This window comes from Anomaloglossus baeobatrachus, chromosome 3 (genome assembly GCF_048569485.1).
Source record: "Anomaloglossus baeobatrachus isolate aAnoBae1 chromosome 3, aAnoBae1.hap1, whole genome shotgun sequence".
In the NCBI taxonomy this organism is placed as follows: Eukaryota; Metazoa; Chordata; class Amphibia; order Anura; family Aromobatidae; genus Anomaloglossus; species Anomaloglossus baeobatrachus.
The window spans coordinates 17861524-17925107 of NC_134355.1; the positions used below are offsets into that span (position 1 = coordinate 17861524).

General features: G+C 46.9%; 2 protein-coding genes across 2 annotated transcripts; both read left to right on the top strand.

Annotated features, from left to right (window-relative positions):
• The first annotated feature begins 15250 nt into the window (after nucleotides 1-15250).
• On the top strand, nucleotides 15251-22947 carry LOC142297145 (uncharacterized). Its single transcript, XM_075341420.1, has 4 exons — nucleotides 15251-15398; nucleotides 15518-15624; nucleotides 21302-21383; nucleotides 21691-22947. Exons 1-4 carry the CDS (start codon nucleotides 15251-15253, stop codon nucleotides 22470-22472), a joined length of 1119 nt encoding a protein of 372 aa, XP_075197535.1. The 3' UTR covers nucleotides 22473-22947.
• A 10946-nt stretch (nucleotides 22948-33893) lies between these two features.
• On the top strand, nucleotides 33894-60213 carry LOC142295907 (uncharacterized). The gene is made up of 7 exons (XM_075339021.1): nucleotides 33894-33973; nucleotides 46018-46127; nucleotides 46240-46407; nucleotides 46494-46617; nucleotides 46737-46843; nucleotides 56087-56156; nucleotides 56444-60213. Exons 2-7 carry the CDS (start codon nucleotides 46050-46052, stop codon nucleotides 57649-57651), a joined length of 1755 nt encoding a protein of 584 aa, XP_075195136.1. The 5' UTR covers nucleotides 33894-33973; nucleotides 46018-46049; the 3' UTR covers nucleotides 57652-60213.
• The last annotated feature ends 3371 nt before the right edge of the window (nucleotides 60214-63584 follow it).

Sequence of the window (63584 nt, forward strand, 5' to 3'; positions counted from 1 at the left end):
GCGGTGCAGGCTTCAAAGAAATGGTGCCCTGAGTCGAAGCGTGCGCATATTGAGCTCTCAGCTCAATGATGGCCGAGATCTCATCTGCGCATGCGCCGCCTCTGGCCCATTGATCTCCCTGCAACAGACTTTAGGAAAATGGTGCCCGGAGGTGGCGTACGCACAGATAAGATATCAGCTCCTCATTAGGCCAAGAGCTCAATGTGCGCATGCAACGACTCCAGGCTCCATTTCTTTGAATCCTGCACTGCCAACATTTTCTGGATGGCACCTTCCTAAAAGTGCCCACAGCGAGCATGGCCGGGATACCACCTGCAGCATTACCCTACTCCACAAGCTTCCCTGCCTCCTGTAAGGCTACTTTCACACATCCGGTTTGAGCTCTGCGGCTCAATCCGGCTGTGAAAACTATGCAACGGATGCAGCGAAAACACCGCATCCTTTGCATAAGTTTTTACATGCGGCCCGTCCGTTTTTTTCCGGTTGCGGCATGCTACTGAGCATGCGCAGTGGAAAAAACCGCATGCGGCGAGCGGATGCGTTTTTTTCCGCATCGCGCCGCATCTGGCCTCCATAGGTATGCATTGAAAAATGCGCCGCAGCGGCCGGATGCGGCGCGATGCGGTGTTTTTTGCCGGAGCAAAAAACGTTGCAGGGAACGTTCAATCCGGCCGCGGCATCGGCTAAATCTGCCGCATGCGGCAAAAACCGGACCGAACGCAAGCCCCTGCGGCACAATACGGCACTAATGTAAGTCTATGCAAAAAAAAAACGCAACCGGCGTTACAAAAGCCGGTTGCGGTTTTTCTGCAGAACGCCGTATTGTGCCGCAGAGCAAAAATCCGGATGTGTGAAAGTAGCCTAACCCCTGCTCCACCACCGCTGGCGTCCCCCTGGTAAGATACAACCAGATTATAAGACCATTCTCAGCACCATTTATTTTTTTTTTGCCCTTTTTCTTTCTCTAAATTTGTAAAAAAATATGGTACTTCTGGCATTTTTAAGTTTTGTTTTTTTTCCGTTACTCTGTTTACCAATCAGAATAATTTTATATTTTGATAGATCAGACATTTCTGAACGCAGCAATACCAAATGTATGTGTTTTGTTTTGTATTTTTTTTAAATGGGACAAAAGGAGGATGATTCGAACTTTATTTTTCATATTTCTAAAAACTTTTTTTTTTACTTTTTATTGAATTTTCTAGTTCCCTTAGGGGGCTTAAAGCTTCAGATCGCTTCTGCTGTACACAGCAGTGCATCTATATCAGCATCAGCACCGCTCTGTACAGCAGAATGCGTTCCCATGAATCCCATCTCACAGCTGGCGTTCACGGGATAATAAAAACAAGGTATAAAATATTCACCATTATAACAATTCCTCCTCATTACATATGTCGTGTCACACTGAGCTTGCTCATCTGCTAGTTTGAAAAACAAGGGCTTATCTTGGCTCACGGTCCCTCCCTCTTCCCTATCCTGATATTCTCCTCCCTTTTCTAAATCCTACATATCCGTGGAACAATACATATTCAGAGATGTGGTCTTGCATTAATCCTGTACGGGCTGATTCAGTGTCTGTCATAAATGATACAGGTAAAATATATCTTTGTACCGTGTTAGCCAGTAGAGATAAAAAAAAGTTTGTTTAAGAGAGTCCTCAGTAGTTGATACCTTTTAATGGCTAACTGAAAAGATGGTAATAATAGCAGCTTTCGAGACTACTCAGGTCTCTTCATCAGGCTCAATATAACACAAAATCTGAAGAGTCACATATTTATACACAACCGGACATAGAAAAGTGCAGTAAAAAAAAAAGTTATGTGAAGCAGAACTATCACTATGGCAAGGGGGCAAACTGTTGTGGCCATAGTGATAGTTCTCCTTCACATAACTTTTTTTTTTTTACTGCACTATTCTATGTCCTGTTGTGTATAAATATGTGACTCTTCAGATTTTGTGTTATACCATGCCTGATGAAGAGACCTGAGTAGTCTCGAAAGCTTGCAATTATTACCATCTTTTCAGTTAGCCATTAAAAGGTATCAACCACTGAGGACTCAGTTCTTTTAAACAAACTTTTTTTTTATCATAAATGAAACAGTTCATCACTGCTCCAGGGAAACGGGAACAGTGAATTTGGGTCCCTGAGACAGAGGGAGAGTTTGTAGGACATTCGACAAAAAATGTCCTCCTCCTCTCCTTCCTTGGTGGGTACCTCCCCCCTCACCCTTCCTCTACCCTTTTTTGGGCTACATAGAAACCAAGTTAACGCTTTTCTTTCTAGTTCCCCAGGCTATTTCCTTCAGATCAAACCATTTCATATCGCACCACTTTGGGAGACTGATGCATACTACAGTCTGGACCATAGGTCTAGCACCATTCATAAAACACTGCAGCAATAGGCCATAAACCTTGTCATCATTTATTCATAGCAAAAATTAAGTTTGGGTCCGTGCTACAATCTGCAACAGGTTTTATTTCTTATACTATTCTGGCCAAGCCCAGTGTCTCATCTTCCATATAAACTTCTTTTCCAAAAAAATTACCAAATTTTGGCCAGATATGCCTCCTAGATGTCCAGGAGGTGCATTTTAAATGTTAGAGGTATTTTCCAGAGATTCAGTAGCTGGGTAGCAAAGGCAATGAGCTCGCTGGGGGACCATAACTGGTACGATTCAATTGGGTATACCTGGAGCAGATTTTGTACCTGCAGGTTATTTTCTATCCTAGGAGGTAAAAAAATGTACATGACTTGTGGTCCTCATGAGGAAAAGAGGCACCTTTGGTGATATACCTGGGCGTGGGGAAATACAGGACATGCAATAGTTAGCCCCAAGGGGATTCGTTAGCTAGAGTTGAGAGAACCCGTGAACGTTTAGTTTGGCAACTGCAGCCGAACCGTACCTCCATTGGAAGTCACTGATTGACAGTTCGAGTCTCTGCCCACATACAGCCAGCCATAGGCAGTATACTTCTGGGGGACTTTATGCAGGGTTTATCCATTTTTTGAGGGGTTGCACACTAGATACGATCCCACTGTTGTTACCACCCAGTGCGAGCCATTCAAACACTGCAAGCGGCTCGCACCGAGCGTACCCGAGTACAGCAATGCTCGCACTAGTGGTCAGCATACGTAAAGCTTCCGAACCCTAGTGCTGATTTTTTTTTTTGTTGTTTTTTTTTTTAAAGTCGGTGTTCAACCCGAAAACCAGGTTCGCTCATCTCTACTGTTAACCATAATGTCTGCAGGTCTATTCCATCAGTCCCACATAAGGCCGGGGTACGGGTTTTACATCAATTATCTGGAGTACAGGGGTCTCAGAGTTTGTCATCCTGTGATAGATCACATACACAGCGCCATGCCTGGCTTCTTCATATTTATGTTTTCTCATTGAGATATGCTTGGCTACTTCTAACCACTTGCTAGCCTGCTAAAGTTTGTCCTTATCTTTCACCCATCCTTCCCAATTGCAAATAAACTTCTCCCATACAATTGTTAGTATTTTTACTGAGCGATATGTATGGACAAGGGTACCTCTGAGGCTGCCTACTTTCTTAGGCTGCTTTCACACATCCGGGTTGAGCCGTGCGGCTCAATCCGGCTATGAAACCTATGCAACGGATGCGGTGAAAACACCGCATCCTTTGCATAAGTTTTTTACATGCGGCCCGTCCGGTTTTTGCCGCTTGCGGCATGCTACTGAGCATGCGCAGTGGCAAAAACCGCATGCGGCGGCCGGATGCGGTTTTTGCCGCATCCGGCATCCATAGGGATGCATTGAGAAAAGCGCCGCATCGGCCGGATGCGGCGCGATGCGGTTTTTTTTTTTGCCGCACAAAAAAACGTGCCAGGCAACGTTCCATCCGACCGCCGCACCGGCTAAATCTGCCGCATGCGGCAAAAACCAGACTGAACGCAAGGCCATGCGGCACTAATTAAAGTCTATGCAGGAAAAACGCAACCGGCAGCAAAAAAAAACGGTTGCGTTTTTCCTGCAAAGTGCCGGATTGTGCCGCATAGCAAAAACCGGAGGTGTGAAAGCAGCCTTACAGGTGCCAGCCCTCATGACTGGGACTTCAATACCCGCATTTATCCTAAGAACTGAAATGGGCTATGGAGTCTTAGGCTGCTTTCACACTTACGGTACATTTTTTTTCCTTCAGTTGCAAACCGTCGCCTTGAGGAATTATGGTATCCTGCAAAAAAATATTTTTTGCAGGAATCTGTTTTTCCCCATAGAGTTGTATTAACGACGGAGTGTGACTGACGGGCCCTGCGTTGCATCCACCGCGTGACGCATTAGTCGTTTATTGACTGACCGGGCGGAAGCAACGCAGAATGTAACGTTTTTTGTCAGCGGGAAAAAAAAACTGATTCAGACGGTTGCGTTGTCGTCCGTCGTGTGTTATAATGGAACCCTATGAGCGGCGGAATCCGGCGGCATCTGTCAAATGACAGAATCGGTCGACTGATCTAGTTTTTTATTCTGGACATGCCCAGATCGAGTGTAAATCTCTCTCCCGATGTGTTCATATAGGTTTACAATCACAAATCTTTCCCGGTTCAAGGTTGGAATATACTGGCTGGTTAAGAACTACAACTCCTACTATGACATTTCCTCTCTTACGTTCTCACAAAACGGAGCACCGACACTGCGAAAAACGAATATGATTCATCAACCAAATTTTACACCCTCAACAATCACTGGTATAATTCCTCCTGCTGTATTCAAGTGAAGGCTGCATTCAGCGCTTCGTTCAAGAGAGTGCCCTTATCAATTTACAGGGGAAATTGAGTACCCTCAGAGTACTACCTTACCATGAACGATTCCTCTGTCATTAGCCGGTCACACTTCCCTGATCCTGTTATAGTAGGACCAATTTTTGGAATCATAGAATGGTAGAGTTACCGTGTTTCCCCGAAAGTAGGACCCCCCGAAAGTAAGGCAGGGTGGGGGTTTCGGGGGGGTCCGCCAATGTAGGGCACCCCCCGATTGTAAGGCAGGGTAGCGGGGGGCCCGGGAATGTAAGGCCGCCGATGGGTGGTGGTCGCGGCGTAATGTAATGTAAGGCCGCATATCTCACCGGCCTGCGGCGCGTCCCGGGTCACCGCTCTTCCTGCTCGCAGCTGATTGGCTGATCAGCCTGTAAGTCACAGGCTCCCTGCTGGCCATCAGCTCGAGCTGTGATTGGCCAGTCAGCCGGCTCGCAGCTGATTGGCCGAATCAGCCGCGACGTCACCGCCTGCAGGCGCTCGCTCCGATTGGTCCAGCGTCCCCGGCAGCAGATACGTCAGCCCGGCACCGCAGAGGAGATCGAAGGAAAGTAACGGTAAGTTCCGAAACTCTGTGTGTGTGTGTGTGTGTGTGTGTGTGTGTGTGTGTGTGTGTGTGTACGGTATGTGTACGGTATGTGTATGGGTGCCGTATGGGGCTGTATGTGTCAGTGTGTGTGTGTGTGTGTGTGTGTGTGTACGGTACCGGTACGATATGTGTGTGGGTGCCGTGTGGGGCTGTACCGGTACCGTATGTGTCAGTGTGTGTGGTGGCAGAGTGGGGGTGTGAGGTAAATCCGGAGATATGACGATAAATCATGACATTCAAGTCATGTCAGGAAGCCCTCTCCTGGTGTCACTACCCCCTTCCCTTCACACAACTGGTTTAGCAACAAATCCATGGCCATGTCCTGTGATATGGAAATTAGGTGGCTTTAGGACAATGGATACAGGATGACTCCCTGCCGTCACCCTGTAGTAGGAGCTGCTAGCTAGTTAGCAAGGCTATGGAAATAGCCAGACAGAACGACTCCAGTAAAAAATGGTTCATATCTCGCAAGCCATATTTCCGATAAATATGGCAACCATAAAAATGGTGTCTCCGCATGTGGACGATGCCGGCACCCCCTTTTTATGGGAACAGGACATTGGGAAATGCCCCAGGCGTGATATCAGCCAATGGGGAACTGGCAGACAGGTCATGAGTCCCCTCGTTCTGTAGCTAAATTCATAACTGTCACAATGAGAGCATTGGCGTCTGCCTACGACGCTCCCAGGCAAAGTTATAGCCAAAATCCCCTTTGCTGGATAATTCTGATCCATGCAGGGGGAGTGGCAGTGCTTCCCGGTGAGGTCACTAAGGTAGGAGGGGACCTGGATCTGCCCAGGTTGATAACCCTACTTCGGCCATTTTCCAGCGTTCTTCTGCTCGGGGGCCTGGTTGGGACAGACCTGTGAGAGAGTTCCTGGAAACCTGGTCTACAGCGCCCCCCTGTGGCCAGACACACAAGGTACTGATGTAATTGCATACCTGTTGTAACCCATGCTTTATCTGTAACTGTACTCTGACATATGTATATTCTGTAGATTCCCTATTGTATATATTGTAGTTTCTAGTGTGCTTTAGGCGATTAAATTATATAATTAATCTTGGGCTGTTCTGTTATCTCGATCTTGAATCCCACGTCTGTGTGTTCGGCTAATAGTTACCGTGAAGCGGTTGGTGGCAGCGAGTTGTGCCAAGGATTATTGTGGGGAGGCCAGTGAGATTCGGGAAGATATTATATATTCCGCCCGCGGAGGTCGGGGGAATATATACCTTACTCTCACCGGGGACCCTTCAATAATCGGCATAAGTAGTATAGCGGCCTCCTTGCTTATTGTCGGGCAATTCCATAATTGGCCTGACTATAAGAGGGGCGCTAGAGAGCGCGTCACGTGCTCTGTCTGTCGGTCGGGAGGTATAAAGGAGGGGGACGCCCACTTGCTACCCCCCGATTGTGACGTACTGGTAGCCAGCGCGGGGGATTTCTGAGTGACCCCCCGGTGGTTTGTGACATATTGGTGGCAAGCGGTGGGATCGAGATAATAGTGTGTGTGAGGTGTGAGACCCATACTCCCAGACACTAAAGACTGCCTGCAGCAGCTGTGGCTGCTGGGGTCTTCAGACCAGCTCAACACTAGAGTGTCAGAGTGCAGATACTGTAAGGTGTGTGGAGGCATCAGGTGTCAGTTCTGTGTCAGTGACCAAAAGTCTGCAAGAATGGCTGATGGCACCAGGAGCAGAGCTATGCAACTGGCCAATGCTAAAGCAGGAGCCGAAGAGAGGGAGGACGGTGCTGTGGACAGCAATGAGGAGGTTGCCCACGAGTCCTCCAGGAGCTCGACGCCAGAAAACAGCTCTGCAGAGGACATTGCACAACCGGGCACTGCTGGACAAGATGAGGAGCAGCTCGCCCAAGGGTCCTCAACGAGCCAGATGCCAGCCCTCCGCTCTGCAATGGACAGTGAATCACCAGGCTCCGCAGCGGGCCGCAGATCACCATGTGCCATTCCACCGAGCCTGGGAGGCTCGGATAGCCTTCTTCAAATGGCTATGGCCCTACGCCAGGCTGGAGACCGGGAGGGCTACAAGGAACTCATGGCCGAGCGTGAGCGGCAAGCAGCGCGTGAAGAGCGCCAGGCAGAGCGTAACTACCAGCTGCAGCTAGCTCAGCTCCGGCCCTCATCAGCCACCCGTGACCTTCCAGACACCAAACTTCCAAAGGTCCGTGTTGAGGACTTCCCAGTGCTGGAGAAGGATGGAGACTTGGACTCTTTCTTGACTGCTTTTGAACGGACTTGCTTGCAGCATCATCTGAACAAGGACCAGTGGGCCAAATACCTGACCCCCCGTTTAAGGGGTAAGGCCCTGGATGTCCTTGGGGACTTGCCTGCTGAGGCAGATCAGGGCTACGACACCATCAAGCGGGCCCTGATCCAACAGTACAACCTCACTCCAGAGTCCTACCGCAAGAAGTTCCGGAGCCTACAGAAGGGACCAAAGGACTCCTGGGCTGACCACCGGCGGGCACTTGCCCGAGCTGCCGACCACTGGACCCAAGGCCTGCAGCTTTCCACCGGACCAGAGATCCTGGACTTGTTCATCACGGAGCAACTCTTGTGGAACTGCCCTGAGGATCTCCGCCAGTTCATCCGAGACCAGAAGCCAAAGGGGTCCACGGCTACAGCTGCCCTTGCCGATGACTACACCAACAACCGGGCCCCTGAGGCCAGGAGAGCGGCCACCAGCAGCACCTGGAGAGGGGGTAAGATGAATTCTGCGACTGCCCCACCTGCCCCTAGACTGCAGGGGGTGTCCCCCTCAACTCCCCTCTCCAGGCCCGTGGCGGAACCAAGACGGTGCCACCAGTGCAACCTACCTGGACACTTCAAGGCCATGTGCCCTCAGCGTCCCAAGGCCCCGGCTCCGTCCCCGTCCCAAGGGCCGCCCAAGGTGTATTGTGTGGGTGGGGGTGGTGGTAGGTCCCTGGACAGCTTCCAACCTGTCACCGTCGGCCAGTCTGTGACCATAGGACTGCGAGACAGCGCCTCGGAGGTGACTCTGGTGCGGCCTGAGATGGTGTCCCCCCAAGACTTGATCCCTGGAAAAACCCTCGCTGTCTCCGGGATTGGAGGCATTGACCCGGCGCTGCCTGTTGCTGACATTTATGTGGACTGGGGCGCAGGGCGAGGGGTGAGGGAGGTGGGGGTAACTGATCGGATCCCTGCAAACGTGCTACTTGGGACAGATTTGGGGCAAATAACCTCCCAGTTTGGCCCCGCCCCAAAGGCTGAACCTTCAGCCAGTGCTGACGTGCCTCCGGACAATGTTAATGTGTTATCTATGAATGATGTAAGGGAGGAGGGAGTGAACTCTGATATTTCTGCTTGCACAGACACCATAGACACACACGCAGCTGCAGCTGTGACAGGGGAGGGGGTCAGAGAAAGGTGTGACAATGCCTCTACAAGTAACCAGCCTGTGAGCTGGGATCTGTTGCCCTCTGCAGGGATAAGCAGAGAGCAGGGTGCTGCAGGGGGAGGACCAGTGTGTGGGGTGGGGGCTACCACAGCAAATGTGGGGTCCCCAGAGATTTCACAGCGGGGTTCTGTTGCTGCAGGGGGGGAACAGGCAGGTGAGATTGGGGCCGGTCCAGGAGCGGAAGTGCTCCCAGGTAAGATCTCGGTGCATGGTTCCCCCACAACCGGGGTGTCAGGAAGCCAGGTAGGTCTGCCTGAACCGGCGACTTGGTCAGGAACGGAGGAGGAGCAGGCACGACCCACGGTCGCAGCGGCTGTGGCCGCTGTCACCCGCAGTGGGAGTGCTGGAAGCCAAGGGGCCTCCCGGAGGTCCGATAGCTCTTCCCCTTCTGACCAAGTGGCAGCCGAGTCAGGTGGAGGCCAGGACACAGGTCCCGGGGTACTGACTGAAGATGTGACAGTCTCGTCGATTCTGGCCACATCTAGTCAGGGGTTTCAGGCAGCGTTAGAAGCTGACGACAGCCTGAAAGCTCTTAAGGAGCAGGCGGCACAGCCTCCCTCGGACTCGGACCCGGAGCGAGTGGTCTGGGACCAAGGACGGCTGTACCGGGCCACGGTCCAGCAGGGTTCACCGGAGGCGTGGCCCAGGGACCGACAGTTGGTGGTACCCTATCCGTTCCGGACGGAGTTGTTGCGGATCGCACATGAGATTCCGATGGCCGGACACCTAGGGATCGCTAAGACCAAGGCCAGGTTAAACCAGCATTTCTACTGGCCAAAAATGGGGGCCGATGTGGCTGCCTACTGCCGTTCGTGTGAAACCTGTCAGAGAGTGGGGAAGGCGGGGCCACGCCCCAAAGCCCCACTGGTATCTCTGCCAATCATCGATGAGCCTTTCAGGAGGGTGGCTGTGGATCTGGTCGGCCCGCTGGCCATCCCCAGCAGCTCCGGGAAACGCTTCATACTGACGGTAGTGGACTATGCCACCCGGTACCCAGAAGCAGTGGCCTTGTCGTCCATTCGGGCTGACAAGGTGGCCACCGCATTGCTGGAGATTTTCTCCCGAGTGGGTTTTCCCCAGGAAATGCTCACTGACCGGGGGACCCAATTCATGTCCCAGCTGATGGAGGCCCTCTGTAAGCAAGTCCAGGTGCGACATCTGGTGGCCAGCCCGTACCATCCACAGACTAATGGCCTGTGCGAGCGGTTCAATGACACCTTAAAGCAGATGCTTAAGATGTTGGTCGACTCCCATGGGCGTGACTGGGAGCGGTATCTCCCCCACCTGTTATTTGCTTACCGGGAGGTTCCACAGGCCTCAACAGGATTCTCACCGTTTGAGCTCCTGTACGGGCGACGTGTGCGGGGCCCCCTGGCTCTGGTGAAAGAGGCTTGGGAAGGGGATTTGGCCACCCCTGGAGTGTCGGTTATCGAGTATGTCATGCGCTTCCGGGACAAAATGCAGGCCTTGACGCAACTGGTACACGACAATATGGCTCAAGCCCAGGCTGATCAGAAGCGTTGGTACGACCAGAACGCTTGTGAGAGGACCTACCAAGTGGGTCAAGAGGTGTGGGTACTGGTCCCCGTACCACAGGACAAGCTTCAGGCAGCCTGGGAAGGCCCATACCTCGTGTACCAGCAGCTCAACCCTGTGACGTACCTGGTCACCCTGGACCCTGCCCGTGGAAGGCGGAAGCCCTTCCATGTGAACATGATGAAGGCACATCATGAGCGGGAGGCATGTGCACTCCCTGTGTGCAACCTGCCCGAGGAGGGAGAAGCGGAAACCCTCTTGGATATGCTAGCCCAGGTTAGGGCAGGCGGATCCATTGAGGATGTGGAGGTTGGCCACCAGCTCTTGGAGGACCAACGGTCCCAGCTGTGGGCCACCCTACACCCCTTCCGGGGGTTGTTTACCAACCAGCCCGGAAGGACTGACTTGGCTGTCCATCACGTGGACACTGGGGATCACCCCCCGATCCGGCGTTCAGCATATCGGGTCTCCCTGGAGGTGCAGCAACACATGCGCCAGGAGATTGACGAGATGCTGAAGCTGGGGGTGATCCAGGCATCCAACAGCGCTTGGGCCTCGCCTGTAGTCCTCGTCCCTAAGAAGGACAGAACCACTCGGTTCTGCGTGGACTACAGGGGGCTCAATGCGGTCACGGTCGCCGATGCGTACCCAATGCCACGCATCGATGACCTGCTCGATCAGTTGGCCGGGGCTCAGTACCTGACCATCATGGATCTGAGCCGGGGATATTGGCAGATCCCCCTGACTCGCAAGGCCAGGGAACGCTCTGCCTTTATTACCCCATTTGGACTGTACGAGTCCACGGTGATGCCATTCGGGATGAGGAATGCCCCTGCCACTTTCCAGCGGATGGTCAACACCCTGCTCAAGGGACTTGAAGGGTACGCGGCCGCGTACCTGGATGACATTGCCGTCTTCAGTCCCACCTGGGAGGACCACCTAGAGCATCTAGCACAGGTGCTCAGGCGGATCCACCGGGCAGGTTTGACCATCAAGCCGGGAAAGTGTCAGCTGGCCATGAGCGAGGTCCAGTACCTCGGTCACCGGGTAGGTGGGGGAACGCTGAAGCCCGAGCCTGAGAAAGTGGAGGCCATCGCATCCTGGCCCACCCCCAGGACCAAGAAGCAGGTGATGTCCTTCTTGGGGACCGCTGGGTACTATAGGAGGTTTGTTCCATGCTATAGTAGCCTGGCAAAGCCCTTGACGGACCTCACCAAGAAGAAGCTGCCCTCTGCAGTCGATTGGACAGTGGACTGCGAGACAGCCTTCCGGGCCCTAAAGGACGCCCTGTCCAGCCCGCCCGTGCTACAGGCAGCCGACTTCACGCGGCCGTTTGTAGTACAGACCGACGCCAGTGACTTCGGCCTCGGTGCGGTGCTCAGCCAGGTGGACTCTGCGAGCCAAGAGCACCCAGTCTTGTACCTGAGCAGGAAGCTGTTACCAAGGGAAGTGGCCTATTCTACAATGGAGAAGGAGTGCCTGGCCATAGTGTGGGCCCTGCAGCGTCTGCAACCCTATCTATACGGGCGCCACTTCATCGTGGAGACGGACCACAATCCCCTCAGCTGGTTGCACACCGTCTCTGGGACGAATGGGCGATTGTTGCGATGGAGCCTTGCGCTCCAGCAATACAACTTCACCATTCGCCACAAAAGGGGCCGTGACCACGGTAACGCAGACGGGCTGTCCCGACAAGGAGAGGTCGCGGACGGGCGCACGGGGGAACACCGGAGTGTGCTGCCCCCTAGCGCCCTCAAAAGGGGGGAGGTGTGAGGTAAATCCGGAGATATGACGATAAATCATGACATTCAAGTCATGTCAGGAAGCCCTCTCCTGGTGTCACTACCCCCTTCCCTTCACACAACTGGTTTAGCAACAAATCCATGGCCATGTCCTGTGATATGGAAATTAGGTGGCTTTAGGACAATGGATACAGGATGACTCCCTGCCGTCACCCTGTAGTAGGAGCTGCTAGCTAGTTAGCAAGGCTATGGAAATAGCCAGACAGAACGACTCCAGTAAAAAATGGTTCATATCTCGCAAGCCATATTTCCGATAAATATGGCAACCATAAAAATGGTGTCTCCGCATGTGGACGATGCCGGCACCCCCTTTTTATGGGAACAGGACATTGGGAAATGCCCCAGGCGTGATATCAGCCAATGGGGAACTGGCAGACAGGTCATGAGTCCCCTCGTTCTGTAGCTAAATTCATAACTGTCACAATGAGAGCATTGGCGTCTGCCTACGACGCTCCCAGGCAAAGTTATAGCCAAAATCCCCTTTGCTGGATAATTCTGATCCATGCAGGGGGAGTGGCAGTGCTTCCCGGTGAGGTCACTAAGGTAGGAGGGGACCTGGATCTGCCCAGGTTGATAACCCTACTTCGGCCATTTTCCAGCGTTCTTCTGCTCGGGGGCCTGGTTGGGACAGACCTGTGAGAGAGTTCCTGGAAACCTGGTCTACAGCGCCCCCCTGTGGCCAGACACACAAGGTACTGATGTAATTGCATACCTGTTGTAACCCATGCTTTATCTGTAACTGTACTCTGACATATGTATATTCTGTAGATTCCCTATTGTATATATTGTAGTTTCTAGTGTGCTTTAGGCGATTAAATTATATAATTAATCTTGGGCTGTTCTGTTATCTCGATCTTGAATCCCACGTCTGTGTGTTCGGCTAATAGTTACCGTGAAGCGGTTGGTGGCAGCGAGTTGTGCCAAGGATTATTGTGGGGAGGCCAGTGAGATTCGGGAAGATATTATATATTCCGCCCGCGGAGGTCGGGGGAATATATACCTTACTCTCACCGGGGACCCTTCAATAATCGGCATAAGTAGTATAGCGGCCTCCTTGCTTATTGTCGGGCAATTCCATAATTGGCCTGACTATAAGAGGGGCGCTAGAGAGCGCGTCACGTGCTCTGTCTGTCGGTCGGGAGGTATAAAGGAGGGGGACGCCCACTTGCTACCCCCCGATTGTGACGTACTGGTAGCCAGCGCGGGGGATTTCTGAGTGACCCCCCGGTGGTTTGTGACAGGGGGGCAGAACCACTGTATGGGGAGGCTGCAGGGGGGAGGATGGGGTGGATGCCGGATTATGAAACAATGGGGAGGCTGCAGGGGGGAGGATGGGGTGGTTGTCATTTTTTTCCAATGTAAGGCCTCCCCCGAAAGTAAGGCAGGGTGGGACTTTTGGGGGTAAAATTAATGTAAGACAGGGCCTTACTTTCGGGGAAACACGGTAGAAGGGACCTCAAGGGCCATCGGGTCCAACCCCCTGTGAGTGCAGGCTTTCCTAAATCATCCCAGCTATATGTTTATCCAGCTTCCGCTTGAAGATTTTCATTGATGGAGAGCTCACCATCTCCCGTAGTCGCCTGTTGCACTCCCTGACTGCCCTCACTGTCAGAAAGTTTTTCCTAATGTCTAATCTGAATCTCCTTCCTTTTAGTTTCCTCCCATTGCTTCTTGTACTTTCTTGTGCTAATGAGAATAGGGTGGTTCCCTCTGCACTGTGACGACCTTTCAGATATTTGTAGACCGCTATTAAGTCTCATCTCAGTCTTCTCTTTTTCAAACTAAACATACCTAGTTCTTTTAGCCTTTCTTCATATGACATGGTTTGCAGACCTTCTACCATCTTGGTTGCTCTTCTCTAGATTTGCTCCAATATATCGATATCTTTCATGAATTCGAGTGCCCAGAACTGTACACAGTATTCCAGGTGGGGTCTGACCAGGTCTGACCAGGGCAGAGTATAGAGGAATAATCACCTCTTGATCTAGAGTCAATCCTTGTCTTGATACATCCCAGAATTTTGTTGGCCTTTTTAGCTGCAGCTCCGCACTGTTGGCTCATGTTGAATCTGGGATCCACATGTGGGGAAACACACCTAAAAGATCCCTTACCGATCAGAGACCGTGGTCCCTTATTGGTCATTCAAAACTCATTCAGTACCAAATTAAAGGATCCTCATAATTTTACCACAGTCTTAATTCAGACATAGTTATATCGACGATAAAGAAACATATTACAATCTTTCGACTCCTGAAACATTATATATGTCACTTCATTCAATATCCTTCAACAATTATTCATACATCTAAAAACACATTGAAACATCTACAGACGCTAATGTTTTGGGTAAATTTCAAAATTACTTTTCAGTAAAAGAAAGTATGAGACTTATACAGGACTGGAAGATGAGATCTAGTTGATATACTGTATGTCGTACATCACAATGTGTTTCCTGTGTAATGCTGTATGGCGGCCGTGGGATGACTAATATATTATAAAATGATCAACAGACCGGTTTATATAAGTCAACTGAATTGTATGCTGTGTATACAGTTCATTAGACTCTAAACTTCCATGTAGGATTTTCCTCCAAATATGAGGCTGCGCTCAGTTCTTTGTTTCCTTGGATTCCTTATGTGCAGGACCCTTTTCCTTTAATAGATGATGGTCCTTTCCATCAGCGGCCCCCCGAGGATGGAGCAGGACAGAGACCACATGGCTGCTCGGATATTAGACCTCACCCTGGAGATAATCTACTGGATCACTGGAGAGGTGAGAGCTTCACATCACATAACTCTGATCTCTAGGAATAAAGCAGGGAAATGACGGGGAAGGTGGAGGATTCTCAGCCTCTGTGTAGTGACCGGCGTCTCCCCATACACAGGATCACACAGTAGTGAAGACGTCGTCTGGGGAGTGTGTGACCCCCCGTGTGTCAGGAGGGCGGAGCAGGACCCCGAGTGCCATCACCGAGCCTCCACCTCATTCACTGATACATGAGCAGAAGATCCTAGAACTGACCCACAGGATCACTGAGCTGCTGAGCGGAGAGGTGAGCGCTGCCGGGAATGCTGGGACATTATACAATACCGCTGCCGGGGGAGGGGTCTGCTAATGACGGCTCATTGTGTGTGTCAGGTCCCTATAAGGTGTCAGGACGTCACCGTCTATTTCTCCATGGAGGAGTGGGAGTATCTAGAAGGACACAAGGATCTGTACAAGGAGGTCATGATGGAGGATCCCCCGTCCATCACATCCCCGGGTAAGAGGAGAGCGTCCTGGGCTGTAGAGGAGAGGACAGGGCTGAGAGTCGTCTAGATTCCCCATCATCTGCTCATCACATACAGACAATGTATTCATCACTGCCGTTATTTCCTACAGATGGATCCAGTCAGAGAAATCCACCGGAGAGAAGTCCCCGTCCTCTATATTCCCAGGATCGGCCAGAAAAGGAGGAAAATGTCCCCCGGGATCATCAGGTGGATGAGGTGAGATCTCTACAGATCCTCTATAGATTGATGTAATCTCCGGTAGCAGTGGAGACACCAGAGAATCCTAACAATATATACACAGATCAGCCATAAGAATAAAACCTCCTGTCAAATATTGTGTAATTTCCATTGTTCCCCTAGAACAGACTCCACAAGACGTCTGAATGTTTCTTGTTATTTGGCTCCGAGACATCAGCAACAAATTCTGTAAAGTCTGTGTGTTGTGCGGCCGCCTCTCTATGCACCGCACCTACTAGAATAACCCTTAGATACTTTAATGCTCGTGCCCATTGTAGGTTGGTTTTTTTGCTTTATACAGGAGTGATGGGCGATCTGCATTATAAGGGCTTTCTGTATAGACAACAGTAACTTTTTCAGCAGTTTGTATTACAGTGGATTTCCTTTAGGTTAGAACCGGACAGGACCGTGCACATTAATAAGACTTACAGTTAGGTCCAGAAATCTTTGGACAGTGACACAATTTTGGCGAGTTGGGCTCTGCATGCCACCACATTGGATTTGAAATGAAACCTCTACAACAGAATTCAAGTGCAGATTGTAACATTTAATTTGAAGGTTTGAACAAAAATATCTGATAGAAATTGTAGGAATTGTCACATTTCTTTACAAACACTCCACATTTTAGGAGGTCAAAAGTAATTGGACAAATAAACCAAACCCAAACAAAATACTTTTATTTTCAATATTTTGTTGCGAATCCTTTGGAGGCAATCACTGCCTTAAGTCTGGAACCCATGAACATCACCAAACGCTGGGTTTCCTCCTTCTTAATGCTTTGCCAGGCCTTTACAGCCGCAGCCTTCAGGTCTTGCTTGTTTGTGGGTCTTTCCGTCTTAAGTCTGGATTTGAGCAAGTGAAATGCATGCTCAATTGGGTTAAGATCTGGTGATTGACTTGGCCATTGCAGAATGTTCCACTTTTTTGCACTCATGAACTCCTGGGTAGCTTTGGCTGTATGCTTGGGGTCATTGTCCATCTGTACTATGAAGCGCCGTCCGATCAACTTTGCGGCATTTGGCTGAATCTGGGCTGAAAGTATATCCCGGTACACTTCAGAATTCATCCGGCTACTCTTGTCTGTTGTTATGTCATCAATAAACACAAGTGTCCCAGTGCCATTGAAAGCCATGCATGCCCATGCCATCACGTTGCCTCCACCATGTTTTACAGAGGATGTGGTGTGCCTTGGATCATGTGCCGTTCCCTTTCTTCTCCAAACTTTTTTCTTCCCATCATTCTGGTACAGGTTGATCTTTGTCTCATCTGTCCATAGAATACTTTTCCAGAACTGAGCTGGCTTCATGAGGTGTTTTTCAGCCAATTTAACTCTGGCCTGTCTATTTTTGGAATTGATGAATGGTTTGCATCTAGATGTGAACCCTTTGTATTTACTTTCATGGAGTCTTCTCTTTACTGTTGACTTAGAGACAGATACACCTACTTCACTGAGAGTGGTCTGGACTTCAGTTGATGTTGTGAACGGGTTCTTCTTCACCAAAGAAAGTATGCGGCGATCATCCACCACTGTTGTCATCCGTGGACGCCCAGGCCTTTTTGAGTTCCCAAGCTCACCAGTCAATTCCTTTTTTCTCAGAATGTACCCGACTGTTGATTTTGCTACTCCAAGCATGTCTGCTATCTCTCTGATGGATTTTTTCTTTTTTTCAGCCTCAGGATGTTCTGCTTTACCTCAATTGAGAGTTCCTTAGACCGCATGTTGTCTGGTCACAGCAACAGCTTCCAAATGCAAAACCACACACCTGTAATCAACCCCAGACCTTTTAACTACTTCATTGATTACAGGTTAACGAGGGAGACGCCTTCAGAGTTAATTGCAGCCCTTAGAGTCCCTTGTCCAATTACTTTTGGTCCCTTGAAAAAGAGGAGGCTATGCATTACAGAGCTATGATTCCTAAACCCTTTCTCCGATTTGGATGTGAAAACTCTCATATTGCAGCTGGGAGTGTGCACTTTCAGCCCATATTATATATATAATTGTATTTCTGAACATGTTTTTGTAAACAGCTAAAATAACAAAACTTGTGTCACTGTCCAAATATTTCTGGCCCTGACTGTAGGAGCTCATTATCTTGTCACTGTTTCACCATTTATGGTCCTTGGACCATTTATGATATGTAATGATCACTAAACACTGGGAACACCCAACATTTATATTTGGTATCATTTTGAGGTTTATACGAGACCTGCTCTATACTGGGAACACAACACAAGATCTACCGAAAACTCCCCCCAAGACCTGCTGCTTTACAGATGCTGTGCCCCAGTCGCCTGGACATTGCAATATGTCCTGTATTGAAACCACTCAGTGTCATATGTACGGAGCAGCCTCAGGAACTGAGCCTGCTCCATAGAGGGTAGATGATGGCTGTGACATACAGCCAACACCTGCATCTAACAGCTGCTGTCATTCACTGATTATCCCAGGACTCACCGTCCCCACCCTTCCTCCCGGTGTCTTAGGCCTCATTCACACATTAGTAGTTTTGATCCGTATTTCAACAGTATTTCTAGGCCAAAACCAAGAGTGTCTCCAAAACACAGAACAGGCGTCAATATTTCAATTATAATTTTTCTCTGTCAGTTACACTCCTGATTTTGGCATATGAGGCCTTAATTTCAGGATGAAGTCTCTGAGGAAGACTTCAACATAGTAAAAGTGGATTTAACTCCTTCATGACCTAGGACGTATATATGTGTCCTAGGTCACCTCCCCTGGTTACCATGGGCTCTCCGCCTGAGCCCGCTGTCATCCCCGCATCTGATCAGCAGACATGTACTTCTAAAAGGTGGAGGTGGATCGCGCAATCAAACTCACAGCGTGATCTAATGCACTATGGCTGGGATTGCGCCGTTCCCTACCCCATTGGCGGCTGATGCGATCAGGGGGCGCCAATGGCTTGGCAACGTGGGGTCAGATGATGAACCCTTTTGCTGCCATGACATGCTTCCTATGAATGCCAGCAGAGTGCAGCACTCACAGGAGAGCAGCATTTCTCCAGATCAGACCTATAAAGCCCCCTAGGGTGACTAGGCAAATCAATAAAAAAAGTTTTAAAAAATTTAAAAAAAAAACTAAGTTGAAATCACACCCTTTTGCCCCATTGAGAATAAAACAATAATAATAATAGTAATAATAAAATAATAATAATAATAAACTACACATATTTGGTACTCCTGAGTTCAGAAATGCCTGATCTATCAAAATATAAAATCAATTAACAGGCAAAACATCGAATCTACGCACAAATAGTATAATTAAAAATGTCAGCTCAAGATGCAAAAAATAAGTCATCACTGAGCTCCAGATCTCAAAAAATGAGAACACTTTGGGTCTCAGAAAATGTTGACAAAAGCGCAATTTTTTATATTATTTTTTTTTTTTAACAAAATTCAGAATTTTTTTTCCACCACTAATATAAAAGTAAACCAATACATGTTTGATATCTACGAACTCATACCGACCCGGGGAATCATACTAACATGTCAGTTTTACCATATAGTGAAAGTGGTATATAAAAAACCCAAAAAACAATTGTGCAATTGCATTTCTTTTTGCAATTTCACCGCACTTGGAATTTTTTTTTCTGTTTTTCAGTACACTATATGATAAAATGAATGGTTTCATTCAGAAATACAACTTGTCCTGCAAAAGAACAGGCCCACATGTGGTTACATTGACGGAAAAATAAAAACGTTAAGGCTCTTTGAAGTAGGGGAGGAAAAAATGAAAAACAGAAAATCGCTGGGGGATGAAGGCGTGAAAAAATTAAAAGAAAATACAAAAACATTAAAAGTTTAAATCACTTTTTTTCTTAGAAAAAAAATCTAAACATAATAATAATAGTAATAAAAAACGTTTGACTACTGAATATATAAATGTTTATGAAAATACAAATGAGGGAAAAATAAAATATATTTCAGTATAGTTGTTTTCACTCACCGCATCTCCTTATGAAAATGTAAAACAAAAAAATATCAATCTATATCTACCTCCCAACTAGTACTAATAAGTAGAGATGAGCGAACCCAATATTCGGTTTTTGGACCGCAAACCAACTTTAAAAAATAAACAGCAGAGTTCGGATTCGGAATTTGGATGCTTTACGAATTCTGACCACACACGCGAGCATCGCTGTGCTCGGGTACGCTCGGTGCTCAGCCCAGTGCAAGCCACTTGCAATGTATGAATGGCTCACACTGGGGGAAACAACAGCGTGATCAGATGTAGTGTGCACAAAAATAAAAATGGAAAAACCCTGCTCATCCGCCTTCGGAAATGATCGGTTTATGGCTGTCAGGATGTGGGTGGAGCTACAGAATGCCCAATTGCTGACTTCCATTAGCGTTCAGGCCAAGTCTGAACCCGTGGAGATCTGATTCAATTGCACCCGCCAAACCAAACTTCCACGAGTTTGCCATCTGTACTAATAAGAATGTTACCTCAACAAGCAAAAAAAAACCAACAAGCCCCCATACTGCTCAGTAGATGGAAGAATAAAAAAAGTTATGGTCTCAGAAAATGGCAACACAATATTTTTTGCAAAGTTCAAATATTTTTTATAACTTCTAAACTATTAAAAAAATAAAAAAGCAATGCAAGATTATTATTATTTTTATTATTATTTATTATTATAGCGCCATCAATTCCATGGCGCTTTACATGTGAAAGGGGTATACATAATAGGGACAAGTACAATAATCATAAACAGTACAAGACACAGACTGGTGCAGGAGGATAGAGGTCCCTGCCCGCGAGGGCTCACAGTCTACAGAGGATAGGTGAGGATACAGTAGGTTAGGGTAGAGCTGATTGTGCGGCGCTGTATCAGACTGAGGGTTACGGCAGGTTGTAGGCTTGTCGGAAGAGGTGGGTCTTCAGGTTCCTTTTGAAGCTTGTCAAGGTAGGTGAGAGTCTGATGTGTTGTGGCAGAGGATTCCAGAGTATGGGGGAGGCACGGGAGAAATCTTGGATGCAATGGTGGGAAGAGGAGATGAGAGGGGAGTAGAGAAGGAAATCTTGTGAGGATCGAAGATTATGTGCAGGTAAGTACCGGGAGACTAGGTCAGAGATGTAGGGAGGAGACAGGTTGTGGATGGCTTTGTATGTCATGGTTAGTGTTTTGAACTGGAGTCGTTGGGCAATGGGAAGCCAGTGAATGGATTGGCAGAGAGGAGAGGTCGGGGAGTAGCGGGGGGACAGGTGGATTAGTCGGGCAGCATAGTTTAGAATAGATTTTAGGGGTGCGAGACTGTTAGAAGGGAGGCCACAGAGCAGGAGGTTGCAATAATCCAGGCGGGAGATAATAAGGGCATGTACTAGGGTTTTTGCAGCTTCTTGGGAAAGGAATGTACGAATCCGGGATTGAGATTTTCATAATTCTACTGACATGAAGCATCATGTTACCAGCACATTTTCCCTGCTGAATAATCGCCTTTAAAGGAACCCCCCCTAAAAAAAAATGGCAGAATTATGGGGTTTTTTTCTACCCACTTGAAAAAAATTTTTTTCTCACTTTGCAGTTTATTATATGGTGAACTGTATTATGCCATTCATGTCTGTTAGATGTTTTTGACTTTTCTCTGGATATGAGATAAACTAGGGATTCATTTTATTTTTTGTATTATTTTTCAGGTCGTTACTGTTGGATCCTTACAGAAGGTTTCTGGTGAAATGACGAGAGAACTTGAAAACCCAACATCATTGTTAGTGAACGGTAAGCGACGCTCATAAATCTTGTTTCGCTCATGGGAAATTCACAAAAATGTCTTCTTGGGATCAATATTATTTCTCTTTTCCAAGAATATTAGTGATGAAGGACCCTATAGAATGGGTGTGGTGCTGTACATAAATCGGGCATGGTCCACTGCCATTTCTACCACAGATTACATTGTCTGACCACATCACGTTATTTTCCATGATGTCCATTTCTGTCTAATTTTACTTCTTATTATTGTCTCAGACTTTGTAAAACTTCATTAGTTTCTTTCGAGAAATGTAAAAATGTTGTTTATATTTTCCAGGGGACCAATCGCCGATCCAGTTCCAAACTGAAAATAGAGGGAAAAATTTTAAAAATAAATATAATCTTACTTTGACCGAGCAAATTGTGACAGATGAACAGAAATTTTCATGTTCAGAATGTGGGAAATGTTTCACAAGTGAAATTCAACTTAACAGACATAAAGAAACTCACACAGAGAAGAAGATGTACTCTTGTCCTGAATGTGGGAATCATTTCAGTACAAAAACCTTTCTTCAAACCCATCTAAGAATACACACAAAGAAGCAGTTTCCATGTCCGAAATGTAGGAAATGTTTCAAGAGTGAAACTCATCTTAAAAGACATCAAACAGAAAGTCACACAGAGAAGAAGCCGTACTCTTGTACTGAATGTGGGAAATGTTTTAAACGAAAACCATATCTTTCGAGTCATCTAATAACCCACACAAGGGAGAAGCCGTTTCCATGTCCGGAATGTGGGAAATGTTTCAAGAATGAAATTCAACTTAAGAGACATAAAGAAATTCACACAGAGGAGAAGCCGTACTCTTGTCCTGAATGTGGGAAATGTTTTAAACGAAAACCACATCTTTCGATTCATCTAAAAATCCACACAGGGGAGAAGGCATATTTATGTCCAGAATGTGGTAAAAGTTTTAGTCATAAATCACATATTTTGGTACATCTAAGATGTCACACAGGGGAGAAACCATTTTTGTGCACAGACTGCGGGAAATGTTTTGCCCACAAATCGAATCTCGATAGACATAAGAAAAGTCACAAACAGGAGAAACGATTTTAATGTTGCAAAAGTTGTTTGAAATGTTTCCAAGATAAGACTTACCGGCTGCATATGCCTTCTCACGTTTGGCATAAACCTTCCACGTGACATGTTTTAACAGAAAGGAACAGTCAGGATTCCGCAGATTAAAGTCCAACTTTTTAGAGTAAGATATTAAAGCCATATTAGGAGACTCTTTTCCACCTTTTGTGCTTGAACGCCATGGACACCTACAGGTTTTAAAAAGTTAAACGACTCATATTAAATGTAGATTACTTCCATTCCACCTAAAAGGGTAAATTACCTATAGACTAGTTAAATGAATAATTAAGCCTAAAATCTAGCTTAAATATATAATAAATACAGATTTTTAAAAAATAGACTCTTCATTAATACATAAAATAAATCCAAGTTGTCGCGCTGACAGACATTCCTGTGGTATTCTGCTGTAGAAGGTCGCAGTATTTAGCTACACAAACTGCTCACTGACATTTTTGTTTTCTCTGCTTGGGATTAATCTTTTTCCCTCTAGTACCCTGCGGATTTCTTCATCTCTCAGTTGTGAATGATCAGCACTTCCCTTTGTGTCCTTAAATATTTTCATTCCCCCTTGGTCTTTGCTGGTGATAGAGTTAAAAACTTATACAGGCCTTGGATGCAAGCAATTGGCTTGTATGCATCTGAAGAAACGTTGTTTGTTGCTGCACCTCTCTATAAATCATCCTGGAGATAAGTTGTTTTTATGCTTTCCCCTGTGTGTGCTCCCTGTGTCTTCTTTAGAACTTAGTGGAGTTGTCTAAGTGCTCATCCCATCCGTTCCCTTAAATCACATATTTTGGTACATCTAAGAAGTCACACAGGGGAGAAATCATTTTTGTGCACAGACTGTGGGAAATGTTTTGCCCACAAATCAAATCTCGATAGACATAAGAAAAGTCACAAAAAGGAGAAACGATTTTAATGTTCCAAAAGTTGTTTGACATGTTTACGAGATGGGACTTTCCGGCTGCATATGCCTTCTCACATACGACATAAACCTTACACGTCACATGTTTTAAAAGAAAGGAACAGTCAGGATTGCGCAAAGTCCAAATTTCTAGTGTAAAGGCCCCGTTACACACAACAACGTATCTAACAATAAGTCGTCGAGGTCACGGAATTTGTGACGCATATCCGGCGTTGTTAGCGACGTCTTTGCGTGTGACACCTACAAGCGACCGCTAACGATCAGAGATACTCACCAAATCGTTGATTGTTGACACGTCGTTCATTTTCAAAAAATCGTTGCTCATTTGGGACGCAGGTTGTTTGTCGTTCCTGAGGCAGCACACATTGCTACGTGTGACACCCCGGGAACGACTAACAACACCGTACCTGCGTCCTCCAGCAACGAGGTGGGACTGTCGTTCATGCGGCTGCTCTCCGCCCCTCCTCTTCTATTGGTGGCCCGCTGTGTGACATCACTGTGACGCCGCACGAACCGCCCCCTTAAAAAGGAGGTTGTTGCGTTCGAGTGATATTGTTCGCCACGGGCAGCGTTTTTCCCGTGACATACAAACGACGGTGGTGGGTGCTATCGCTAGCGATGTCGCTGCGTGTAAAGCAGCCTTTAGATAATCAAGCCATAGTAGGAGACTTTTCCACCTTTGTGCTTGAACACCATGGGCACCTACAGGGTTTGAAAGGTTAAACAACTCACATTAAATGTACATTACATCCATTCCACCTAAAAGAGTTGCAAATGAACTGCAGACTAGTTAAATTAATAAATAAGCCTAAAATCTAGTGAGAAAATATAATAAATACAGATTTGTAAAAATAGACTCCTCTTCATTAATACATATAATAAATCCAAAGTGACACGCTGACACACAGTCTTATGCTGTCCGGCTGTAGAAGGTCGTAGCATTTCACAACACAAACTGCTCCCTGACAGTCTTTTCTTCTCTGCTTTGGATTAATTCCTTTCCTTTTAGGACCCTGCGGATTTCCTCACCTTTTAGCTGTGAATCATCAGCACTTCTCTTTGTGTCCTTAAATATTCTCATTTCCCCTTGATCTTTGCTGGTGACAGAGTTAAAGACCTATACAGGCCTTGGATGCAAGCAGTTGGCTTGTATGCATGTGAAGAAACATTGTTGTTCTTTGCTGTACCTCTCTATAAATCATCCTGGAGATAAGTTGTTTATATGCTTTCCCCTGTGTGTGCTCCCTGTGTCTTCTTTAGAACTTAGTGGGGTTGTCTAAGTGCTCATCCCATCCGTTCCCTTCCTCGGGCCCAGTTCTAGGGTTGTCAGGGTCAGGCATCCTGCTCGGCTCAGAGGTGCGGAACCCAGCTAAAGGTTTGGTCAGGGGTCACCATCTCCCCCTTCCCTAGACACAGGGTTTCCCTTCCTTGTTGCTGTATGCGTGGCACATCCCCATACCTGGCATGACACAAGGTTAATCAACACGACTATACATATACAGACCCCTAAAAGACATGACCGTAAAAAACAAAAACCCTGCTCACAATGCATAATGAACCCTCAGAGTAAAAAAAATCCAATAATATCCATGTACTCAATAGATAGCCATTCTCATCATGTCCGTATGTATTAGAAATACTAACGGGATACCTGTGCAGAAGATCCAATGCGCGTTCAGTTACTTCTTCAGTAGTTACATTAAATGTCTTTGAAGTTTTCAGTTTAGATGGAATGTAATTTCCAAATTTACAAGGTACAAATCTATAGAATAGACACATTTCAGGACCCAGTGTGTCTACTCGAGTGTCTCTCTTTGAGGATTGTTCACTATTAATTCTAAATACTGGAAATAAAAAAGTTAACTTCTTGGTTTCTACAATTCATTTGATTGGATTGTGAAATCCCTGATATCCAGTTTACAGAACAGATAATATGAATGTATATGTGAGGCAGGGGCAGCTTCAGAGGCATTTCTGGCCAAGTTCTGTTTCGAAACGGGACCAGGAAGAAAAGATCAGGTGGCACCAGTGGGAATTCACAATGGGATGGGAGCTGCGAGAAATGAAGCTCAATGTTACTTCTTTTATCATTTTTATAGGTTGGACGATTTTTGTACATTCGTTTTTTCATTCTCTAGAAAAATGGGGGAAAAAAATCAAATGCAGTGAAAAAAAAACCCCCTGCAATTCTGTAAGTGTTTTCTTGTTCTGTTTTTATGGTTGTTCTTAGTGCGGTGAAAATGACCTGGTAACATGATTATCCACGTTAGTACGATTATGGGGATACCAATCTTGCATATTTTTTTTATTTTGGTGCCAACGTTTTTTCTAGAAATTTGAGGAAAAAAACAATCAAATATGTTTTTGTGTTACCATTTTTGAAGGCCCGTAATGTTTTATCCTTGGATTGATGGAGTAAAGGCCGCTTTACACGCTACGACATCGCTAATGCGATGTCGTTGGGGTCACGGAATTTGTGACGCACATCCGGCCACATTTGCGATGTCGTTGCGTGTGACACCTATGAGCGATTTTGAATCGTCGCAAAAACGTTCAAAATTGCTCATCGGTGACATGGGGGTCACTTCTCAAATATCGCTGCTGCAGCGTGTACGATGCAGTTCGTCGCTCCTGCGGCAGCACACATCGCTCCGTGTGACACCGCAGGAACGAGGAACCTCACCTTACCTGCCGCCGCCCGCAATGCGGAAGGAAGGAGGTGGGCGGGATGTTATGTCCCGCTCAACTCCACCACTCTGCTTTGATTGGGCGGCCGCTTAGTGACGTCGCTGTGACGCCGCACGGACCGCCCCCTTAGAAAGTCACAGTGACGTTGCTAGGCAGGTAAGTAGTGTGACGGGTCCTGGCGATGTTGTGCGCCACGGGCAGCGATTTGCCCATGTCGCACAACCGATGGGGGCGGGTACCCACGCTAGCGATATCGGTACCGATATCGCAGCGTGTAAAGTGGCCTTTAAATGACACCTTTTTTTGCACGGTGAGATGATGCTTTTATTTATACCATTTTGGGGTTCATACTTTATTTTGATTACGATTTATTGCATTTTATAGGGAAAAAATCAGGAGTTTTTGTTTTTTGTCCTTTTACGATATTTACAAGATTAGACTCTTATGGATATAGTGGTACTAAATTTGCTTTTTTTTTTTTTTTTTTTTTTTATTCCTATCCAGGGAAATAGAGTGAAATTCGAATGTTGTTTTTCTTTTTCAAAACTTTTTTTTTTTTAATGCTACTTTATGTAGCATTAGAGATGTTAGTGATACCACTGGGTCACAACACACAGAAAACCCAGAGGGGCTTGACTGCGATCCTACACCTGGTTTTCTGTAGAGCCTTTGATGGTGAGGGTGTTGCGCTGCAGGGGCGAGTCCGGGTGCCACTCGGTAAGACTGTTGCTGATACGGGAGCGACAGTCTCTAGGATTAGACTGCAGCAGCCAGTATTGCAGTTCCATCCGGGATGGTTGGATGAATGGATGATACAGCAGCAACGACCGGCGTGGATACTTGCAGAGACGGGTATCATGTAAGCCGCCCAGTGTGGATAGTAGCATCAGCAGAGGAACAGCGAAGTAGCACAGCACTGAATATATATATAATAAATACAATAAATACATATAAAAAAGTGTCAGCATACGCAGACAGCACTATATCAGCAGCAATGAGGGACCTGACAACTAGCAATGAAATTAACTTATTTCTCAGACACCTACCATAGGGAAGAGGTGCCTTAAGTACCTGCAGCCTCCCAGCTGACCTGGCTGGCACTTACGGGTTAGGAGGACGCTGGCCCTTTAAGAAAGGGGACAGAGGCCAAAAGCCTGCAAGGTGTACAGACGCTCTGGGAAGCAGCAACATGGGATGGGGACGGGGCCGCCGCCACAGGACGCCTGGACATCTGAGGCAACAGATGTCCTCACCAGGAGAGGGTAGCAGGAGAGGGCAAGGACGCCGCGGCATGGACGTTACAATTTATTAGTCCTTTTAGAGGACTTGAACGTTCAATTCATTCATTCAATAAATACAACACTTTTGTTTTTGCTTCCACTATTCAGGAGCTGAACTCAAAGATCTATGACTTTTTCGATAAACACAAAAGGCCTTTTTCTCTCAAATATTGTTCACATATTTGTCTTAATCTGTGTTAGTGAGCGTTTCTCCTGTGCTGAGATAATCCATCCACCTCACAGGTGCGACATATCAAGGTGCTGATTAGACAGCATGAATATTGCACAGGTGTGCCTTATGCTGGCCACAATAAAAGGCCAAGCTAAAATGTGCAGTTTTACAATATTGGGATAGTCCATGAGGGTCAGAAAATAAGTCAATTTCTGCTGTGACCATCAAATGCAACCGAACACATCTCCTTCACATAGAGTTGATCAGGTTGTTGATTGTGACCTATGGGTTATTGGCCCACTCCGCCTTAATGGCTGCAAAGTTGCTGGACATTGGCAGAAACTTGAACCCGCTGTCGTATATGCCGATCCAGAGCCCCAAACATGCTCAATGGGTGACATGTCGGGGTGAGTATGGGCCATGCAAGAACTGGGATGTTTTCAGCTTCCAGGAATTGTGTACAGATCCTCCACCATGGGGCTGCGCACTGCGCGACAGCTGCAACATGAGGTGGTGGTTGTAGATGAGGCACAACAATGGCCACAGGATCTTGTCACGATGTCTCTGCATTCAAAATGGCATCAATAATATGCACCTGTGTTCATTGTCCATAACATGTCTGCCCATACCATAACCCACCACCACCTTGGGCCATTCCATTCACAATGCTGACATCAGCAAACCGCTCACCCAAAGACTGCCATCAGCCTGTACAGTGAAAACCGGGATTCATCCGTGAAGAGAACACCTCTCCAACGTGCCGGACGCCATCAAATGTGAGCATTTGCCCACTCAATTCAGTTACAATGACAAACTGCAGACCCCCGATGAGGACGATGAGCTGCAGTCAGGTGGAGACCCCGATGAGGATGACGCTCTGCAGTCAGATGGAGACTACAATGAGGACAACGAGCAGCAGATGAGCTTCCCTGAGACGGTTTCTGACAGTTTGTGCAGATTGTTGCAGCCGCTGTCCGGGGGGCCGGTCTCAGAGGATCTTGGAGGAGAAGATGCTGGATGTGGAGGTCCGGGGCTGGGTGGTTACACATGGCCTGTGGTTGTGAGGCTGGATGGATATTCTGCCAAATTCTCTGAATTGCCATTGGAGATGACTTATGGTAAGGAAATGAAAATTCACTTCCCGAAAACAGCTCTGGTGGACATTTCTGAAGTCAGCAGCCAAGTGCACGCTCCATCAAAACCTGCAACATCTGTGGCACTGTGCTGTGTGATAAAACTGCACATTTTAGAGCGGCCTTTTATTGTGGCCAGCCCTAAGGCGCACCTGTGCAATAATCATGCTGGCCAGCCTAAGGCACACCTGTGCAATAATCAACCTTCTAGTTAGCCACTTGATATATCGCACCTGTGAGGTGGATGGATTATCTCGGCAAAGAGAATTGCTCACTAACAAAGATTTAGACAAATTTGTGAACAATATTCCAGAGAAAAAGGCCAAAAGGCCTTTTGTAACAAAGAAATAATCTTAGATCTTTGAGATCAGCTCATGAAAAATGGGAGACGAACAAAAGTGTTTATATTTTTGTCCAGTGTATATACTGCAATACTAGTGTATTCCAGAATGTAGAGCAAATAATGTTTTCCTGCAAAGTCCACGCAAGGGGTGGGCTTCTCTGGAGGATGAAGATGGCAGATACGGAGGTCTTCAGCAGACCCTTCCGAGTTACATAGCAACCAATAAGGACACTGATGGCATTTTGAGTGACGGTGGATGCAATTGTGGCATTTAAATGATACTGTCAGTGATTTCAATGGTAAAATAGTTAAATAGCTGTAATTGACGCAGGCTCCAGTCACTATTACAGGCAAATACTCTCTGTGTAACACAGCCGGCATCTCCCTGGTATGGTGCAGGCTCAGCTACTGCACCTGCTCCATGCACATGGACGTAACATAGGACATACTGTTATGTCCTAAGTTGGGAAAGGAATACAGAAGTATCTTTATGGGCTAATTCTAATGAAAACCTGGGAATACAGAGAAGTACCAAGCAAACAGCGAAAAGGGAATTGAAGGGAAAGCTGTGTCTAGAAAAGGAGGGGATGGTGACCTCTGACCAAGCCTACCGCTGGACTCTGGCTTCCCTCACCATCCTAGATTGGTTCCGCACTTATGTGCCCAGCCGGATACCTGACAGGCTGACCCTGATGTGGGCCCTATGTAGGGAGAGGATGAGATGAGCTATTCGTCAACACCACTAGGTGCTAAAGGACACACAGGGATAATAAACAAGGGAAAACAACTTATCTCTAGTTGACTCAGGCAGAGAAGCTACAATAACCACCAAGATTCTACAGATGCATTCAAGTCACCTGCTTGCACTGAAGACTTGATGAAAATGTATTAAATATCACCAGCACCGAGTAATAGGAAGAGAAGGTAAGTAAAGAGAAGGGAAGTACTGATGAACCACAGCTGAGAGGCTGAACAATGCCAAGGTGCTAAAGGGAATGGGATGAAAATCAAGCAGGAATGATAGAAGGTCAAGGAGCAGTTTGTGGAGCCAAACACTGTGACCGTCTCTAACCGGACACCACAGGACTGTATGTGAAGCGGGACACATCCATGACAGTACCCCCGTTTTACCTTATAGGGACCAATAAAACTAGGTCCTAGTTTCCAGGAAGGAACTGTAGTGCCCCTTTAATTCATCAGGGTGCTGCATGGAACTGCATCCTTACACAGGGTGCAGGGCCTACCCTCACATGGTTCCAGGTACCCAGGAAACCGGTGTCACTCCCATCTGCACCACAAAACCCAATCACCTAACATCAGTCACTGCCAGACACACCAGGGGGGTTGGACTAGCTGGAAAATGGGCCAGCCACTTGGGAACTGGGCAGACTGAAAGAGAGGGTGAAGAAGTGAGCTCCAGAGAGTGAGGAGCTGGGAGAGTTAGCTCCTGGGGAGCTAAGAGAAACTGATTGGGTCGCAAGCAGTGATCCAGGTCCAGAGGAGTCGGGGACCGGTTGCAGGGACGTTGAACAGGGGTGTGACGGACGTAGTCTTGGAGGGACTGTCGGCACCAGAAGGGCCCAACAGAACTGACTGGTACTGACACGAACATTTCCCCCGTAAATAACCCCTTTTACGGATCAGAGTGTCCACCAAGCCGGGTCCGGACCCCTCAAGCCACGACGATCCCGGATCCGAGCAGCCTGATTAACACCGGGGTGGCACAGAACCTCAACTTGATATTCCTCATAGACAAACACACATACGGTAGTCATTCAGACTTGGTTCCAAGCAAGCGTTATTTGTCAGCCATACGTTTGCATCTGTCTCCCATCAGCTTCAAGTTACTCTGAACCTTTTGCCATACAGAAGAGAGCGATGAGGCAAAACGTTCTTCCTCAGGAATTCCCGTAGCCCCTCTACCATTAAGGGTACCAAATTGCGGATTAAAACCATATGCAGCAAACAATCGTGACTTGCCAGTGGACTCCTGATGACAATTGTTTACATCAAATTCGGCCAACGGTAAGTAAGATGCCCAATCCTCCTGGTTCTTGGAGACAAAACACATGAGGTAAGTATCCAAAGTTTGATTTGTGAGCTTGGTCTGACCATTCAACTAGGGGTGGAAGGCAGAAGAAAAAGACTACTGTAAACCCAAACAAAACGCTTTCCAAAACTTCCCCGATCTGAAAGCACATCTGAAGGAACCCTGAGAAGTTTCACAATCTCATTGATGAACACCTGAGCTAGAGTCTTAGCATTCGGAAGTGCCGGTAATGCAATGAAATGAACCATCTTACTGAACCTATAAAAAACCAATAAGACCACAGTTTTATCTGCAGACAAAGGTAGGTAAGTAATGAAATCCATGGATAAATGCGTCCAAGGTCTACTGGGGATCGCCAGACGGCCGAGTATGCGTTACCTTGAAATGTGCACAAATACTGCCAGCGGACACGTAGCCAACCACATCCTAAAGCAACCCAGCCACCAAAAGCGGCAAAGGTGGTCCGAGGTTGCTTTACCTCTTGGGTGACCTGAAAGTACAGAATTGTGGTGTTCTCCAATTATTTTGAAGCTTAAATTAGGTAGCACAAACAACCCGCCTAAAGGGCAAGAGGCTGGGGTATCCCCCTGAGCCTCAAACACCTCCTGAGACGACCACCCCAATCTGCAAAATGGGGACTGGGATCATATGATCACTACCACCAGGGAAGCTCCAGGATAAAGCTGTCTGCCTTGACGTTTCCAACCCCTGGGTGATAAATAAAATTAAACCTAGGAAAAAACAAAGACCATCTAGCCTGGCTGGGATTGAGACATTTGGCAGACTTGAGGTATGACAGGTTTTTATGGTCTATGATTATGTTAATGAGGTGGACTGCCCCCTTCAACCAATGACGCCACTGCTCGAAAGCCAGCTTAATTGCCAAGAGTTCTCTATCACCAACATCATAATTTCTCTCAGTCAAAGACAATTTTTTGGAAAAGAAAGCACATGGACGCCATTTACCAGGAGATGGACCTTGTGATAACACAGCCCCAACCCCCACCTCCTATGCATCAACCTCCATGATAAATGGCTGTGAAACATCAGGCTGACTGAGTATAGATGCTGTGGAAAAACATATCTTTCAAGAGAAAAAAGCCGACCATTTAATGTAATCTGTCCCTTTTTTGTCACGTCCATGAGAGGTTTTACAATTACCGTAAAATTCTGAATACATTTCTGGTAAAAGTTGGTAAACCCTAGAAGGCGCTGCAATGGTTTCATGTTTTCTGGATGATCCCAGTCAAGTACAGCACGGACCTTCTCTGGATCCATCCGAAAACCTGAAGACTACAATAGGTACCTGAAAAATTGCACCTTTTGCACAGCGAAAACACACTTCTTCAGTTTGGTATACAGTTTGTTATCTCTCAAGATCTGTAATATATCTGTTTACATGTATATGATGTGTCTCCATATCGGGTGAGTAGATCAAGATATCGTCCAAAGACATATCTTAATGCTTCTCAGGCTTTTTTTTTTTTATCATGCCACATTGCTGTTAAATTTAGGTTGATAGAATTTACATTTATTTATGAAAGTACATGAAATTCAATTAAAATTTAGAAGCATTTGCAATTTTATAACTTAGACTTTTATGCACTATAGGGGAGAAAACCGTGAGGAGCAGATATTAACTGCAGTCTCAGTGATACGGGAGAGCAGATATTGACTGTAGTCTCAGTGATATAGGAGAGCAGATATTGATTGCAGTCTCAGTGATACAGGAGAGCAGATATTGACTGCAGTCTCAGTGATACAGGAGAGCAGATATTGATTGCAGTCTCAGTGATACAGGAGAGCAGATATTGACTGCAGTCTCAGTGATACAGGAGAGCAGATATTGACTGCAGTCTCAGTGATACAGGAGAGCAGATATTGACTGCAGTCTCCGTGATACGGGAGAGCAGATAATGACTGCAGTCTCAGTGATACACGAGAGCAGATATTGACTGCAGTCTCAGTGATACAGTAGACCAGATATTGACTGCAGTCTCAGTGATACAGGAGAGCAGATATTGACTGCAGTCTCAGTGATACAGGAGAGCAGATATTGACTGCAGTCTCAGTGATACAGTAGACCAGATATTGACTGCAGTCTCAGTGATACAGGAGAGCAGATATTGACTGCAGTATCAGTGATACGGGAAAGCAGATATTGACTGCAGTCTCAGTGATACAGGAGACCAGATATTGACTGCAGTCTCAGTGATACAGGAGAACAGATATTGACTGCAGTCTCAGTGATACGGGAGAGCAGATATTGACTGCAGTATCAGTGATACGTGAGATCAGATATTGACTGTAGTCTCAGTGATACAGGAAAGCAGATATTGACTGCAGTCTCAGTGATACAGGAGAGAAGATATTGACTGCAGTCTCAGTGATACGGGAAAGCAGATATTGACTGCAGTCTCAGTGATATGGGAGACCAGACATTGACTGCAGTCTCAGTGATATGGGAGACCAGACATTGACTGCAGTCTCAGTGATACAGGAGAACAGATATTGACTGCAGTCTCAGTGATACGGGAGAGCAGATATTGACTGCAGTCTCAGTGATATGGGAGACCAGACATTGACTGCAGTCTCAGTGATACAGGAGAACAGATATTGACTGCAGTCTCAGTGATACGGGAGAGCAGATATTGACTGCAGTCTCAGTGATACGGAGGGGAGGAGGCTGCTCTATCTGCACATTGTATCCCAGCAACTACAGGACATGTAGTGATGTCATGGTCATGTGATCAGTCACATGTGGGAGGAGTAAAGCTGTGATTTTTTTTCCCACTTCCTATCATGTGACCAGGAGGTCACATGACTATGACATCACTACAGGTCCTGTACCATCAGGTGGTCACATCTGCAGAGCAGTGGTCGGTCCGGGTGCGTGAGTTTCTTTGTTACTTTCTTTCATTCTTTATCTATCTAATTCATTACATTAGATACAAAGGAAGGCTGGAAATACAAAAAAGTGCAATAGGGTCTTAGCCATGTAAATATGTACAGGTAAAATATATCTTTGTACCGTGTTAGCCAGTAGAGATAAAAAAAAAGTTTGTTTAAAAGAACTGAGAGTCCTCAGTGGGTGATACATTTTAATGGCTAACTGAAAAGATGGTAATAATAGCAGCTTTCCAGACTACTCAGGTCTCTTCATCAGGCTCAGTATAACACAAAATCTAAAGTCACACATTTATACACAACAGGACATAGAATGGAGCAGTAAAAAAGACAAGTTATGTGAAGCAGAACTATCACTATGGCAGGGGGCAAACTGTTGTGGTCATAAATATTGTTATAGTTCATAGATAAGCAGTGTGAAAGCTTTATTGTCCTCTGATTGGGGTCTGGTCCAGAGTTGTGATGCCCCCAGATGTTCTGAGGAGAACATTTCTTAATTGATGTAAAAAGACATAAATCCATGTGACACCTTCATTCCTGCTCTGAATGTGTGACCGGTAGTCATAAGTTTGTACTCCCAGCAATTTCATGTCCATGATGTTGGGGTCTGGGTTACAAAAATGTTTGTCCACAGGTAGATCCATCCTTTTTTCTCTAATTGTGTGGCGGTGAGAATTCATCCTTGTTCTGAGCTGTTGTCCTGTCTCCCCTACATACAGACCCCCAGTTGGACATCTGATACATGTGACGCCCTGGCCTATCATGTCGTCACAGGGTATTGTGCAATCCGGCCTCCCGCACAGTATCTACCCTCTTTGGTTAACAGATCCCAGTCCTCTGGTGTTGTTAACAGATAGTCCAATTAAAATCCTAGGAACACTTGAACCTACCAGACACACCATTGGGGGCCTGAAGGGAATAGGGCCGACCATATGGGGGGTTGATGAGAAGAAAGTGAGGGCAGTGCAAGTTGAGAGTTGAGTGGAGAGAGGAGGCTAAGTGGCTCTCGTGTGGAGAGGCCATGGAGGAGAGCTCCTGAGTACTAGGTGGCAGATGTTGATCTGGGCCTGGGGGGAGCTGGAACCCGGTCGCAGGGGACAGTGTCAAGGGGCACAGACTGCCGAGGAGGGCAGCCGGCGGCCTTGAGCTATCACCGGGCAGGGGCCAGGGTACGAAGGGGTACGTGGATCTTAGGCTGAAAAGTAGCTTCATGCGTTCCAGTAATTTACCCGACGAGGGTGAAGACTTCAAGTGTCATCCCCAACCCGCTCCAAAATCGGGGTACTACCGCACCGATGGGATAGAACTTTCCCACTACAGTCCAAAGAAATCCTACGCGTGAACTCTGAGAGCAAGCTCACTCCGTTAGCCATACGGGTGAGCGGGACCCAGAGAATTTCATACCGACGGGTCCAATCGAGACTAAGGTGCCAGGGATAGGGACACAGACCAACAACAAGGGGCACGGATCCAGGTGTACTCCCCGCAGACTACGGTGGTGCTCAGAACTTGGGTTTACAAGCTGTTGGTGTGGTTATTCTAGGACAGAGTGAGTACACTGGAAACCCCCTGCACCTATCCCCCAACGGCACCCGAACACCATCCATCACCAACGGGCCCCGGGACACAAACCCCCTACCCACGGAGGGGTTAAACATCAGGCTACTGCACCATCGTCACCGGGCTCCCAAAACGGCAGCGGTGGTCCCTCACATTACCACGCACCGTGGGTGGCGTCATATACTTTCCAAAATCCCCCCTGTACATATCTCATCCCCCCACTCCTTTTCATTCGAGTGCGGTTCCGGATCCGAGCGGCTCGGCCGCTGCTACGGGGGCGGTACACACATATAATTAAGTACACCACATTGATTGGTGTGATCTGGGAATTTTTATCTTGTCCGTTGTCAAAATAAATGGATAGGTCTTACATGTTTTCTGGTTACAGGGAAATGTTCCTGTTGTTGTTGGAGAGGATAGAGAGCTTCTGACAATGATGCTTCTTAGGGGTACTTTACACGTTGCAACATCGCTAGCATCGGCTAGCGATGCCGAGCGCGATAGTACCCGCCCCCGTCGCACATGCGATATGTGGTGATTGCTGCCGTAGCGAACATTATCGCTACGGCAGCGTCACACGCACATACCTTGTCAGCGACGTCGCTGTGACTGCCGAACTATCCCTCCTCCTAGGAGGAGGTGCGTTCGGCGTCACAGCGACGTCACCGCAACGTCACTAATCGGTCGGCCAATAGAAGCGGAGAGGTGGAGATGAGCGGGACATAACATCCCGCCCACCTCCTCCCTTCCGCATTGCCGTCGGGACGCAGGTAAGGAGATGTTTGTCGCTCCTGCGGGTTTACACACAGCGATGTGTGGAACTGCAGGAACGACAAACAGCATCGTACCTGCGGTCGACCCGACATTAGGAAATGACCGACGCTACACAGATCACCGATTTTCGCCGCTTTTGCGATAGTTTATCGGCGCATCCTGGATTTACACTTTGCGATGTCGTTACCGGCACCGGATGTGCGTCACTAACTACGTGACCTTGACGATATTTCGGAAGCGATGTCGCAATGTGTAAAGCCCCCCTTAGATTTGGGGGCTGTCTAAAACACAGAAGTGGGGGGGTCTGGAAAAATAGATTTTAATCGGGCATCTTTTTGCAGTAATGGTTGTAGTTTCCGTGCAGCTGCTCTTAACACCTCCAGATTTGGATTGTAGATGATTACAAGAGGTACCCGGTTGTTTTCTTCTTTAGTTTTATAATGTAGGAGATGGTTTCTTGATATTCTGGTGGCTCTTGTAATCTGGTTTTCAATTGTTCTTGGGTGGTAGCCTTGATTCAAAAAGGTCTTTCTGAGGCCCTCAAGGTGATTGTCTCTATCTGTAGTGTTTGCCTATGATTAAGGAGTTCTTTCTCTGTAACGCGTAAGGCGTGGAAAGGCATATGGAAAGATTTTGTTGATCCACTAACATTTTTTTAATGTGACCCAATAAACGTCAAGATTTTTAAAGACAACGGTGCTGCATTTGTTTCCCTCCCTGTTTTTCCTTCTAATGAATACGGTTGTTATATAGTAGAGATATGCCAGGTGCAGCCAACACTCAGTATTTCAGATAAAATATAGTTTGAGTAGTCGGTCAGGGACTATAGAGAGGGACCTGACTAGTCCACCTGCCCCTTGTCTTATTCCATATGATTGACAAGTCTTTCTCTTGTGTGTGTACATAGGAAGAAATCTGTCAATCACCTAGGGCTGGGGTGGGGATCCGGTGGTGTGACAAGATGGAGTGATCTCCCTCTATACTTGCTGCGGTTGTCGTGATGGGGCAATTAAAGAGTTAATCGAGTGTTTCAAACACTGGACGCATTCGGTTCCCTCTGCTATAGCTCTGATTGCTGTTAGCACCTGTGCCCACCATCAGTGTTAGCAGCGTTTTGTGTTGTGAATACGTTTTCCAGTTTGGGGCTCCCTCTTGTGGTCAGTGCTGGCGGTGCAGTTGATTTGTGGAATGAAAGTCTCAAACCTGCAGAGGACAGGCAATCAGGGTCAGATTGGGACTATATAACAGTAGTTTTCTCTTGTTTCTTGCCGGTGCTCAATGGTCTTCTGTGTGTTAAGGACATTCTGTATCCAGCCCTGCTCACAACTAGAACTCTTCTCAGATAAGTGGTCTTTGTACCTCTGCTGTTTGTTTTCCACTTTCTTGTTGTTTTTTGTTTCTGCTTTAATACTAATGCTTGATTCCTATTTTGTCTGTGTGGAGTTGTTGGTGGAATGGGATCATTTCCTGCTGGGAGTGTCTGTATACTTAGGTCCATGATTCTGAAAGGTATTGTGTTTGTCATGCTTGGTATTAATTCAGTCCCTCATCTGTATTAGTGTTGTTTTTGGATCCCAGTAACATTTGAGTGCTGATATAATGGGGGAGAGGTTGTGTGACCTCAGGATTTTTCCATATCAGAAGTGCTGGTATTTATTAGGGTTTATTTTTACTGTTGCAGACAGTGCTCCTGCCTATCCTTTTCTATAAAGATAGTTTGGGCCTCACCTTTGCTGAATCTGTCTTTTCTAGCTTTGTATTGTGTTTTTCTATATCTCCGTAGCCTTTACATGTAGGGGGCTATCTATCTATCTTTGGGGACTGCTCCAAGGCAAATTAGCTTTCTTATATTTCTGTGTATATCTGTGAGAATATTTAGTTCTCCGGCTGTGTCAAGACGACTAGGTCATCGTAGGCTCGTCCCACGGCTCCTGTTAGTTGTGTGTCAGGATTAGGTCTGCAGTCCGTTAAGGTTCCAGCCATTCTGTTACGATTTGGGATTCTGCATTTTTTGATCCTCCTCGGTCCCTGAATGATAACAGTTTTGGATGCAAAGTGTTTTCGCTGCTTCTAAAATGCTGCATTCTGCAGTACAAGCACAGTGGATGGGATTTATAGAAATCTCCAGCTCACTGTGTTTTTTTTTAATGCTGTGTGAACTGACCTGTGTCGCTGGTTTCTGAGCCGCAGATTGTCAGTTTATTATTGCGGTGACGCAAGTATTCTGAGCAGCAAAAATCTGCTCGATCGTTGGTATGGACAGCGCGTTCTCCCACAAAAGATACTAGCGTCTCTGCAAGAGAAATTACACTACGTCCAGAATGCCGGGAAGCCTGATCCCAAGAGTCCTGTCACGCTGGCATATAAAACGGACGAGTGCAATGTGAGAAAAAAAAAATCGCACTGCACTCAGGCCAATGTTAGTAGATGAAGCAGAGCAGATCTGTGAGTTTTTCCTCAGCTGTAATCGGACTGAAGAAAAAAAATCTCAGCTTATTGGGACTGTACGCGTCTATTGGACACAACTCGTCAGTGGGTGCGAGAAAAAAAACGGACGCGAAATGTATGTCTGTGTGACTTACGTTTTTTATGGCTACATTATCATTCTGTAACAGAGAACACTGTAAATGGTCAACATCACTATCACATGTTCCTTCTGTCTGTGTCCAGGTACTGGACCACTCTTTTTATATTCACCTCCAGTAACGGCTCTGGGTCTCCTGTTACATTGGGGCTGATGGAATACAACGTCTTCCGCTTCACCCAAGCTGAGCCCTTCAGATGAAACTCGGACAAGCATAAGTCATAAGAGGGCAGCAGGCCAATAGTGGCCACTGACTGCAGAACTCACGTGGCATAACAATGGTTTTTTGCCATAAGGTGCAAATTTGGTGCAGAACACCACACCGAAACGGCATCAAAACCGTTTTTGTGCATTTTTTGGTCTAGAGATGCAAATTTGGTGCTGAAATTTTTACACCATATTCCTGCACCCAATCTACACCACCCCTCTATAGTTGCTCCTTGTGGTTTCCCCTCTGTATTTGTTCCTTGTAGTGACCCATCTATATTTGCTCCTTGTGGTGACCCCTCTATATTTGCACCTTGTGGTGACTCCTCTGTATTTGCTCCTTGTGGTGCCTCTTCTGTATTTGCACCTTGTGGTGACCCCTCTATATTTGCTCCTTGTGGTGACCCCTCTATATTTGCTCCTTGTGGTGACTCCTCTGTATTTGCTCTTTGTGGTGACTCCTCTGTATTTGCTCCTTGTGGTGACTCCTCTATATTTGCTTTTTGTGGTGACTCCTCTGTATTTGCTCCTTGTGGTGACTCCTCTGTATTTGCTCCTTGTGGTGACCCCTCTGTATTTGCTCCTTGTGGAGACTCCTCTGTATTTGCTCCTTGTGGTGACTCCTCTGTATTTGCTCCTTGTGGTGACTCCTCTGTATTTGCTCCTTGTGGTGACCCCTCTGTATTTGCACCTTGTGGTGACTCCTCTGTATTTGCTCTTTGTGGTGACTCCTCTGTATTTGCACCTTGTGGTGACTCCTCTGTATTTGCACCTTGTGGTGACCCCTCTGTATTTGCACCTTGTGATGACTCCTGTATATTTGCACCTTGTGGTGACTCGTCTATATTTGCTCTTTGTGGTGACTCCTCTGTATTTGCTCCTTGTGGTGACTCCTCTGTATTTGCTCCTTGTGGTGACTCCTCTGTATTTGCCCCTTGTGGTGACTCCTCTGTATTTGCACCTTGTGGTGACCCCTCTGTATTTGCACCTTGTGGTGACTCCTCTGTATTTGCACCTTGTGGTGACTCCTCTGTATTTGCTCCTTGTGGTGACTCCTCTGTATTTGCACCTTGTGGTGACTCCTCTGTATTTGCACCTTGTGGTGACTCCTCTATATTTGCACCTTGTGGTGACTCCTCTGTATTTGCACCTTGTGGTGACTCCTCTGTATTTGCACCTTGTGGTGACTCCTCTGTATTTGCTCTTTGTGGTGACTCCTCTATATTTGCTCTTTGTGGTGACTCCTCTGTATTTGCTCCTTGTGGTGACTCCTCTGTATTTGCACCTTGTGGTGACTCCTCTGTATTTGCTCCTTGTGGTGACTCCTCTGTATTTGCTCCTTGTGGTGACTCCTCTGTATTCGCTCCTTGTGGTGACTCCTCTGTATTTGCCCCTTGTGGTGACTCCTCTGTATTTGCTCCTTTTGGTGACTCCTCTGTATTTGCCCCTTGTGGTGACCCCTCTGTATTTGCTCCTTGTGGTGACTCCTCTGTATTTGCTCCTTGTGGTGACCCCTCTGTATTTGCACCTTGTGGTGACCCCTCTGTATTTGCACCTTGTGGTGACCCCTCTGTATTTGCTCTTTGTGGTGACTCGTCTATATTTGCTCCTTGTGGTGACTCGTCTATATTTGCACCTTGTGGTGACTCCTCTGTATTGGCACCTTGTGGTGATTCCTCTGTATTTGCTCCTTGTGGTGACTCCTCTGTATTTGCTCCTTGTGGTGACTCCTCTGTATTTGCTCCTTGTGGTGACTCCTCTGTATTTGCTCCTTGTGGTGACCCCTCTGTATTTGCTCCTTGTGGTGACTCCTCTGTATTTCCTTCTTGTGGTGACTCCTCTGTATTTGCTCCTTGTGGTGACTCCTCTGTATTTGCTCCTTGTGGTGACCCCTCTGTATTTGCACCTTGTGGTGACCCCTCTGTATTTGCTCTTTGTGGTGACTCGTCTATATTTGCACCTTGTGGTGACTCCTCTGTATTTGCTCTTTGTGGTGACCCCTCTGTATTTGCTCTTTGTGGTGACCCCTCTGTATTTGCTCTTTGTGGTGACCCCTCTGTATTTGCACCTTGTGGTGACCCCTCTGTATTTGCTCTTTGTGGTGACCCCTCTGTATTTGCTCTTTGTGGTGACCCCTCTGTATTTGCTCCTTGTGGTGACTCCTCTGTATTTGCTCCTTGTGGTGATTCCTCTGTATTTGCTCCTTGTGGTGACTCATATATTTAATCCTTGTGGTGACTCCTCTGTATTTGCACCTTGTGGTGACTCCTATATTTAATCCTTGTGGTGACTCCTCTGCATTTGCACCTTGTGGTGACTCCTCTTTATTTGCACCTTGTGGTGACTCCTCTGTATTTGCACCTTGTGGTGACTCCTCTGTATTTGCTCCTTGTGGTGACCCCTCTGTATTTGGTCCTTGTGGTGACCCCTCTGTATTTGCTCTTTGTGGTGACTCCTCTATATTTGCTCTTTGTGGTGACTCCTCTGTATTTGCTCCTTGTGGTGACCCCTCTGTATTTGCACCTTGTGGTGACTCCTCTGTATTTGCTCCTTGTGGTGACCCCTCTGTATTTGCACCTTGTGGTGACTCCTCTGTATTTGCACCTTGTGGTGACCCCTCTGTATTTGCTCCTTGTGGTGACCCCTCTGTATTTGCTCCTTGTGGTGACCCCTCTGTATTTGCTCTTTGTGGTGACTCCTCTGTATTTGCTCTTTGTGGTGACCCCTCTGTATTTGCACCTTGTGGTGACTCCTCTGTATTTGCTCCTTGTGGTGACTCCTCTGTATTTGCACCTTGTGGTGACTCCTCTGTATTTGCTCCTTGTGGTGACCCCTCTGTATTTGCACCTTGTGGTGACCCCTCTGTATTTGCTCCTTGTGGTGACCCCTCTGTATTTGCACCTTGTGGTGACTCCTCTGTATTTGCACCTTGTGGTGACCCCTCTGTATTTGCTCCTTGTGGTGACCCCTCTGTATTTGCTCCTTGTGGTGACCCCTCTGTATTTGCTCTTTGTGGTGACTCCTCTGTATTTGCTCTTTGTGGTGACCCCTCTGTATTTGCACCTTGTGGTGACTCCTCTGTATTTGCTCCTTGTGGTGACCCCTCTGTATTTGCTCTTTGTGGTGACTCCTCTGTATTTGCTCTTTGTGGTGACCCCTCTGTATTTGCACCTTGTGGTGACTCCTCTGTATTTGCTCCTTGTGGTGACTCCTCTGTATTTGCACCTTGTGGTGACTCCTCTGTATTTGCACCTTGTGGTGACTCCTCTGTATTTGCTCCTTGTGGTGACCCCTCTGTATTTGCCCCTTGTGGCGACCCCTCTGTATTTGCTCCTTGTGGCGACTCCTCTGTATTTGCTCCTTGTGGTGACCCCTCTGTATTTGCTCCTTGTGGTGACCCCTCTGTATTTGCTCCTTGTGGTGACTCCTCTGTATTTGCTCCTTGTGGTGACCCCTCTGTATTTGCTCTTTGTGGTGACCCCTCTGTATTTGCTCTTTGTGGTGACCCCTCTGTATTTGCACCTTGTGGTGACCCCTCTGTATTTGCTCTTTGTGGTGACCCCTCTGTATTTGCTCTTTGTGGTGACCCCTCTGTATTTGCTCCTTGTGGTGACTCCTCTGTATTTGCTCCTTGTGGTGATTCCTCTGTATTTGCTCCTTGTGGTGACTCATATATTTAATCCTTGTGGTGACTCCTCTGTATTTGCACCTTGTGGTGACTCCTATATTTAATCCTTGTGGTGACTCCTCTGCATTTGCACCTTGTGGTGACTCCTCTTTATTTGCACCTTGTGGTGACTCCTCTGTATTTGCTCCTTGTGGTGACTCCTCTTTATTTGCACCTTGTGGTGACTCCTCTGTATTTGCACCTTGTGGTGACTCCTCTGTATTTGCTCCTTGTGGTGACCCCTCTGTATTTGGTCCTTGTGGTGACCCCTCTGTATTTGCTCTTTGTGGTGACTCCTCTATATTTGCTCTTTGTGGTGACTCCTCTGTATTTGCTCCTTGTGGTGACCCCTCTGTATTTGCACCTTGTGGTGACTCCTCTGTATTTGCTCCTTGTGGTGACCCCTCTGTATTTGCACCTTGTGGTGACTCCTCTGTATTTGCACCTTGTGGTGACCCCTCTGTATTTGCTCCTTGTGGTGACCCCTCTGTATTTGCTCCTTGTGGTGACCCCTCTGTATTTGCTCTTTGTGGTGACTCCTCTGTATTTGCTCTTTGTGGTGACCCCTCTGTATTTGCACCTTGTGGTGACTCCTCTGTATTTGCTCCTTGTGGTGACTCCTCTGTATTTGCACCTTGTGGTGACTCCTCTGTATTTGCTCCTTGTGGTGACCCCTCTGTATTTGCACCTTGTGGTGACTCCTCTGTATTTGCTCCTTGTGGTGACCCCTCTGTATTTGCCCCTTGTGGCGACCCCTCTGTATTTGCTCCTTGTGGCGACTCCTCTGTATTTGCTCCTTGTGGTGACCCCTCTGTATTTGCTCCTTGTGGTGACCCCTCTCTATTTGCTCCTTGTGGTGACTCCTCTGTATTTGCTCCTTGTGGTGACTCCTCTGTATTTGCTCCTTGTGGTGACTCCTCTGTATTTGCTCCTTGTGGTGACTCCTCTGTATTTGCACCTTGTGGTGACTCCTCTGTATTTGCTCCTTGTGGTGACTCCTCTGTATTTGCTCCTTGTGGTGACTCCTCTGTATTTGCTCCTTGTGGTGACTCCTCTGTATTTGCACCTTGTGGTGACTCCTCTGTATTTGCTCCTTGTGGTGACCCCTCTGTATTTGCTCCTTGTGGTGACCCCTCTGTATTTGCTCCTTGTGGTGACTCCTCTGTATTTGCTCCTTGTGGTGACCCCTCTGTATTTGCACCTTGCGGTGACTCCTCTGTATTTGCTCCTTGTGGTGACCCCTCTGTATTTGCTCCTTGTGGTGACCCCTCTGTATTTGTTCCTTGTGGTGACTCCTCTGTATTTGCTCCTTGTGGTGACCCCTCTGTATTTGCACCTTGTGGTGACTCCTCTGTATTTGCTCCTTGTGGTGACTCCTCTGTATTTGCACCTTGTGGGGACTCCTCTGTATTTGCTCCTTGTGGTGACCCCTCTGTATTTGCTCCTTGTGGTGACTCCTCTGTATTTGCTCCTTGTGGTGACCCCTCTGTATTTGCTCCTTGTGGTGACCCCTCTCTATTTGCTCCTTGTGGTGACTCCTCTGTATTTGCTCCTTGTGGTGACCCCTCTGTATTTGCTCCTTGTGGTGACCCCTCTGTATTTGCTCCTTGTGGTGACTTCTCTGTATTTGCACCTTGTGGTGACTTCTCTGTATTTGCTCCTTGTGGGGACTCCTCTGTATTTGCTCCTTGTGGTGACCCCTCTCTATTTGCTCCTTGTGGTGACTCCTCTGTATTTGCTCCTTGTGGTGACTCCTCTGTATTTGCTCCTTGTGGTGACTCCTCTGTATTTGCTCCTTGTGGTGACTCCTCTGTATTTGCACCTTGTGGTGACTCCTCTGTATTTGCTCCTTGTGGTGACTCCTCTGTATTTGCTCCTTGTGGTGACTCCTCTGTATTTGCTCCTTGTGGTGACTCCTCTGTATTTGCACCTTGTGGTGACTCCTCTGTATTTGCTCCTTGTGGTGACTCCTCTGTATTTGCTCCTTGTGGTGACTCCTCTGTATTTGCTCCTTGTGGTGACTCCTCTGTATTTGCTCCTTATGGTGACTCCTCTGTATTTGTACCTTGTGAAGTCTTCTCTTTATGGTGGACTTTTTTTAATCTAATGATGGTCTGTTTCTCTCACATAGCTCCTCTGACCGCATGTTGTGGGTTCACAGCAAAAGCTTCCAAAATGCAAAAGCCGCACATGGAATCAGCTCCAGACCTTTTACCTGCTTAACTGATGATAGATTAAGGAGGGAATTGCCCATTTAAAAGCTTTTGAGATCATTGTACTGTTATCTTTGAAAAAGAGGCAGCTACATATTAAAAAGCTATAATTCCTAAACCCTTCCTTCAGTTAAGATGTGAATATCCTCATATTAAAGCTGAGAGTCGGCACATTAAGCTGAGATTGGTTCTGAAATATGTTTTGGTAAACAGCTAAAATGACAAAACTTATAACACTGCCCGAACATTTCTGGACCTAACTGCAGCTCACAGCAGCCTAGACAGTCACTGTCTAATGATTATTAAACACCGTGTCAGAGCAGTATGGATTTAGATGTCTGTAATAACGGGTGGCAGCACTATCATAAAGTATCATAACAAACATTTTCATATTTTCTTCTCAATCCAGCCCAGACCACAGTGACGACTTCTTCTAACCCTTGCAATATTTGCTGCACAGACGTCTTTACCTTCTGAAGTCATCCCCAGCATTCATAGCAACACAAATCAATTCAGGCTATAGACCAGACATTTGTGTGTGCAACTTATCCCCCTAAACGTTTCCTCTCCAACCTATTCTGGGTCAACTGCTCGTCTCTACTTCTTAGATCCTCTTAATACAGAAGAAATGATTGCTCAGCCGGTCACTTTCCTCAGTGGTGAACCCCTCGTAGCCAGTGATTTGTTGCAGTTGGTTATTTGTTAATTTGGGGTAATGGAGATTATGAGATTTCTAGAGTCCTGGAAGATGAGACCTGGCTGCTGTACGTGTATCAATACAAATCCTGTATATACTGTATTCACTATAGAGGGGTGGTCAGCAGTCCAGTGTATATGTCTCCTGCATTTTATACTGTGTGTAGTCCTTTTAAATTCACAATGAGACTCTATACTTCATGTAACATTTTCCTTCAGATGTGATTTTGTGCTCAATCCTCTTTGGATCCTCCATTTTCGGGTGCACAAAAATCTCACAGGTAAAGTGTTACCTTTGAAACATGATGGTCCTTTCCATTACTAGACGCTGATCCTTCCCATCAGTGGCCACCGAGGATGGAGCAGGACAGAGAGCACATGGCGGCTCGGATATTAGACCTCACCCTGGAGATAATCTACTGGATCACTGGAGAGGTGAGAGCTTCACATCACATCCCTCTGATCTCTAGGAATAAAGCAGGGAAATGACGGGGAAGGTGGAGGATTCTCAGCCTCTGTGTAGTGACCGGCGTCTCCCCATACACAGGATCACACAGTAGTGAAGACGTCGTCTGGGGAGTGTGTGACCCCCCGTGTGTCAGGAGGGCGGAGCAGGACCCCGAGTGCCATCACCGAGCCTCCACCTCATTCACTGATACATGAGCAGAAGATCCTAGAACTGACCCACAGGATCACTGAGCTGCTGAGCGGAGAGGTGAGCGCTGCCGGGAATGCTGGGACATTATACAATACCGCTGCCGGGGGAGGGGTCCGCTAATGACGGCTCATTGTGTGTGTCAGGTCCCTATGAGGTGTCAGGACGTCACCGTCTATTTCTCCATGGAGGAGTGGGAGTATCTAGAAGGACACAAGGATCTGTACAAGGAGGTCATGATGGAGGAGCCCCCGTCCATCACATCCCCGGGTAAGAGGAGAGCGTCCTGGGCTGTAGAGGAGAGGACAGGGCTGAGAGTCGTCTAGATTCCCCATCATCTGCTCATCACATACAGACAATGTATTCATCACTGCCGTTATTTCCTACAGATGGATCCAGTCAGAGAAATCCCCCGGAGAGAAGTCCCCGTCCTCTATATTCCCAGGATCGGCCAGAAAAGGAGGAAGATGTCCCCCGGGATCATCAGGTGGATGAGGTGAGATTTCTACAGATCCTCTATAGATTGATGTAATCTCCGGTAGCAGTGGAGACACCAGAGATTCCTAACAATATATACACAGATCAGCCATAAGAATAAAACCTCCTGTCAAATATTGTGTAATTTCCCATTGTTCCCCTAGAACAGACTCCACAAGACGTCTGAGTGTCTCTTGTGGTATTTGGCACCAGTGGCGTAACTAGAGTTTGATGGGCCCCGGTGCAAAGTTCGGACCTGGGCCCCCCTCTACGTACACCGATACTTGGGGTATAGGATAATGATGCTGACACTTGGCTCTTTCCCTCAGCACCCAGCTTTCCCATGCTCTGCTATACATCTTTCCCTGAGCACCTAGCTTTCCCATATCAGAGCATGTGAAAGCTGGGTGCTGAGAGATGTATAGGAGATGGCTATATATGATTGGTGGGAGTCTAAACTCTGAGACCCTCACGTGTCCTGACAATAAAGTGGTTGCAGCCCCTTTACTGTCCTCCCTGCAGCAATGTAACTACAGTTCATAGCAATGGGGCTGACTGCATATATATATATGGCTGCCCCCCATGCTCCATTTATACTGCTGGCTGCCCCCCATGCTCCATGTATACTGCTGGCAGCCCCCCATGCTCCATGTATACAGCTGGCAGCCCCCCATGCTCCATGTATACAGCTGGCAGCCCCCCATGCTCCATGTATACTGCTGGCTGCCCCCCATGCTCCATGTATACTGCTGGCAGCCCCCCATGCTCCATGTATAGTGCTGGCTGCCCCCCATGCTCCATGTATAGTGCTGGCAGCCCCCCATGCTCCATGTATACTGCTGGCAGCCCCCCATGCTCCCTATATACTGCTGGCAGCTCCCCCATGCTCCATGTATACTGCTGGCAGCCCCCCATGCTCCATGTATAGTGCTGGCAGCCCCCTATGCTCCATGTATACTGCTGGCAGCCCCCCATGCTCCATGTATACTGCTGGCAGCCCCCGATGCTCCATGTATACTGCTGGCAGCCCCCCATTCTCCATGTATACTGCTGGCAGCCCCCCATGCTCCATGTATACTGCTGGCAGCCCCCCATGCTCCATGTATACTGCTGGCAGCCCCCCATGCTCCATGTATACTGCTGGCAGCCCCCCATGCTCCATGTATACTGCTGGCAGCCCCCCATGCTCCATGTATACTGCTGGCAGCCCCCCATGCTCCATGTATACTGCTGGCAGCCCCCATGCTCCATGTATACTGCTGGCAGCCCCCCATGCTCCATGTATACTGCTGGCAGCCCCCCATGCTCCATGTATACTGCTGGCAGCCCCCCATGCTCCATGTATACTGCTGGCAGCCCCCCATGCTCCCTATATACTGCTGGCAGCTCCCCCATGCTCCATATATACTGCTGGCAGCCCCCTATGCTCCATGTATACTGCTGGCAGCCCCCCATGCTCCATGTATACTGCTGGCAGCTCCCCCATGCTCCATATATACTGCTGGCAGCCCCCTATGCTCCATGTATACTGCTGGCAGCCCCCCATGCTCCATGTATAGTGCTGGCAGCCCCCCATGCTCCATGTATACTGCTGGCAGCCCCCCATGCTCCCTATATACTGCTGGCAGCTCCCCCATGCTCCATGTATACTGCTGGCAGCCCCCCATGCTCCATGTATACTGCTGGCAGCCCCACATGCTCCATGTATACTGCTGGCAGCCCCCCATGCTCCATGTATACTGCTGGCAGCCCCCCATTCTCCATGTATACTGCTGGCAGCCCCCCATGCTCCATGTATACTGCTGGCAGCCCCCCATGCTCCATGTATACTGCTGGCAGCCCCCCATGCTCCATGTATACTGCTGGCAGCCCCCCATGCTCCATGTATACTGCTGGCAGCCCCCCATGCTCCATGTATACTGCTGGCAGCCCCCATGCTCCATGTATACTGCTGGCAGCCCCCCATGCTCCATGTATACTGCTGGCAGCCCCCCATGCTCCATGTATACTGCTGGCAGCCCCCCATGCTCCCTATATACTGCTGGCAGCTCCCCCATGCTCCATATATACTGCTGGCAGCCCCCTATGCTCCATGTATACTGCTGGCAGCCCCCCATGCTCCATGTATACTGCTGGCAGCCCCCCATGCTCCATGTATAGTGCTGGCAGCCCCCCATGCTCCATGTATACTGCTGGCAGCCCCCCATGCTCCCTATATACTGCTGGCAGCTCCCCCATGCTCCATGTATACTGCTGGCAGCCCCCCATGCTCCATGTATAGTGCTGGCAGCCCCCATGCTCCATGTATACTGCTGGCAGCCCCCCATGCTCCATGTATACTGCTGGCAGCCCCCCATGCTCCATGTATACTGCTGGCAGCCCCCCATGCTCCATGTATACTGCTGGCAGCCCCCCCATGCTCCATGTATACTGCTGGCAGCCCCCATGCTCCCTGTATACTGCTGGCAGCCCCCCATGCTCCATGTATACTGCTGGCAGCCCCCCATGCTCCATGTATACTGCTGGCAGCTCTCCCATGCTCCCTGCACACTGCTGGCAGCCCCCCATGCTCCATGTATACTGCTGGCAGCCCCCCATGCTCCATGTATACTGCTGGCAGCCCCCATGCTCCATGTATACTGCTGGCAGCCCCCCATGCTCCATGTATACTGCTGGCAGCCCCCCATGCTCCATGTATACTGCTGACAGCCCCCCATGCTCCATGTATACTGCTGGCAGCCCCCCATGCTCCATGTATACTGCTGGCAGCCCCCCATGCTCCATGTATACTGCTGGCTGCCCCCCATGCTCCATGTATACTGCTGGCAGCCCCCCATGCTCCATGTATACTGCTGGCAGCCCCCCATGCTCCATGTATACTGCTGGCAGCCCCCCATGCTCCATGTATACTGCTGGCAGCCCCCCATGCTCCATGTATACTGCTGGCAGCCCCCCATGCTCCATGTATACTGCTGGCAGCCCCCCATGCTCCATGCATACTGCTGGTAGCCCCCCATGCTCCATGTATACTGCTGGCAGCCCCCCATGCTCCATGTATACTGCTGGCAGCCCCCATGCTCCATTTATACTGCTGGCTGCCCCCCATGCTCCATTTATACTGCACTGCTGGCAGCCCCCCATGCTCCATGTATTCTGCTGGCAGCCCCCCATGCTCCATGTATACTGCTGGCAGCCCCTATGCTCCATTTATACTGCTGGCTGCCCCCCATGCTCCATTTATACTGCTGGATGCCCCCCATGCTCCATTTATACTGCTGGCAGCCCCCCATGCTCTATGTATACTGCTGGCAGCCCCCCATGCTCCATGTATACTGCTGGCAGCCCCCCATGCTCCATTTATACTGCTGGCTGCCCCCCATGCTCCATTTATACTGCTGGCAGCCCCGCATGCTCCATGTATAATGCTGGCTGCCCCCCATGCTCCATTTATACTGCTGGCTGCCCCGCATGCTCCATGTATACTGCTGGCAGCCCCCCATGCTCCATGTATACTGCTGGCAGCCCCCCATGCTCCATGTATACTGCTGGCAGCCCCCCATGCTCCATGTATACTGCTGGCAGCCCCCCTTGCTCCCGCCCCCAGCCCCCAGGTATCCACTGATTTAAAAAAAAAAAAAACAAAAAAAAAAACAAGTTCTTACCTGTCTCCTCGTTCCCCTGCTGCTGTCCTCACGTGTCCTCGTTCTCCCGCTGCTCCGTCATCTCTCCTCCGTTCCCCTGCAGCTGCAGTCGGCGTCCTCCCGCCCTGTGCTCTGAGTCTGAGCACAGCGGACGCACATGAGTGACATCACCGCGCAGGCACAGAGGGAGAATGAAGGAGCGTGGAGCTACACAGGACGCTCCACGCTTCTTCATTGTTGCTGTGTGTGATGACGGGGGAGGGGGTCCCGATGCTGCCACCGCCGCTGACAACGGACAGGGGGGCCCGCTGTCAACGGCGGCACCGGGTCATACAGCGGCCGCGTGGTCTGCACCAGATCAGCGCAGCTCCTCTCACAGAAAGGAGCTGCTTGCTGATCTGCAGAGCGGGCCCCTAAGCTGCCAGGCCCGGCCATGGTCGCGACATCTCGACCACAGTAGTTACGCCCCTGTTTGGCACCAAGACATCAGCAACAAATTCTGTAAAGTCTGTGTTGTGCGGCCGCCTCTCTATGGACCGCACCTGCTAGGACAACAATCACATACTTTAATGCTTGTGCACATTGTAGGTTTGTTTTTTGCTTTATACAGGAGTGATGGGCGATCTGCATTATAAGGGCTTTCTGTATAGACAACAGTAAGTTTTTCAGCAGTTTGTATTACAGTGGATTTCCTTTAGGATTGAACCGGACAGGACCGTGCACATTAATAAGACTTAGGCGCTCATTATCTTGTCACTGTTTCACCAGATGTTGTCCTTCAATCATTTATGATAAGTACTAATCACGGAATACTGAGGACACCAAACATTTATATTGGTATCATTTTAAGGTATACGAGGGGCTGCTGATAAGTCTTTGGCTTTGTGATCTTAGGCTGCTTTCACACTACGTTTTTTTAGCATGCGTCATGAACTTTTTTTGCTGTAAAAGTGGATCCTGTTTTTACAAAGAAAAACGCATGCAAACGCATGTGTTATTTTGCAGGATCCTGCCACTTGAAGTTTATGGGCGGGCATTGAAGTCATGTGATCGGGAGTGAGGGGAACTGAACGTGATAGACTGGGAGCCGGCATCAGACAGCTGCAGACGCTGGTAACCAAGGTAAACATCGGGTAACTAAGCGAAGTGCTTTGCTTGGATACCCGATATTTACCTTGGTTCTGAGCGTCCGTAGCTGCTAGGAGCCGGGCTGCCTGCTCCCTGCACACGTAACTAAGGTAAACATCGGGTAACTAAGCGAAGCGCTTTGCTTGGTTACCCGATATTTACCTTGGTTACGAGCGTTCGCGGCTCTCAGGCGGCGGATAGAGAGGGAGGGGAAGAGAGGGAGGAGGAGAGAGAGACTGATCACGGAGGCTGGTTTCTGGGCATGCTCAGTAGAGCAAGCAGGATCCTGTCTATCAGCATGCCAGCGTTCACATGCGTTTGCATGCAGTATAGTCAGGATCCAGTGAAAAACAGTATTTGGACGCAGCTCAAAAACGCTACAAGTAGCGTTTTTGAAAAAAGTTAAAAAACAGAGTCGCTGGATCCTCACTATAATGCATGCAAACGCATGTGAACGCATGTTGACGCGAGTCCATTGCAAATGCATTGAAATGAAAACGCATTTGCACTGGATCCGTTTTTGCGTTAAAAGAACGTTCATGACGCATGTTAAAAAAACGTAGTGTGAAAGCAGCCTTATTTGATTCTATGGTAACGAAAATGGCGGAGTCTAATGCGATAAAATTCTTCTAAAAGGATAAAATTCTTTGAACGTGAACGTGTTTGTGTCATTATCCATGAACATTTTGACATGAGGAACCAATCCGCAAAGTGGCTCCCCAAATGTCTGACAGTGGATCGGCTGGTCACTATGGATCAGACCTGGATTTATTTGTTTGACCCTGAAAACAAGGAGCAGTCAAAAGAGTGGAGGCACAGTGGTTCTCCTCATCCAAAGAAGATCAGGGTCCAAAAATCAGCCACTAAGGTGATGGTGTCTATGTTCTGGGATAAGGAGGGTATACTGTTAGTGGACTACCTTCAAAAGGGTTCCACCATTAATGCAAGGTATTACATTGAACTTTTGGACCAATTGAAGGCAGCTCTGAAGGCCAAAAGGCGCGGCAAGCTGTCCAAAGCAATCTTGTTCCTGCAAGACAACGCCTCCGTTCACACTGCACAAGTGACCATGGCAAAACTGATAGAACTGCTTCCAGCTGGTTGACCACCCACCTTATTCACCAGATCTAGCTCCCTCCGACTATCATCTATTTCGAAACATCTCAAGGAACCAAATTTCACACTCTTTCTGATGCCATGGCTACTACAGATGCCTGATTTGAGGCTCCTCGAAATCCTTCTTTTTGTTTGGCTTACAGAACTTGGAATACCGATGTAAGAAGTGTGTTGTCATCAGTGGAGAGTATGTGGAATAAATGTAAAGTTTCATCATCCTATCTTGTTTTTTTCTTGGTAAAGCCAAAGACTTATCAGCAGCCTCTCGTAAACGAGACCTGGTGTCTGCTTGGAACACACCACAGGTGTTTTACAGATGCTGTGCCCCAGTCACCTGGACATTGCAATTTGTCCTGTATTGAAACCACTCAGTGTCATATGTACGGAGCAGGCTCAGGAACTGAGCCCGTTCCATTGAGGGTAGGTGATGTCTGTGATATACAGCCGACACCTGCATCTAACAGCTCTGTTTACCTTTTAAATGCTGCTGTCATTCACTGATTATCCCAGGGCTCACCTTCCCCACCCTTCCTCCCTGTGTCTTAAGCTAAGTTCACACTTCAGTTATTTTGCATCAGTCACAATCCGTAGCCTTGAGGAATTACGGAATCCTGCAAAATATTTTGCAGGAATCCTGTATTTCCCTATAGACTTCTATTAGTGACGGATTGCGACTGATGACCCTGCGTTGCATCCGCTGCGTCGCGGTCCGTCGTTTTTGACTGACCGCCGAGCGGGGAGCAACGCAGAATGTAACGTTTTTCGGGCCGTCAAAATTAACGCGCCGCGCAGGAATCCGTCGCCATCCGCCACACTTGCAATGTATGTCTATGGTGCTGGATTCCGTCGTAATCCGTCTTACGACGGAATCCAGCGCTGGATTCCGCCATGCTCTACTGAGCATGCCCAGCATGTTTGGCACACCCACTGGGCTGTCCCAAACACAAACGGATCATGACTGATCCGTCAAAAAACGGATGCACAGCGGATGTAACGGACGCAACTGATCAGTTTTTTCACAGGATTCCTGTGAAAGGAATCCTGTGAAAAACACATCAGTTGCATCAGTTGACATCTAAAAAACAACTGATCCGTTGCTGACGGACCTGACGGATCTAAAACAACTGAAGTGTGAACTTAGCCTTAGGCCTTATTCACACATCAGTAGTTTTGATCAGTATTTCATCAGTATTTCTAGGCCAAAACCAAGAGTGTCTCCAAAACACAGAACAGTTGTCAATCTTTCAATTATAATTTTTCTCTGTGCGACATCGCATACGAAATATCGTCGGGGTCACGTCGTTAGTGACGCACATCCGGCGCCGGTATCGACATCGCAACGTGTAAATCCTTTGTGCGACGATAAACGATCGCAAATGCGTCGAAAATCGGTGATCTGTGTAGCGTCGGTCATTTTCATAATGTCGGGTCGACCGCAGGTACGATGTTGTTTGTTGTTCCTGCAGCTCCACACATCGCTGTGTGTAAACCCGCAGGAGCGACAAATATCTCCTTACCTGCGTCCCGACGGCAATGCAGAAGGGAGAAGGTGGGCGGGATGTTGGGTCCCGCTCATCTCCGCCCCTCCGCTTCTATTGGCCGGCCGATTAGTGACGTCGTGGTGACGTTGCTGTGACGCCGAACGCACCTCCCCCTTGAAGGAGGGATATTTCAGCAGTCACAGCGACGTCACCGACCAGGTATGTGCGTGTGACGCTGCTGTAGCGATAATGTTCGCTACGGCAGCAATCACCACATATCGCATGTGCGACGGGGGCGGGTGCTATCGCGCTCGGCATCGCTAGCCGATGCGAGCGATGTCGCAACGTGTAAAGTATCCCTTACACTCCTGGTTTTGGCATATGAGGCCTTAATTGCAGGTTGATGTTTCTGAGGAAGACTCAAACATAGTAAAAATGTATTTAACCCCTTCATGACCTAGGACGTATATATACGTCCTAGGTCGCCTTCCACTGGTTACCATGGGCTCTCCGCTGTCTTCCATGCATTTATCTGCTGATCAGATCAGCAGACATGTATGGCTAACAGGCACAGGTGGATCACCATCCACTCGCACCTTTTAACCCATTAGAAGACGCAGTCAAACTCTGACAGCGTGATCTAATACGCTGTGGCTGGGATTGCACCGTTTCCCGCCACCATCGGTGACCCCATGACGCGATCACCGTGCCAATGTGTTGGCATGGCAGCACGGGGTCAGAAGATGAACCCTGTCACTGCCATGACGTGCTTCCTGTGAATGCCGCCATAGCACAGCACTCACAGGAGAGCAGCATTTCTTCTGATCAGAGCCTGCAGTCATAAAGCAGTAAAAAAAATAACAAAAAACAAAAGCCTAAATGTTAAAATCACCCCCCTTTTGCCCCATTGAGAATAAAATACTACTACTACTACTAATAATAATATAATAATAAATACACATATTTGGTATCACCACATTCATAAATGCCCGATCTATTAAAATATAAAATCAATTAATCAGATCAGAAAATGTCGTATCAAGAAAAAAAATCCCAAATTACATTTTTTTGTCACCACAACATTGCGTTAAAATGCAATAACAGTTGATCAAAACATCGCATCCACACAAACATGGGTTACTTAAGAACGCCAGATAAAGACAGAAAAAATAAGCTGTCACTGAGCCTTATATTCTGAAAAAGAACGCTACAGGTCTTGGAAAATGGAGACAAAAGCGCCTTTTTTTTCTCTCCAAAATTCTGAATATATTTTCACCGCTGAGATTAAAGTAAAACTCTACATGTTTGGTGTCTATGAACTCGTACTGAGCTGGGAATCATAATGCTAAGTCAGTTTTACAATATAGTGAACACGGTAAATTAAACCCCCCAAAAAAACAATTGTGCAATTGCATTTTTTTTATAGCAATTTTACCGCTCCTGCTTTTTCCACGTGTTCGCTCATCTCTACTAATAAAAATGTCAGCTCACCAAGCAAAAAAAAAAAACAAAACAAGCCCCCATACTGCTCCATAGATGGAAGAATAAAGAAAGTTATGGTCTCTGAAAATGGCAACACAATTTTTTTTGCAAAGTTAAGATTTTCTTTTTAATTTGTAAACTATTAAATAAAATAAAACAATACAAGTTTGACATTTTCGTAATTCTACTGACCTGAAGCATCATGTGCCAGCTCATTTTCCCTGCAGAATAATCGCCTTAAAAGAAAACCCCAAAAAAACAATGGCGGATTTATGGGTTTTTTTGCTTCACACTTGGAATTTTTTTTCTCGTTTTGCAGAATATTATATGGTAAAGTGAATGATGTCATTCATGTCTGAATATTCTCTGGATATAAGATAAACTAGGGATCCATATTATGTTATTATTTTTCAGGTCTTTAATGTTGGATCCTTACAGGAAAATTCTCGTAAAATGACGAGAGAACTTGAAAACTCAGTGACCGGTAAGCGACGCTCATAATCTTGTTTCACTCACAAAAATGTTTTATCGTTATCATTATTATTTCTCTTTTACAAGAATATTAAAGTGACAAAGAGCCCTATAGAATGGGTGTGGTCTGTAAAATGGGGTGTGGTGCTGTACATAAATCGGGCGTGGTCCGCTGCCATTTCTACGTCACGTGTTATTTTCCTCTATGTTTATTTAACTTTGTTTACTTCTTGTTATTGTCTCAGACTCTGTAAAGCTTCATTAGTTTTTTTTACAAAAATGTTGGTTTCTGTATTCCAGGTAAAAAAGGGACGAGCAGCTCCAGTGAACATCACAATGTATCTCTCTGTTATGAAGTAGAAGATAACAATATTATACTGACCAAATTAAAAACAGATGATGAACCTGCCGTCCTTCAGTGCATTGATTTATCCTCTGATATCGCTGATCACTGGATACCATCATCGGATCAATCACTGATCCAGTTACATACTGAAAATAGAGGGAAAAATGTTGAAAATAAATATAATCTTACTTTGTCTCAGGAAATTGTGACAGATGAACAGACCTTTTCATGTTCAGAATGTGGGAAATGTTTTAAGAGTGAAATTCAACTTAAGAGACATAAAGAAACTCACACTGAGAAGAAGCCGTACTCTTGTCCTGAATGTGGGAAATGTTTTGATACAAAAACACTTCTTCAAACCCATCTAAGAATACACACAGAGGAAAAGCCGTTTCCGTGTCCGAAATGTGGAAAAAGTTTCAAGAGTGAATTTCATCTTAAAAGACATAAAACAGAAACTCACACAGAGAAGAAGCCGCACTCTTGTTCTGAATGTGGGAAATGTTTTAAACAAAAACATCATCTTTCGAGGCATCTAATAAGCCACACAGGGGAGAAGCCGTTTCCATGTCCGAAATGTGGGAAATGTTTCAAGAGTGAATTTCATCTTAAAAGACATAAAACAGAAACTCATACAGAGAAGAAGCCGTACTCTTGTTCTGAATGTGGGAAATGTTTTAAACAAAAACATCATCTTTCGGGGCATCTAATAACCCACATAAGGGAGAAGCCGTTTCCATGTCCGGAATGTGGGAAATGTTTCAAGAGTGAAATTCAACTTAAGAAACATAGAGAAATTCACACAGAGGAGAAGCCGTGCTCTTGTCCGGAATGTGGGAAATGTTTCAATAGTGAAATGCATCTTAAGAGTCACAAAACAGAAACTCACACAGAGAAGAAGCCGTACTCTTGTCCGGAATGTGCGAAATGTTTTAAACAAAAACGACATCTTTCGACTCATCTAAAAATCCACATAGGGGAGAAGGCATTTTTATGTCCAGAATGTGGGAAAAGTTTTAGTCGTAAAACACATATTTTGGCACATCTAAGAAGTCACACAGGGGAGAAACCATTTTTGTGCACAGACTGCGGGACATGTTTTGCCCACAAATCAAATCTTGATAGACATAAGAAAAGTCACAAAAAAGAGAATGGATTTTAATGTTCCAAAAGTTGTTTGACATGTTTACGAGATGGGACTTGCCGGCTTTATATGCCTTCTCACATACAACATAAACCTTATATGTCACATGTAATAGAAAGGAACAGTCAGGATTCCGCAAAGCCCAAATTTCTATACTAAGATAATGAAACCATAGTAGGAGACTCTTTTCCACCTTTGTGCTTGAACACTGTGGACACCTACAGGTTTTGAAAGGTTAAACAACTCCCATTAAATGTACATTACCTCCATTCTACCTACGAGAGTTTTATATTAACTGCAGACTTGTTAAATTAATAATTATTAAGCCTAAAATCTAGTGAAAAAATATAATAAATACAGATTTCTAAGAATAGACTCATCTTCATTAAGGCTATGTCCGCACTTTGCGTTTCCACCTGCGTTTAAGGTGCTTGCTATGTCCATTTTGAACTGCAGCGCTTTCATGTCAAAAGGCATGCGTTTTGATTTTCCAGCAGTCTATGGAAAATGTGGATTTCTTGTCCGCACTTTGCGTTTCTAAACGCTGCGTTTAATTTGCATATTTTGTGGCAAAAACCATGCGTTCAAAGAAGCAGCATGTCAATTGTTTTTGCCATTTCTGCAGCGTTTTGATAACATTGAAGTCAATGAGAAGTTGCAAAACGCATGCAAAATCAAAATTCCAGCGTTTTACCCGCTTTTTAGGTGCTGAAAACATGCGTTTTGGACTACAAAAACACATGCACAAAACACAAAAGGACATCAAAATAATGATTTGATATGTCCCTTTACACACACACACAGTCCAACAATTAAATTTAAGAAAAATATTAATTTATTGCTATTTTAGCGATAAAAAGTATATTACCGCTATAATTTTATGAAATATATCTATTTTCATTATTTTTCCCATAAATATAGATGTGTTCCTTTTTTTCCCCTTTTTTCAGTATGTTTGACTGTTTAAACTTAATTTAGAAGTGTATTTATGTTCAAAACGCATCTGTCTAAACGCAAGGGGAAAAGCATGTAAAAAGCGCTAAAAACGCATCTAAATGCGGTAAATACGCATGCGTTTCTAGCGCTAAATTTCTGAAAAAGGCAACTTTGGCTAAATCAATTATAGCCAAAACGTGCGTTTAGAAATGCAACTAGGACGAAGCAAAGTGCGGACATAGCCTTATACATATAATAAATCCAAGCTGTCACACTGACAGACAGTCCTGTGGTGTCCGGCTGTAGAAGGTCACAGCGTTTGGCTACATAAGCTGCTCCCTGACATTCTCATCTTCTCTGCTTGAAATTAATCCCTTTCCTTTAGGACCCTGCAGATTTCCTCACCTTTTAGCTGTGAATCCTCAGCACTTCCCTTTGTGTCCTTAAATATTTTCATTTCCCCTTGGTCTTTGCTGGTGATAGAGTTAAAAACGTATACAGGCCTTGGATGCAAGCAGTTGGCTTGTATGCATCTGAAGAAACATTGTTGTTTGTTGCTGTACTTTTCTTTAAATCATTCTGGAGATAAGTTGTTCATATGCTTTCCCCTGTGTGTGCTCCCTGTGTCTTCTTTAGAACTTAGTGGGGTTGTCTAAGTGCTCATCCCATCCATTCCCTTCCTAGCAATCAGTTCTAGGGTTGTCAGGGTCAGGTGTCCTGCTTGATGCAGAGGTGCGGAACCTAGCGGAAGGTTTGGTCAGGGGTCACCATCTCCCCCTTCCCTAGTCACAGGGTTTCCCTTCCCTGTTGCTGTATGCATGGTAATTCCCCATACCTGGCGTGACACAAGGTGAACTCAACAAGACAATAGATATACGGTCCCCTAAAAGACATGACAGTAAAAAAAAATCCCTGATCACAATGCATAATGAACCCTCAATAGGGACCACAGAGTAGAAAAATTCCAATAATATCCACATACTCAATAGATAGCCGTCCTGATACATATTAAAAATACTAACTGGATACCTGAGCAGATGAACCAACGTGCGTTTCACTACTTTTTCAGGAGTCACATTAAATGCCTTTGAAGTTTGCAGCTTAGATGGAATTTAATTTCCAAATTTACAAGATGCAAATCTATAGAATAGACAAATTTCAGGAGCCAGTGTGTCTACTCGAGTGTCTCTCTTTGAGGATTGTTCACTATTAATGCTAAATACTGGAAAGAAAAATGTTAACTTCTTAGTTTCTAAAATTCATTTGATTGGATTGTTAAATCCCTGATATCCAGTTTACAGAACAGATAATATGAATGTATATGTGAGGCGGGGGCAGCTTCAGAGGCATTTCTGGCCAAGTTCTGTCTCGAAACGGGACCAGGAAGAAAAGATCATGGGGCACCAGTGGAAATTCACAATGGGATGGGAGCTGCGAGAAATGAAGCTCAATTTTACTTCTTTTATCATTTTTATCAATTGTACAATTTTTGAACATTCGTTTTCTCATCCCCTAGAAAAATGGGGAAAATAATTCAGCTGCAGTGTAATTGTGAAAAAATAAACTCCGCAATTCTGTCTGTGTTTTCTTGTTCTGTTTCTATGGTTGTTTTTTGTGCAGTGAAAATGACCTGGTAACATGATTATCCAGGTTACTACGATTATGGAGATACCAATCTTGCATATACATATATATATATATATATATATATATTATATACGGTATTTTTTTTTATTTTGATGGCAATATTTTCTAGAAATTTGGAAATAAAAACCCTAAATGATTTTGTGCTACCATTTTCTAAGACCCGTAATTTTTTATCCTTCCATTGATGGAGTTAAATGAGAGCTTGTTTTTTTGCATGGTGAGCTGATATTTTTATTTGTACCATTTTGGGGTTCATAGTTTATTTTGATCACCTTTCAATGCATTTTAAAGGGAAAAAAACACAACTCTGGTGTTTTTTTTGTCCTTTTACGATATTTACCAGATAAGTTAATTAATTTAATATTTTGATTAGACTTTTATGGATGTAGTGATACCAAATTCATACTCTGGCCCATACCATAACCCCACCGCCACCATGGGCCACTCGATTCACAAGGTTGAAATCAGTAAATTGCTCACCCAATGATTACCATCTGCCCTGTACAGTGAAAGCTGGGATTCATCTGTGAAGAGAACACTTCTCCAATGTGCCAGACACCATTGAATTTGAGCATTTGCCCACTCAACTCAGTTACGACAATGAGCTGTAGTCAGGTTGAGACCCCCAATGAGGACGACGCTCTGCAGACAGGTGGAGACTCCAATGAGGATGACGAGCAGCAGATGAGCTTCCCTGAGACTGTGTCTGACAGTTTGTGCAGAAATTCTTTGGTTTTGCACCGATTGTTGCAGCCGGTGTCTGGGGGGGCCGGTCGCAGATGAACTTGTAGGTGGAGATGCTGGAGGTGGAGGTCCTGGGCTGGGTGGTTACACGTGATGTGAGGTTGTGAGATGGGGTGGATGTATTGCCAAATTCTCTGGAATGCCATTGGATATGGCTTATGGTAGAGAAATTAGTATTCAGTTCACGCGCAACAGCTCTGGTGGACATTTCTGCAGTCAGCAGCTAAGTGTACGCGTCCTGAAAACCTGTGACATTTGTGGCATTGTGCTGTGTGATAAAACTGCACATTTTAGAGTGGTCTTTTATTGTGGCCAACCCAATGCACACCTGTGCAATAATCATGCTGACCAGCCTAAGGCACACCTGTGCAATAATCATGCTGTGTTAAGTCACACCTGTGAGGTGGATGTGTGACGCCCTGGCAAAACCAGGTAGTCACAGATAGGCCGCTGCATAACACCATCCCCCACTTAGGAAACACGCAGCCGACCTGAAACCCTAGTCACCCCCCCTTAGGGACAGATAGACACACTAGGGGGTGGGACCAGGTGGTTGGAAACACCCACCCAGGGGTCTAGACAGCTCGGGGTGGGAAAACAAGCAGCCGAGTTTGTAGTTCAGTTTGGAGAGGAGTGTTGGCTGGAGCTAAGTGTAGCTCCAGCAGAGGAAGTTCAGGTTGAACGGTGTCAGGGGAGGAGCCCTGGTGATTTTGGCTAGGAGGCAGACGGTGGTCTCCGTCAGCAGGAGACGGGAAGACGGCTCGGCAGAACAGAGGTGGACCAGGACAGGGTTGTAGCTCGCCGGTACCGACATGGGGAACCGACCCGGAATCCGTAGCACAAAGGAGGGTACTCGGACCCTGAAGCCAGAACCGGAAACAAGAGGACTGGTTAATTCACCGATTGAGGCCAGAACTAGAGGTCCTGTCCCACCCAAAGTCCCTCATAGAAGACAACAGCCCACCGATAGGGATAGGAGGTCACCGCCACGGCCCATAGATCCCATGGGCTAGCGTCTGCAGGCACGGCTCCTTAGGCCACATCCAGCCCGGAGCGGACTCCTAAGTTTCAGACTAGGAAGTCCACCTTACACAAAACAGTGCAGAGGAAAAGGATAGAAACCACCAGCTGGGTGGGGGACCCGAATGCAACCGGCCGCAGCACCGGCCACCAGCACCTTGGTTTACCAGAGACTTGTGTGATTTATTGACTGTGAGTAATTAAACAACCCCCTGGTGTCCCACTTTCCCACGCACCGTGGGTGGCGTCACGAACTTAATACAGCTTAGCCCGTATATCTACATCCCTCCTTTTATTTGGCGGGTCCGGAGACCCTCGAGCCACCACCGCAGAAGGCCCGGATCCGAGCAGCACCGGCTGCTGGCAAGGGGGCGGCACAGATGGAATATCTCAGCATAGGAGAAGTGCTCACTAACACAGATTTAGACAAATTTGTGAACAATATTCCAGTGAAAAGGTCTTTTGCACATAAAAATAAGCTTAGATCTTTGAGTTCAGCTCATGAAAAATGTGAGGAAAACAAAACAGTTGTGTTTATATTTTTGTTCAGTGTATATACTGCAATACTAGCGTACTGCAGAATTTAGAGCAAATGTTTTCTTACAAAGTCCAAGCAAGGGCTGGGCTTCCTTGGAGGATACAGATGGCAGATACGGAGGTCTTTAGCAGACCCTTCTGAGTGCCATAGCGATTAATCAATACACTGATGGCATCTTGAGGGAAATTTTATTTAAATAGTTGTGATTGACGCAGGCTCCAGTCACTATTACAGGCAGATACTCTCTGTGTAACACAGTCGGCATCTCCCTGGTATGGTGCAGGCTCATCTACTGCACCTGCTCAATGCACATGGACCTAACATAGAACATACTATTATTTGCCAAGTCAGGAAAGGAGTAAAGAAAAACCTGGCAATATGGAAGTTGATAAATCTCACCACTGTAGCTTTTTTTGTTACGCTTAGGACAGAGAAGTACCAAGCGAACGGCGAAAGGGAAACACTGTCTAGATGGGGGAGACTGTGACCTGTGAGCAAGCCCACCGCTGGGCCCTGGGTTCCCTCAGGGCCCTAGATAGGTGTGGAACCTATGTGTCAGGGACGGAGGAGGGGACGCTGCGCTCACCCACTGCTCGGGTCCGGCTGCTGCCGCTGCTCGGTGGTGGCTCGAGCGGTGGGCCGGATCCCGGGGACTCGAGCGGCGCTCCTCGCCCGTGAGTGAAAGGGGGGTGGTTGTTTGGGCCGAGCTGGATACCTGACCCCAGGCTGACCCTGATGTGGGCACTAGGTGGGGAGCGGATGGGATGAGTTATTCCTCAATCCCACTAGGTGCTAAAGGACACACAGGGATAACAAACAAGGGAAAACAACAAACATCTCTAGTTGACTCAGGGAGAGAAGCTGCAACAACCACCAAGATTTTCCAGATGTATGCAAGCCGCCTGCTTGCACTAAACACTTGATAAAGATGTATCAAATATTACTAACACTAAAGCCCCATTACACATTGCAATGTCGTTAGCGAGATCGCTGAAACTGCACAGATTTTGTGACGCAACAGTGACCTTGTTAGCGATCTCGCTACGTGTGACACATAGCAGCGACC

Excerpts from the sequence above, each read along its gene's own strand:
- LOC142297145 (XM_075341420.1), top strand. The coding sequence starts at position 15,251 with ATGACGGCTCATTGTGTGTGTCAGGTCCCTATAAGGTGTCAGGACGTC. Across the intron at positions 15,625-21,301 it reads GGGATCATCAGGTGGATGAG|GTCGTTACTGTTGGATCCTT; the intron begins GTGAGATCTCTA and ends ATTATTTTTCAG. Across the intron at positions 21,384-21,690 it reads AACATCATTGTTAGTGAACG|GGGACCAATCGCCGATCCAG; the intron begins GTAAGCGACGCT and ends TATATTTTCCAG.
- LOC142295907 (XM_075339021.1), top strand. The coding sequence starts at position 46,050 with ATGGAGCAGGACAGAGAGCACATGGCGGCTCGGATATTAGACCTCACC. Across the intron at positions 46,128-46,239 it reads TCTACTGGATCACTGGAGAG|GATCACACAGTAGTGAAGAC; the intron begins GTGAGAGCTTCA and ends CCCCATACACAG. Across the intron at positions 46,408-46,493 it reads CTGAGCTGCTGAGCGGAGAG|GTCCCTATGAGGTGTCAGGA; the intron begins GTGAGCGCTGCC and ends TGTGTGTGTCAG.